This window comes from Nicotiana sylvestris, chromosome 12 (assembly GCF_000393655.2).
Source record: "Nicotiana sylvestris chromosome 12, ASM39365v2, whole genome shotgun sequence".
Taxonomy (NCBI): Eukaryota; Viridiplantae; Streptophyta; class Magnoliopsida; order Solanales; family Solanaceae; genus Nicotiana; species Nicotiana sylvestris.
Genome location: NC_091068.1, coordinates 32,712,354 through 32,773,301, shown reverse-complemented (window position 1 = coordinate 32,773,301; position 60,948 = coordinate 32,712,354). Strand labels below are relative to the sequence as shown.

Genomic DNA, 60,948 nt, shown 5'->3' with positions numbered 1-60,948 from the left:
TCGTAATTGAATGGATTGTCAGATTTTATAACTTTTGTCAGGTTCCGAGGCGCGGTCCCGGTTTGACATTTTTGGTCGATATTGGAATTTTGATTAAAAATTCGACCTTTATCGATTGGATTTGTTTCCTTTGACATTATTTAATGTATTTGAGTTTCTTTTGACAAGTTTTGAGCCGTTCAGAGGTCGGTACGCGCGGGATGACGTTTTTGGAGCATCGTTTGGCTTGCTGGGTATTGGATTTGGCTTATTCGAGGTAAGTAACACTTCTATACTTGGTGTTGAGGGTATGAAACCCCGAATTACGTATTATGTGTTTGGTGTTGAGGTGACACACATGCTATAGGATGGGCATGTAGGCGTGCACCGTGTGAATTGTGTCTCCGCTATTTTTATGGTATTGTGTAGTTACCTGATCTTACTTGTAACCATGAAATTTCTACGTACTTGAGCTATTGAGCTGTGATCCATATTAGAAACCATGTCTAGGCTACATGCTTATCCTGTTGGGACCCACTGAGGTCATTTCCGTTGTTAAGTTATCTGCTTCCATTACTTTATATACTCAGTCATGCGCATTCATATGCATATCATATCTCAGTCTCTGTTACTATTTATTGCCACATCATATCATCATTTTAGGCTAGTTTCATGGTATTGTGAGCCCGAGAGACTGGAGAGATTAATGACTGAGTGAGGCCGATGGCCTGATTATGAGTGACATTTATGAGATCGGGCTACACGTCACAACGGTTATACTGATTTATGATAGCACTTGGGCTGAAGGAGCCCGTTCGGAGTCTGCACACACCCCTAGTGAGCGCCGTTGATTATATTGAGGGATGGATCTTCCCTGGACATGGATCTAGTCCGAAGTATTTATATACCTGGGGATGGATATTCCCCACGGGCTGTATTTGGTCCTACTCAATACTGAGTGACTGATGGTCAATTGTCGTATATATTTCGGGATGGATTTTTCCTGGGCCGGATTGGCCATATACAGTACTGAGTGATTGAGCATGATGAGTGAAAAGTGTGAGATAGTGAGATTGAGTACTCTGAGAGTGTGAGTACATGAGTTTATCTCTAAGATACATTGCATTGACATGCACACATGACATACATGCATAGAGATGTATTTTTCTCATGCTATATGGTATCACGTCATTCATGACTTCTCACATATATTCACATATATGCATAAAGAGGTATTTTACACTTGCTATCTAGAAAGAAAATGAAACATCTTATTTATTGTTGAAGAGAGTGTGAGTACATGAGTTCATCTCTGAGATACATTGCATTGACATGCACACATGACATACATGCATATAGATGCATTTTCCTCATGCTATATTGTATCACGTCATTCATGACTTCTTACATATATTGACATATATGCATAGAGAGGTATTTTATACTTGCTATCTGGAAAGAAAATGAAACATCTTACTTATTGTTGAAAGGATTTTTGGAAAAAATTACAGTTTTTAAACTTATTCGTATTTTTGACGATTTCGGTAAAGGATTTGGGTTTTCTATGATATACTTGAAAAGCGGAACTATTTTTCGGGAAACTATGAAAAAGCTGAGCATTTTATCTCTGAGCTACTTCTTTTATTACTCGTTTTACGTTGTTATGAACTGTTGTTGGCTATTGGTGTTGGGCCCGACCTTTGTTCCAGCTCGTCACTACTTTCAACCTAAGGTTAGGTTTGTTACTTATTGAGAACATGAGGGCGGTTGTACTCATACTACACTTCTGCACCTTGCGTGCAGATGTTGGCTGCTGATGTTGTTGTGATCGGCGGGAGCTGGAATTGAAGACGTACTTGCGTTCCGGTTGTAGCTGCCTCTTGTTCATGGTAGCCTTAGAATATAAAAATCTGTTTATGTGCTTTTCGAACAGATGATGTATTTTTTTCATACCAGCTTTGTAAATTCTAATCTTAGAAGTTCATGATTTGTACTACCAGTAATTGGGAAATGTATAAGACTCAGATATTTTCTCTTACTTAATTGCCTTATTAAATTTCATTGGAATTGGATAGTTATTAATTGGATTACCTAGCGGGTTAGGTTAGGTACTATCACGACTAGTTAGATTTTGTGTTGTGACAAATTATTTGTAAAACACATCATATTTACGCAATACAAAGCAATATACTGTCATTTTCTAGCTTTCATTATCTTGCTATTCTTTTTATAAGTCAGTTGAAACATCTTTTGGTTCAAGGGTGACTGACCTCGAGGGACAAGGCTATTCAATATGATGTGGTCAAAATCGGGTTTGCCCTTTGTGTGACTAATCGAGATTGGAATATGATAGGTCAATGTTCGACCTCGTGTTATATCGAACCATGGTGCAAAGTTAGATCGCCAAGTTCGTGACCCAGAGACCGGTCAAGATCGAGACTGAACAAGATAGAGATCGAGCAAGATCGAAAGAAACTTACCGAGCAAATAACGGAAAGCCGAAATATCTGCAATCGGGCGAGGATCACAGCGGAAATCCCGACACGTATCAAGAAGAGGCCGATTAATTAGCTAATCATGAGATTTCTTACCTCATATAGAACCGCATCAAGAGTAGGACTCCCTACTATATAAAGGGAGTCTGATTATTTGTAAAATACATCATATTTACGCAATACAAAGCAATATACTGTGATTTTCTAGCTTTATTGTCTTGTTATTCTGTTCATAAGTCACTTGAAACATCTTTTGGTTCAAGGGTGACTGAACTCGAGGGCCAACACTATTCAATTTGTGTGATTTGCATTTATTCTTTTATCGTCAATTTCAATATTATTTTTTTTAATTTGTACCAAGTTATATCACGTATCCTTAAAAACCGCGTATAAATTCAATTGTTATCCGATTTTAGGGTAAACAAACATGCTTTTTATTTGAAAAAAAGTTGAAGATCCATGAGTAGAAGAAAAAGTTTACACAAAACTGTCCTATACTAGTTTTAGGAACTTTCGAAAACCGATAATATTTCATGAACAAAAATTATTTTCAATATTTTTTTTTTGTAGAAAAAGTAGCCAAAATTTATGACCAAACGGGAGCTTAGAATAGTACTGATGTTTGTCCTAAATTTATGCTATTTTCGAGAAATTAAAATAGAAATAATATGTAGAATCCCACTGGCTAATAGCTATGTCAGATTATCAGAGGACTATTAATGCTCCGCCTTACAAAATAGGGATGATTTTGAATAAATATCAAACTTAAAGGGACTATTTTGAACCATTTCTCCAGTTTTTATCCTAAACTCAAAAGTCCAAACTCCAAACTCCAAACCTACCCAGGTCATCACTCTTCTTCATTTCTTCCTCTGAAAAAATAACAATGAATGTAATGGGAATAGGAGCAGCTAATTGGTTAAAGGGAAGTGGCACATTATTACTTTCTTGCCGCACCAATTCAATTACTGCTATTGCTTCACGCTCAAGGCCAGCTTATTGTTCCTCCTCATTATTGCATAGCAATAATAATAATAATACCATTTTCAGCACCAATTGTCATAGAATTGGTCACTGGAACAATCATAACACAAAATTATACTTCAATTTCTATTGTACGGCGCCGTCAAATGTGAGTGTAACAGAACATGATTCTTCATTAGAGGAAGATGAGGAGACAAAGCTGAGGAAGATTAAGGATGCGGCTAATACATTGGACATTAGGGTTGGGCGAATACTTAAGGCCTGGAGACACGAGGAGGCTGATTCTCTTTATGTTGAAGAGGTTGATGTTGGGGAGGCTGAGCCCAGAATTATATGTAGTGGGCTTGTTAAATATGTGCCTCTTGACCATCTTCAGGTACCTGTCCTTATAATGCATCTATTTCTTTACAGCTTGTTTGGATGGTTGTTACGTATTTTTTCATAGTGTATCATATTGTATTGGATTATATTGTACTATATTGTTTGATGAGTATAATGTTTGCCGCAAACATGATGTCACGTACCGGCAATACGAAGAATAAACTTGCAGTATTACAAAGGAAAATTATGGTACAAGGTAGAACTATTATATAAAAAGGTAGAGTAAAGGATTATTTAATAATAATAAAGGCAAGATAAGAGAAAAAAATAAGGTAACGACTCGACCACACCAAATAGGTCGTTACATAAAGTGGCACTTTTCATCTACGTAACGACGAATTTAACGATACGATACAATAAAATTTATGTAACAATCAAAACAAACATTGTATATAATGTAACAGTACGATACAATACAATAGGTAACAACCATCCAAACAAGTTGTTAGTATTTTTAAGTTTTGTGCATTGATAGTATAAAGAATTTTCAACACTATTAGCTAAAATTGGCCAATAATAATAGGTAATTGTTCTATCAAGCATGATATGATAACTTGATAAATAGAGTGAGAACTTGCTATAAACAATTAAATTACACTAATAGTGTAAAAAAGAATTTAAAGTGTCGGGGTTGTTTTTGGTTGCTGGTTAGTTATGCAAGGTTCAGTTATGCAGGAATTAATAAGGCAGGGATTAGTTGTTCCATCTTCTACCATGCATAAAATAACACATAGTTTGACTGATAACTTATACATGTTTTATTTATGTGGGATTGTAAAATGATAATCTAACGGCTCGGTGTGCTAAATTTTATACGAAGCAACTAAAAAGCTACCAGATATGGTAATAACTATGCTAGTTTTAATACATGAATAACTCCCTTTCTAAGCCAGCAACCAAACGATCCCTTAATGTATATAATTTTTATCCTATTCTCTAACCCCGTTTAGATAGTTGTATAAGGCAAAGTAATTTCCCCTTGAATTCTACATAATTAATACTATGTGAAAATCTGCATTACTAATGTAATAAAACATTGTTTGGTTTCTTGTGTAAAACTATGTGTGCTAATCTACTATCTTCTTTTCGGTATTAAACCTGTCAGAACTAGTACTGGTGTAACTTATGTTTTATTTTATATGAGATGGAATGTCGAATAAGAATATGTTTATCAACAATACCTAAATAAGCAATGGTGGAGCCAGGAACTTATATAAGGGGATTAAATAAAATACTAGAATGTCAAAATTGTGATCGAACTTGTGATCTGAAATAACTTTTTAACTTGCTTACCACAACACTAGAATTTTCTCTTATATTAAGGGGATTGAGCATTTTATTTGTTGTCTGGTACAAGGTGGACCCTTGCTCAATGGGTAATATGCCTGATAGCACCATATTTGGCCCGTTATTTTTACCCTATTTGCACAGCATAATTTTCGATAAAAGGGGATTCTCTTAACCCCCTTGACCCCTTCCCTCTTTACTAGCTCCGCTGCTGTGGATAAGAGTATTTTTAAAGAGAAATGGACTTAAAGTAGGCAATCCCTGCATTACAATCCATTTATTGTAATTCATCGTATTACAATCACTATATTACTATTCGTCATATCCCAATCTCTGCATTATTACATGCCACATAACAGTCCCTGTATCATCTGCCTGCATAACAAGTCTGTGAACCAAATCGGCCCCGGTGTTTTATCTGGCAACCGGAACTGAAATCTTCCTTTTGTTACTCCCCTCAACCACTCAGCCATTGCCTAGGGACGATGTTACTCTTCAGTTATTCCTTATTCTGCATCTCTTACTCCAGCAAATATTCCTTTGTACCAAAGCTTTTAGATGAGCCCTTAAAAGGAATCTTCATTCTTGCAAACTTAAGCAAAACATTATTTCATGATTCTGAATATCTGATGCTCTCTTATTCACATGACAGCAAGTTACCTTGACATGGAAAATGGTCCACTTATCCTCCTTGAGATGACTAGCTCATAATAAGCCATCCACTCTGAATCTTGTCTAAAGATGAAAGCACTTGCTTCTATAGTTGCTATTTTTACCACATGGCTGGTTCCAAAGATACCGTGACTATCCGTTTTCCAATCCGTTGCCTACTCAGTGACAGCTAACCAGCTAACTGTGCAACCTGGCTGCTATAGTCCGGCTTACAGAAGTTCCCAAGAGAAGTTTCTTGTCAGCTAACCCTTCTCAAATGTGGTCATTCAATATTCCTCTAAGAAGTATTGCTCATGATTTTGTCCGTCTTTGGCATACTTCAACAGTTAATAACTTAAACTGCATAACTGCTCCATGCAAAGTTTAACCTTTGCATTATCTAAGACTGCAAAAGTGTCCTTGATAGAGTTATTCTGACCTTTCATGGTGCCCTTTCTCAAATCACTTCCTTTCAGATAGTCTCGTTTCAGGTTGCGTCTGTCTATTAACTTTTATGCTTAGCTGTATGAGGAAAAACAATAATTTCCTTGTACAATGATAAGGAAAAACAATTTCCACTTATATTTATGGCAAAGTAGGAGCATACGATGTTTATGCTCCAGCTTGAGGGGTAGTGTTAAATATGGAAGAACCTATACTATGTAAATATGGAAAGCTTCTCACATCCTCGTAATTAGGTAATTAGGAGACTTTCTAGCAATGTAATTAATGGCCTTTAATCTTTTTTCTTTATTTGTAATTCTCGTAAAGGTTATTTGAACCCCAATGGCTTGAGGTTATAATCAAGCAACCTATTCTCCATTCTTTTCTTCTTCTCCTGTTTTCACAGAGGCATCTCAAAAGGGTTGGACTTTGGATCTTTGTAGATCCTAGTGGATAGGTTTAAATGAAATCACTTGCTTCAAGTATAATAGGAGCACTTTTCTGGTCAAACTGGAATAGAACTTTATATATCAGTTTTTTTCTTGGGACCACTCATTTATGATTGTTTGGTTCAGCCTTTTCTCTTTCCGTAATTAATAATATGCTAGTTTTTGGCATATCTTAAGAATAACAAAACTTGCGTATGGTGTGTACATTACAGTGACTCTGTTTCTAACACTCCTAAGCTTTTAAAGTCCATCAATAGTGGCCTTTTTAAGATTCTTACGCTTCATAATTTGAAGAAAGCATTTGATGCATGCTGCAACATGCAGGAAAGGAATGTGATTGTTCTTGCAAATTTAAAGCCGAGGAATATGCGCGGTGTCAAGTCAAATGGAATGCTGATGGCAGCATCTGATGCATCTCATGAGAACGTGGAACTTCTTGAGCCGCTTGAAGGCTCAGTACCTGGGGAAAGGATATGGTTTGGTTCTGCTGATGAAAAGGAGAATCTCCCTGAGGTGGCAACGCCCAACCAGGTAAAATCTCCATGGTAATGTTTGATTGCCTATAAGAGGTGGTGCACTAGCCTAAAAGCCAAGGGGCTTCTGTGTGTTATTTTATTAACTTGAAGCAACTAGTCTATGCTATGAGGTTAGTGGTTGCGGAGGGGAGGGAAGTGCTTTCAGTGTTTCCTCTATTATTGCTCATTTGACTTGAGGAAATAGGATGCAGTTCAGGTTAAGTTTTTGACTATGTATAGGTTATGTTGGAGTGTGTGACTATCTCATCTAAAAGCTTACTGTTAGAGAGAGCACACTTTTATATTTACTTTATTATGTCTTCACCACTCCCTCTCACTTGCGGGCTTGATTCTTTTTGATGAGCCAAGCACGTGAAAATTCTTGTTGATATTGAGTGGTGGTGAGACTCGAACTCAGGACCTCTGCCTGCTCTGATACCATGTTAAAATGGACTTTGGGCCTAACTTAACCCCAAAATCTAGCTCATGAGGTGAGGATTGTCTAAGACCATATAAAAGACCAAGACACCCATTACCCACCGATGTGGGACACAACTCAACCCCACAATCTAATTTATTCAGTGTTTCCTCTATTATTGCTCATTTGACTTGGGGAAATAGGATGCAGTTCAGGTTAAGTTTTTGACTATGTATAGGTTATGTTGGAGTGTGTGACTATCTCATCTAAAAGCTTACTGTTAGAGAGAGCACACTTTTATATTTACTTTATTATGTCTTCACCACTCCCTCTCACTTGCGGGCTTGATTCTATTTGATGAGCCAAGCACGTGAAAATTCTTGTTGATATTGAGTGGTGGTGAGACTCGAACTCAGGACCTCTGCCTGCTCTGATACCATGTTAAAATGGACTTTGGGCCTAACTTAACCCCAAAATCTAGCTCATGAGGTGAGGATTGTCCAAGACCATATAGAAGACCAAAACACCCATTACCCACCGATGTGGGACACAACTCAACCCCAAAATCTAACTTATTCAGTGTTTCCTCTATTATTGCTCATTTGACTTGGGGAAATAGGATGCAGTTCAGGTTAAGTTTTTGACTATGTATAGGTTATGTTGGAGTGTGTGACTATCTCATCTAAAAGCTTACTGTTAGAGAGAGCACACTTTTATATTTACTTTATTATGTCTTCACCACTCCCTCTCACTTGCGGGCTTGATTCTTTTTGATGAGCCAAGCACGTGAAAATTCTTGTTGATATTGAGTGGTGGTGAGACTCGAACTCAGGACCTCTGCCTGCTCTGATACCATGTTAAAATGGACTTTGGGCCTAACTTAACCCCAAAATCTAGCTCATGAGGTGAGGATTGTCCAAGACCATATAGAAGACCAAGACACCCATTACCCACCGATGTGGGACACAACTCAACCCCAAAATCTAACTTATTCAGTGTTTCCTCTATTATTGCTCATTTGACTTGGGGAAATAGGATGCAGTTCAGGTTAAGTTTTTGACTATGTATAGGTTATGTTGGAGTGTGTGACTATCTCATCTAAAAGCTTACTGTTAGAGAGAGCACACTTTTATATTTACTTTATTATGTCTTCACCACTCCCTCTCACTTGCGGGCTTGATTCTTTTTGATGAGCCAAGCACGTGAAAATTCTTGTTGATATTGAGTGGTGGTGAGACTCGAACTCAGGACCTCTGCCTGCTCTGATACCATGTTAAAATGGACTTTGGGCCTAACTTAACCCCAAAATCTAGCTCATGAGGTGAGGATTGTCTAAGACCATATAAAAGACCAAGACACCCATTACCCACCGATGTGGGACACAACTCAATACCTCTCCCCCCCCACCACCACGCACAACTCACACACACGCCTAGGCTTGCAAACTGGAGCGTGGACAATATAAATGGGAGCCCAACATTGCTAACATTAAATTGGGATGGGCGTGACTCTGATGCCATGTTGGAGTGTGTGACCATCTCATCTAAAGGCTTAAGCTGCTAGAGAGAGAACACTTTTATATTTATTTAATTATGTCTTCAACAGGATACATGCACTTGTGATTGCGTCTACATGCATGTCAAACTTGGAAGGAAATCTTTTGTTTGCAGAAGTTACACTTACCTCACTAGTTAGTGTTTCTGGACCATCGGGAAAGAACTATTATGCCAAATGGTTTTCTCCCCTTGTATAAACTAATGTTTTAAAATAAGCTTTTTGTTTCTCCTGCTTTTTTAACTAAAGATATCCAATATGTTCTTGGAACTTGGGAAGACAGAAAAGTAGTAGGTTAGTTACCCATTTCTCTCTGCTGCATACGTCCTATGCTTTATATAATCCTATCCTGTTCTTCCGTTTGTTACTAGAGGCCCCATTTCATGGGAGTTTACAGGAGATCCTAGAGGCTCGCTCGGAAAGGCTGCTATACCATGCCTTTTGACTTAACTCTACTCTAGTAGTCACTAGACTCACTATAGTCATTCATTCTTTTGATGACTCGCAGTCGAAAGAGTTGGTTGGCAGTTCAAACCTCAGAGGGAGTTGAAGAGAGGCATTTCAGTTCGTTCCCATAACTGTATGTGCAAAATTATGAAGTGTAGCCTATCATGCGTTTCTTGGAGCCTGTCTTACAGATGCTTATCCCGCAGTTTCTAAATTTTATACTACCTATTTACCTCTTGATTCTTTTGTGGTGAAAACCCTTTTGTGCGTTGAAGATCTGCAATTTCCTGAATTTGGAATTCGAGGGAATGTTGTTATTCTGTTGAGATGGATATCTGTTGATTTCTTGGAGAAGCATTTAGAATTTGCACCTTAAGTCTTCTTCTCGAGTTGCTAAGAAAAGGGTAGTGTCTTCCAGAAAGAGCAAAGTAGCTTGTCTATAGGTTTCTTAGTAGCACCTTTTATCAAAAGCTTTATAGTATATTGTACAGGAGTAAGCACTGGAAATTACGTACTCCTATAGTATATTTTGTTAAAGAGAGTGTTGTGCTCATCCCTATAGTTATTTTTTTTAGTTGGATGAGGAGGGCGGGGGTTAGTTTATTTTCCTTTTGGGCTGACGACGTTCTTCAACTGTATACAGGTAGCGAAGAAAAAGATTTGGGAGCTAGTACAACCACATCTAAAAACAGATGGCGCTTGTGTTGCTGCACTAGGAATGCATTCTATGCGAACTTCAACAGGTGTGGTGGTCAGCAGATCTCTAAAGGATGCAAGGATATCATAAATATATCCTAAAGTTCATGCAGTTTTCTTAACTTCCTGCCGATTATTTACCTATCTGCCATTCATTGTTATCGTCTGATCTAAAGGTTCATGGTCTTCTTTACTAAATAAACCTCTGTGGAAAAGTTTCCTTTGGATCTTATGGCATGGAGTTTTAAGAATCTTTTCATCCCTCCCAACAAGAACAGAGAAGTTGGAATCCTTTGTTAAACTCCCCGTTTGGAAGAGTGAATTTGCTAGAGAAGGTTGAGAAAATTTAGACCTTTTTCCTTTGGTTGAGAGAGAATGAGAAGTAAAATTTTTGGGTTATCCTTGTTTTGGAAAGAGAACTTTGTGGGCTCAACAGAGATATTTCTCTTCTTTTCCATTCAACCAGTTTGCATGCCAAGTGAAGAAAATTTTTAATCATATTTTCAAGGCTTGTCGAGAACTAGTATGGCAAATGAACGGTTGCACAATATTATACAAATAGTTATATATCTGTCATTAGCAGAAACAACTTATCCACTCCCATTTTTTGACCACTCAGTCTTTAATCAATAAGCATTCCCACCTCAACTTTTATTAATTTGGCATGAAACGCCGATGTGCATAAGTAGGTTCTTTTCCCAGATTAGCTTCTTCCCCTAATAGAAGCCACCACAAATAAACAGATCTATCTCGGGTAGCTCTTAATCACTAAATAAGAGCTGCGAGTGCGGGGGGAGGTAAATTTTCGTATGACATTATAGTAGATGTTTTAACCAATTAGACAACACAATGTCCGTCAAAACTCTCAGTCAGACGCTGAAGTTTCGCCAGCTACTATTCTATATCCCAAACACACCAAAAGATATAATATTATTAACTCAGAGGTTTCATCTATTGTACAATAGCAATGTGAAAATGAACAGTAAATATAGGATTTTAAATAGAAATATTTGCAGAATCACAAATTGGCAACAAGAAAAGGGAAGCTTGAGCAATCAATGAAAATTCATGACCCCATTCTGCAACATTATGTTATAGAGCCAGATCGAGCATGAATAATTAAGGCAAGCACATCAATTTAACTGCAGCAGATGAATCCATGGACAACTTGGATTGATGTTGAATGAACCAACTTGTCTCTCATGACCCTTTTTAGATGGAGATCATTTGAAGAAAGACTCTTTTCCCTGTCCTATTCGCCTCCCATCATCTGCAAAACAGTAAGTGTTATTTCGCAAAAACTGAAGGAAGAAAAACAGGATTTTTTTTTAAAAACGAACACCACAAACTGTTAAAAGAAAACACTTGTTTTAGTTTGCAAGAAAACCCCTTATACTCTAACGACATACAAATAACTACCTTGAAGTTACAGAATGTGGTGTGGCAATTTATTTTCCATCTAACTAGTGGCATGTGCATTTTACATATAGAAACTAACTCTACAAAGCTTGTTTGAATGAACAGCTGGAAGGGTAATAACTTAAGTAATGTGATCACTTACAACAAATAGGTCAAACTAAATTGAGTTGTTTCTGGTTCTTCTCTAACTACATGGATTAAAGATTTTGTGCGAGCCACAATGAACCTAATTCAGTAGCGAGAATGAAAACAACTCAGACGTCTAGCTAGTGGTTGGACTCAGGTCGTTATAAATGGTTTTAAAGTGAGAATGGATAACAGCACGAAGCAAGGCTCCTGGGGTCTAGGTGCTACAACCTGCGTGTGCCGTGTTAGAGTCATCTTACTGGGACTAAGTGCAATATCGTGAACACTGAGATGCACATTGTCCAGGCACCTAGAATCTCATTTCACCTAGAACTGATTAAAAAGGGGGCTTTTTACATTTTTGTTCCAACGAAAGAAATTAATTGCAGGCGCTAGCCAACATAATTATGTATATTTATATTATATGTATATTTGTGTATATTATATGTATATTTACAAAACATATACGTTTGCCAGCTATTACTTTGGAGGGCGGCCCAATAAGGTAATTATCCCTAAAAAGAATCTCACTTCACCTAGTAATCCCAGGTTGAACCAGCACGAGTGTGAGACCAACATCTAACTGTTATGGGGGAGTAACTGCTAGATTGTTAGCAATGGGAGCCATCTCGGGAGCTACATCTAGAATCTCATATCACCTACATGTAGATTGAACCTAACAAATACCGAGGCTTTCATGAAGAAAATGTGATCCCATTTCCCCAGTGAATAAGTATGATTCCAAGTGCTTTTACACGGTTTTAGGTTCATTAATAATAAGTTTGCCTTTTTGGAAATGAGGAGACAATCAGTTTAGGGAGTGAAGAGGGAACCAACAACTTGATTGTCGACTAGTTGACCCTGGACTTATATCTAAGCCACCTTAACTGTTGATAAAAACATATTTCCCTACCATTCTACCAGCATGATAATGAAAATGACCTAACCACTTCAAATTAAGAAATTCCTCTCTTTATTCTCCCGAACATAACATGGCAAGTTACGGGATAACAATTGAGAAAGTTGATACACACACATATACATTACATCAAGTTGATATCAATTTGCGAAAGCATTAATACAAGCACACTTAAGCCTCCCAAAATTCTAGCTAGTCATCTATGCAAACCCGAATTTCCTGTTTATACCAAAGATACAAGGTAGACAAAGGAAAAAAAGTTGCTGATCATATTGAAAGGGCTTCCCGATTCGTCATAGGATCAGTGGTTCTGGTGGAAGATAGATTTTGATGTTCATACTGGCAATTAAAGCATGCTTCTTGTTATTGGACAAAAAAACTGTTTCATTTTCCTCTGTAACTTTTGGGAGATTACCCGTATATGTTCTAATTTGCAAGCACCCCTAGAGGATGGGTTCTCACAGTTAAAAGAACACAAGAGGATAGGTGTAATTAACCCTTTCCTTTTTGTAAGTAAACTCTTAAATTGCAAAAAGTTGATAATATTATGTTACCTTAAAGATATCTCCAAACATGCCTTGAAGAGGATTTTTACGCTGTACGCCATAGAACTTCTTTGCAATTTCATCTAGCAACTAAACCACAGAACAGCAAAAAATGTGAATTAGGAGGAAAACCAGCACTTTCACCTGATGGTGAACAGTGTTATTAATAAGCACAAGAAAAACTACAAAGACAATCATTTATCATAAAGAATGAATGAAAGCACATGACTTTCATATACACAGCACTTACCTCATTTAATAGAGGATCTCGATCTATACTAGACTTGTAGCTCTGTCTCAACATGTTAAAGAGAGGTAAAGCATCTCTCTGCAACCTGAAATACAAATTAAGTTGTAACATAGTCAATTAATTGGACTTAAATGAAGTAAAAAAAAAACATGTGGATGAGCACAAGGCCTCGAGGCTGGTGCAGAATATACCAACTTTGCAAGACCTGACAGTGGGGAGGGAGGGAGGGGGGGGGGGGAGGAGGGATATTTGTTGAATTCTTGAAAATGGACAGCTTAATAATGTAATAGTCAAGTAAAATGAGAAAGAGGCTTCAGCAACAGCATATGAAATATGAAAATAAAATTTTACTTTTAACACATCAAAAGAAATGTATTCAGAAAACATATTAAGACTTACGTCAGCAAAAGGTAGTTAACAAACTGCATTAATTCTGACTGAGGAAATCCAAGATGCTTCGCCTCCATTTCCTTTTCCACCTCTTCCATGAGCTTGTTCGCATCTCTAAGGTTTCCTAGAGACAAGTACCTGCCAAAAGAAAATGAAAAAATGCAACTATAAAATCAACCTACAGTTAGAAACTAAATGGCATTAAGAAGATTCTTAATTGAAACATCAGACAAATAGAAAATTTAAACAGCTAAAAAAACATATTCTAGTTTATGGCTCTCATCATGGCCTTTTATGGTCATATAAAAATTGAGAGGTATATGCATAAGAAGAATGTTTCAAGATGAAAATATAGATAAATTTGTGTCCAAGTGCATTTCTTAAGAAGCCTTGTCACCACGTTCCACATAGCTTGCATTCTGGTAGCCCATTTCTGTTCCATATAATTGGACTTAAATGAACAAACTGAAAGTCAGTAACTCTGGTTCCAAATATGAACAAAGATTGAATTTCAAACCTCTTATCAGAAACTTAAGCATTGTCTGAGAGATATGTAAGTATGTTTCCAGAAATATTACACTGAAAGGGGCAATAATATGCAGAGCTACAGGTGTGCAAATGCTCTTCTAACTGCGAGTATTTACTGACCTGGTAGTGACTGTTAAAGTTTAAAATAGTCTCTCTCTTTTTTTAAATAGTTTACTGAAATATAATGCTCCTAATATGGACCAGCACAAATGGGATAAACTGGGTAGAACAGTAATTGAATGCAAGGCACTTAATCATATTATAACTCTGCTTACATCAAAATTGCCCGGGCAATAGCCAAATCATCCTCTCCTGGATAGCACTGCATGTTAAATTGTATGAATTATATTAAATTTCAATCTATCATAGAGCATCATTAAGTGTAGCCACAAACAACTTCATGAAATTGTTGCTGCGCAAAAGCAATAAACCCTAAAACGGAAAAAAGAAAAACCCTCTTTCCTCAGGAAGCTCTAAATAAACAGGAAAGAGATATGGAGAAAATGGCGATCCAGCTTTTGGACCTTGTAATATCTGCTGCTCATAACATCGTGTTAGCAAAAACATTGTGGAACAAGTGCTTACCTTGCCCATGAAATTTATGATAGTTGAAGCAAATTTCTTCAGATTCCTTCCTCTAACAAAATGAAAAGATACTTTAACCATGTCCTGCAAATCAAGAAGAATATAAGGAGGTCTACTGCAATTCCAATGATTTGCTAAACCAAGATGAAATTAGTTCCGCTAATTGTCATCTATTAGAAGCCCCTATCTTTTTCTAATGCCAAATAGCAAAGTACTGCGAGGAAACAATAAGACCACTACTGGTCAAGATACTGCAGTCATGACATGCAAATATATTAGAGCTACTAAAAGCATGTCAATGCATCAAGCTTTTTGGAGAACATACCACTTCGGTAGATTGAGAATATATATAATCTGCCAGCATCTCATGCAACTCTGGAGATCCATACTTATGGGCACCAAATTCTGCTGACCACCTATAAAAGAATAGCATTTTGTCATCGGAAAAGATACTAATATAAATGAGGTTATAGAACATCTAAAGAGGAGGACAACATGTCCTCGCTTAATAAAACAACCAAGATAATCTTCTCCGAGAAGTCTTAATCGTGTATGAGCTCTTAAAAGGAGACTGGCATAGCTGTTACTAACCCTTGACAGAAATTGCCACTGGAAAAGATTGCAAGACGAGGTAATCTTTACTGTTTCACATGCAGTAACAAAGAGGCGAAGAGAGTATTTGAAAATGTCTTGCTGGAAGATTGCACTGTGGGGTGGATCCTCCAGAGATGTCTGCAGAATGGACAGTCCAAGTGTTGAAAGGGACTCTGAAATTGAAGGTTTGAATTCTAGGGAACAAATTGCTACTTTTTTTTTTTCTTCCAAAAAAAAAAAAAAACGAAGACCGAATAAGTTTTGAAGAAAGGTATGGAAGGGTGAGGCCTTTCTTTGATGGATCAATGATCTTCCAAATAGGATGCCCAGGACTAAGTTTTGAAGAGAAGTATGGACGGGTCTAAATGAAGATTACCCAACACTCAACAGATTGTTTAAAACGTCCAGTGCTCCTTCTGAAGATCTAAGTAACATTTTGCTAAGTTTTTTATTTTTTCTTCTATCAAATGTCCAATAAGTATGGTACAAATTAACTAAAACCCAAGTCGTTAAAAGAAAATTCGATAGCAAATCAATGCGAGTATAATAGACATAGTCAAATGTTCAACAGCAACAGAATTCAAGCAGCTAAAATGAAATGTTTTTAAAGAATTATACAAATAAAAGAAACATGGAGGAATTTGTGGAAGGACCAGAGAGAGAGTATCTAACTTGATAGAGGCTTTTAAAAAGGAAGAACAGCATTCTACTCGGGTTTTGGCAGCTGCAATGGCTTCAGAAAGTTTTTGCATATCATCATCATCATCATCAGCGAGGTCCAAATTTTGTGGCACTGAAGGTCGAGGAAACTTCTCGTAGATTTTCCTGACACAGTCTAAGGAGAATTGCATTATAATCAAGTCAAAACTAAAACTACACATTAAGCATCAATAACAGAAAAAGACGAGCAGTATAGCTGAAGTTACACTTTATGATATAGCAATAAAGTCGCATAAGGATCTAATTTATGCTGGTTAAGTTTCAGGACATTTTGGTATCTTTTTCCTAGTCTAGTCCCCCCACCCACCCCAAGTAAACAGCTATAATATGTTGCCAAAGGAGGACTAGTTAACGATTATTTAATTTTCACACTCCCTATGTGTCAAGGTGATTATTTTACTTTGACTTTATAGAGTTATCAAGAGAAGAAATGAAAATACATAATGGATGAGCACATGGATCCACATGCTATGTTTGGATCTTTTAGAAACGGATAGGGAAAGCTCGTATACTTTCAAAAAAAAAACAAAAAAATAGGGAAACCACGTATAAAGAACAATAGATATAGGTCCCTTAACTTTTAATGAAATATTATACATTTGAAGTTGTTTATTACTTCCTCCGTTCCAGTTTATGTGAACCTATTTCCTCTTTGGTCCGTTCCAAAAGGAATTTTCTAAATTTGGAAACAATTTAGCTTAAACTTCTAATTCTACCCTTAATGAAAAACTTTTATAACCACACAAATACTCTGGACCCCTTTTTGACTTGTTTAGGACCACAAATTCAAAAAGCCTTCATTTTTTCTTAAACTTCGTGCCCAGTCAAACAGGTTCACATAAATTGGAATGGAGGGAGTATCTTTTTATAAATCAAAATGCATTCATTAATTGTACAAAGCCAGTCTAGAAATTACTTTCATAATAATCAAAGGTTAAGCCTTTTTTGACTATCCTGTCCTCCCTTCTCACAATACAATAGGTGTATCGTCTACTTTGATCAGTGTGTCTACAATTGGGTATCCTCTCTTAATGCAAAAGGACTTTCTTTTTATAATTTTGGCGCCAAGAGAAAACATGAATATTCATTCTGAAAAGGGGGACATACCACTTAATTAGCTTTTTTTCTTGATATCCCTTTCTGCATATTAGATTTTGGAACTAAAAAAGTTGTAATATTTTAATTTTGTATTGTATCATTAATTTCCATAAGTTGGAAAGACGAATGATTTGCGTACATATTCTTTCTAGTTCTTTTGCTGGGCATTCTATGTCAATTTTGTGCTAATACATGCTGCCAAACAGAATAACTGCTAGGTTATTAAGCATTCTATGTAAAATCTTCTAAATTTTACTAATAAATGCTTGAACATGTTAAGATGTTTCTTTGACAAGTATAGCAATCTCTGAGTAAAATAAAAGAAAAAGGGAAATCAATCCCGTAGACAAGAGGCGTAGAATACGGAACTATGATCTAGAGTACAGTTGATTCCTGTAGACAAGGGTATATAACAAGGCTCTAGAGAGTAGAACTATAGTTCCCATCTATAAAATCGACCAGATCATATTAACTTGTTGGGATGTCATGTACACCAAACATTTAAATTCCATAATTTGATTGAATGGTCCTCCCCTTCCTCCAAGCATCTTAAGTTTCTTTCCCTACATACAACACACTCCTTGAGGTACTTAGTTCCATGTTTTCCCCTCTGATTTCCATATCCTCTAAACTTCCAAGCCCCAAGAACAATTCGACATTGTTTGACATCATTCACTTCTTCCAAAAAAACTGATAATAGGATTCCAAAGATTGGCAGCAATCTTACTGTCGTCTTTAGGTGGTGGACGTCCTCTCCTGTTTCATTCTCCTCAAGTTCTCATCAAGAAGTATTACATTGCATATGCAGCTGTTCACATGACCGAATTATCTTTCTTAGGTGCTCACTCTGCCTATCACCTATGGAAAGTTCTCCATATTACTTCTCGCCAAAAGATTATAGAAGTTAATAGAAAATTTGCCGACTGCTTTGCAGACATAAATCTTTCTATATCATTATTATTCGTAATATATAAAAGGGTAAGTAAATCATCCAGCTCCTCCTCCCCAACAATTTTATGGCTCTTCTAAATTGAATGTTGCAAAAGATTTCCCCCATTTCCCATTTGGCAATCTCCCTTATAATAGCTTCCTGATTTAAGGAGCTGTAGAAATATGTTGGAAATTTCCTGAAATTTTTGGGATGTCATGTATACCAAACATTAAAGGGTTGATGAAACAAGGGTCGCACAATTCGCAGCTTGACAAATTACAAAGTGCATGGAATAGGAAAATTAACCGGAAGGTAAAACACATAAGAGCAGACTTACCAAGAGTTTCTTCGTTATAAGAAACTTCTCCTTTTACAAGAGTTTCAACAAACAACAATGCAAGCTCTGACCCACAAGTAACCTGCAAAATGTCAAGATCTTCTGTCATCAATAAATAAGTAAAAGATGTTTTTCTTTAGTCTTCCAATAAGAATAACCTCAAGATTGTTTTGAATTTCAAGTTTCAAGTATATTTTAATGACATTACTAACTACACCAAGTCTACATCTTTCATGTGCTTACTTAAGTTTGATCATGAAGTCATCCATATTACATAGTACACCTTTGTTGCAAGTGGTAAGTTTATCTACTGAATTGTCCACAACAATATCTATAAGCGATCTTCCTACTGGGAATACGCCAGGGAAATGGGGAAAAAACCCCCCCCCCCCCCCAATATTTTAAAGACACTTTTTTTAATTTTAGAACGACAACAACATACTCAGTGCATTAGGGTAGTGTAAACGCAGACCTTACCACTACCTTATGGAGATAGAGAAGCAATTTCTGATAGATTCTCAACTATTTTTTTTTTCATTTTAGAACATCCCAAAATATTGACACCATTTCATTATGTACAACTTTCACAACTTCCAAGATTCAAGTTTATTAAATTAATCAATCTTTAAACTTTGATACAATGTCTTTTGTATCAAACTAACTTTTCAACCATCACTACAATACTCCCTTCTACTATCACTATTTTTTTTTTGTTTCACAATAGCGTCCGGGCCAACCTGTGTGCACCTCGACTAATCCACTACCTACTACCTCCCACTAGCATAGGTACCAAGTAACTTTGTACACCGGCCAAGACTAGGTAGAACCTTCTACTAGCAGTAATATAACATATTAGCCAAATTAGCATCTTAAACTGTGGGGCTCAGTCAAATACAATCAAATAGAAGGTTATGCAATTTCCATAGGAGTGAATAGATTATAACCTGTCCATTCTCCAATTGTAAGCAAGCACCACACTGAAGAATATCCAAAGCTTCAGAATACCTCTCAGCAGACACATATCTGAAAGCAAAGCATATTAACTGAATTAAAGATTAACCCTTTTAGAGTTGAGCCCAAATTATCAATAAAGGATGGCAATAGATTGTACCTAGCGCTAATAGACTTGAACATCTGTTGAGCTCCATAGTAATTTCCCTGCTTTACTACCTTTTCTAACTTCTCAATATTCTGCAAAATTATAAATCGTGTAAATCTGATATCCCTATGCAAGAAAATTTTGCCATAGATTTATAGTAAAGGGTTAATTCAGATTTAGAAGAAAACAAATTAATGAATCTGGAAATCAATAGAGGAAATTGAAGAAGTAGAGTTAAAATGGTACCTCCTGAGCTGGAGGCAGTGTCGCACGTTTGGCTCTCTCTCGAGACATCTTCTTTTTCTTTTTCTGTCAAAGACTCGAGGACAAGTACAAAGAATCGGACTTCTTAAGGATGTCTGAAATATTAGAATTGCAGTTTATTTCTAGCTATTATTTTTAATGGTCGTTAGGAAATAATTTTTTAATTTATTCAAGTAAAAGATTTTTTATGAAAGGGTAATTTTTCTCATTTTAGTTGATTTATACCATATTTGTTTTGATTGTTATTTTAATTTATTGTATCGTATAGTTAAATTTATTGTTACGTAACGATAAAAATTGTCACTTTATGAAACGACCAATTTGGTGTGATTGTGTCGTTCCCTTCTTCTTTTTTTCAACGCATCTTGCCCTTTCATATTATTAAATAATCTTATTTTATCATTTAACCTATTTTTATGTAAGAATTCTACCTCATACCTTTTTTTCTTTATATTGTAAGTTTACTCTTCATATTGTTGGTGTCTGACATTATGAAACGACGGAAAACAATACAATCTATTCAAATATTGTATGAATCAAATCGATACAGTACAATACAATACAGTAGTATATATACGACACATTACGAAACGATAGATAACAATCATCAAAGAAGTTGTTAGTGTATGTGTTATTACTTTAATTATCAATTTACATTTTATTTCAAATAAAATAATATAAATTTTTGCACTAACTTATGTGGGTGTCCATTACAGAAACCAAACAATGCATGACATGTTTGGGAGGAAAAGGTGTCCGTTATTATAAGATTAACTAGATAGTCCGTGCCCGTGCTTTGCCTAACATTATTGTACAAAAGTGGTCGGAAATTCAGAAATATAATACGCTTCATGCTATATACACTCGGTTGTGAAGAAAGTTTGTACAATCACATTCTTGTCCATGAGAATTCAATTACATTCTTGAGCTTGCTTTCACGAGAATTCAAATTATTCTAATGTGTTGTCCAACTAATACAAAAGTTGATGCTATATTGAGATAAACTCTGAATTTTTACAGCTGACAACACATACTTTCATTTCGATACGCATTGAAAGAAAAAAATATCGAGCATTAGAATGAGAACATTGTATGCCAAGTCAAGCTAATTAGGACGATCAATGCAAAGCAAAAGAGGGAAAGAGCTAGCCTTCTATTATTGCAATTAAAAAAGTCAACAAAATAAGAAAAAAGAACTATAAGGTCATTTTTTGGAACAATGTTGAAAACTTTCAATAGTTGAAACACCCATATTGCTGCAACTAAGATACATTCAAGCCAAAAGAACAAAGCTAAGTGCCATGAGAAGTTTATACAGGACATGTGAAGAGCTAATATCACACATAACTTCATGATTACAAAAAAGAGTTCAACGCCAGAAAAGCTTGTCATTAAAGAACATGCAAACTGAAAAGTGGAAAATAGATTAACATTATCAATAATATGAATTCACAGCTAGCTTTAAACTACACATTTTGATGATGAAATATTTGCACAACAATTCTCACATAACCGGATTGGAAGGAAAATCTTGGTCGAGCAGCAAGCAACAACCTTCTGGTGATCAGTGGAAAACACCATTTTTACCTTGATACTACACTTGAAAAGGTATTTGCAATATTTAGCTGGGAAGGAAAGGGAGAACTTAGCGAATATGATAACAACTTTTGCTGTAGAAAATAATATAATAATGTAATCTGTGATTTAACCTGGAATATAAAGTGGAAGGAGTAGAATCTTTTCTTCATCCATAGTAATGAGATAGTTAAAGCTTGATCGGCAGAACTGTGAAAATTACATTACTAGAAATCCGGAAAAAAGCGATGCTAATTAGCGACCAACTTTGGTCTCAAAGGTAAAGGGACCAAATATTCCGGGTTTTAAATATAGAGACCAACTTTGGTCGCTTTAATATTTTAATAATATAAATTTAGCGACCAAAGTTGGTTTCTATATTTAAATTATATTTTTTTATTTATTATTAATCAAAATATAGCGACCAACTTTGGTCTGTAAACCAAATATTATATTTTAAAATCTGAAAAATAGCGACCAAAGTTGGTCACTTTTTTTTTTAATTTTTTTTAAACATAAGCGACCAAAACTGGTCGCTAATTGCAAGAATTTAATTCTTTTTTAAACATAAGCGACCAAAATTGGTCGCTATTTTCCAAAAATTATTTTTTAATAGAATAGCGACCAAAGTTGGTCGCTTTTTAAGAAATCTGGGTTAATTAGCGACCAACCTTGGTCGCTATTGCCCAGAAAATATTTTTTTTAATAAGAAAAGCGACCAAAGTTGGTCGCTTTTTTGGTTATAATTTTGGCAGAAACTGCCTGTTTTGGCAGCTACACCACCTGCCAGCATACCAAATTCCCTATTACAAGCAACAACAACAACAACACAACAACAACAACATTAACAACAACATTAAAACCAACAAAGTATAAAGTTCAGTAGAACTAACACATTAAGCTAACAAAACTAAGTTAACGCTTATTACAAGCCAATTCGAAAACTGGTTCTATTGCCTAGTTCAAAGTATATAAAGTACTAAAGGAGTGTTCTTTCAGCATCCCCGTCTGAAAGTTGGATTGCCTTGCCCGACTCATTAGGTGGCTGACTGCGTATGAATTCCTCCACGTCAGCTGTGAAGCGAACCTATAAGAAAAATTACATTGAATTAGTATTTCAAAATTTATATAAAAGTAAATCAAAATACATAATGAAAAGTAAAAAACTTACATATATAGTCGAGGCTCGGCCCTCGACCCACCTTTCTGGATCATTCTCTTTCTTCTTCTTTACAATACGAGTCTCATTGAATAGCTCATCTTGCTTCATTGGCATCATAAAGCCATCTGATGGTGAATTTGGTGATTATCTTCGTAGTACTATTATTCGGGATGAACTTGGATACAGAGAATAACTTAGATACAATACCTGACAGGGTGTGTCTTTGATCAATTGTTGTTCTCATTAGCGACAATGATGATGAGAAGGCAATGGCATGTATTTCAAACAGTGATGGTGTAGGTAGGAATTTAACATTTCCTAAGCAGATAAAATAAGAGGTTATAGAGGAATTCTCTACTTCATTTTCCAAGAGGAAAAGAAGTTTAATTGAGAGTGACAAGGTTGATGGTAATGAAAAGTTGTCCGTTGCTCATGGCAGTTCACATAAAACGGGGATCATAAGACTCTATGATGACAAAGACGAAAGGAAGTTTTATTCTCAACTTTCTTCCAAGTCTGATCTGTACAAGCTTAATGGAATTGGTGATATTTCTTCGGATTCAGATAATGATTTGACTGACAAAATGATAAGAAGTGATAGGAGTGGTAAATATGAATCTCCTTTTGAAGAAATATGTCTAGAATATGGAATTATTCATCAAACAACAACCCCTTACATGCCCCAATCCAATAGGATTGCGGAAAGAAAGAATCGTTCATTAAAGGAGATGATGAACGCGTTGTTGATAAGTTCTGGTTTGCCACCGAACTTTTGGGAGGAAGTCGTTCTTACGGCTAACCGGATACTAAATCGAGTACCCCATAGCAAAACACAACCCATTCCATATGAAAAATGAAAAGGAAGGAAGCCCAACTTGAATTATTTGAAAGTGTGGGGATGTTTGGCAAAAGTGCAAATTCCTAAACCCAAAAGGGTAAAAATAGGACCGAAAATAGTTGATTGTGTTTTCATAGGACATGCGACCAATAGTAAAGCATATCGATTTCTAGTTCATAAAGCAGAAAATCCCGACATTCACAATAATACGATTATAAAATCAGATAATGCTGAGTTCTTTGAAAATATATATCTGTATAAAAAGGAATGTGAGTCGTTTGGTGAAGGATCTTGTCACGATCCTAACCCCGAACCCGGTCGTGATGGCGCATCTCGTGAAGACAAGGCCAGCCAATTTAACACAATTTACCCTTTTAAGCAGTTAAATAACATACAAATACTTTAAACATGATTTAATAGCAATATTTAGCGGAAATAGAGATAACAAAACGGAAACCCAACCCGACACAGCCCTAACCGGGGTGTCACAAGTCATGAGCAACTAAGGATCCTGATACAAGTCTACTAAATACGATATCTGGTACAACTGTTTGAAGAACATAGAAATAATGAGATAAGGGAAACAATGGGGTTGCGAATGCCAACAACTACCTCGTAGTCTCTGAAACACCGCCTAGACTGGAAGGATCAACACTCAGGAGCGGGACCTGCTACGCCTGAATCTGCACACACGGTGTAGGGAATAATGTGAGTACTCCGACCTAGTGAGTAATAAATATAAATAATGACTGAAAGTAAGAAAACACGTAAAACACAAGGCATTCTATACCGAAGCAGTAAAATCACTTAAAATCAGTAAATCGGTGAAGAATCAAGTAAAATCCCTTTTTCATCACGTAAAACAAGTAATTAATAGGTAAATAACAAGTAAATGTTCGCCCCTCGGGCATAGTATCAACAAAACCGCCCCTCGGGCAACATCTCAGAACAGTGCTAGCCCCTCGGGCTCAATCTCACATCACAATGGGTACCCGCGCTCACTGGGGGTGTACAGACTCCGGGAAGGGCCCCTTACGGCCCAAGAGCAATATCAAGTCATCTCGTGGCATCAAATCTAGGCCCTCGGCCTCATATCAATCAAGCCACCTCGTGGCGTATAAATCTCAGGCCCTCGACCTCATAGACAATATCAACAAGCCACCTCGTGGCGTACATATCTCAGGCCCTCGGCCTCAAATCCGTATTAGTATCTCACTATTGCGGCGTGCAACCCGACCCAAAAGTATCCTCACAATACAGGCCCTCGGCCTTACTCAGTCAAAAATCACATAAGCCACTCAGGCAATAGTAAAACATGATGCTCAACCCAAAATATTTTTGAAATATCATTTCAAGTGTTAAAGCAAAATAAACTTGGCTGAGTTTTGAAAACAGTGGAAATAACATGACTGAGTTCAAGTATAAAGTCAAAACAGTGAGGAAATATCAACGAAAATTCCTGAAGGGTTCAAATAGCTGGTACTAGGCCCAAATATCGCATTCAACCCAAATAACGATGATAGCAAATAGTTTTTAGTCAAATACGCGATAAAATCATTAATCGGGACAGACCAAGTCACAATCCCCAATAGTACACGACCCCACGACCGTCATCCAGCGTGTGTCTCACCTTAATATAGCACAACGATGTGCAATCCGGGGTTTCAAACCCTCAGAGCATCATTTACAATCATTACTCACCTAGAACTGGCTAAATCTCTAGCTCGCGACGCCTTTGCCTCTCGAATCGGCCTCCACGCGCGTCGAATCTATCCAAAATCAGAACGAATACGTCACAATATGCTAAGGGAACAAAGCCCAAGCGAAAACAATCGAAAAATACCAAAAATCCCGAAATTAGCAAAACCTGGGCCTCGTGCCCACTTCTCGAAACTCAGAAATTTTCACATCATTAGATTCCTTATCACCCCACGAGTTCATGCATATCAAAAGTTCTCAAATCCGACCTCAAATGGTCCTTCAAATCCCAATTCAAAAGTCCAAAATCCCAAGCCCTAGTTCTTCCATTTTTAGCTTAAGTTCCATGATTTTCTAGGTAGATTTCACAATAGAATCGAGTTTTGAGTCCAAAATTCTTACCTCCAATCGTTTCCCCTTGAATCCCTTTGCTTCAAAAATCTCTCAAAATGAGCAGCTATGGGTGAAAATAGACCCATATTCGTGAACAAGACGACTTTAAAAACATTCTGCCCAGGCCTCATTTCCTTCATCGCGATCGCGGCACTTCCCTCGCGATTACGAAGAACAATTCTTCAACTCCTCAAAACAACTCTATGTGATCGAACAGCTGAACCTGCAATTTTTTCTGCAATTTTCCAACTTCAAATGATCCGAATGACTACCCGAAACTCACCCGAGGCCCCCGGGACCTCAACCAAAAGCACAAACATGACCCAATACCTTATTCAAACTTGTTCCAACCATCAAATCACCTCAAACAACATCGAATCTACCAAATCACATCGGATTCAAGCCTTCAAGCCTAAGTTTCTAAAATCTTCCGAAATACGCTTTCGATCAAAAACCTAACCAAACCACGTCTGAATGACTTGAAATTTTGCACATACATCCCAAATGACACAACAAAGCTACTGCAGCTCTCGAAATTCCATTCCGACCCTTATATCAAAATCTCACCTATCAACCAGAAATCGTCAAAATATCAACTTCGTCAATTCAAACCTAATTCTACTCCGAACCTCCAAAACCAATTCTGATCACGCTCCTAAGCCATAAATCACCTCCCGAAGCTAACCGAACCAACAGAACTCACATCAGAGCTCTCTAACACATAAGTCAACATCCAGTTGACTTTTCCAACTTAAACCTTCTTAAAATAGACTAAGTATCTCATTTGTTACCAAATCCTCTCCGAACTCAAACTGATCAACCCGATCACATAAAACACGGATAACGAAGCATAAAAAAACAAAAATGGGGAAAATGGAGCGGTAACTCATGAGACGACTGACCGGGTTGTCACATCCTCCCCAACTTAAACAAACGTTCGTCCTCGAACGAGTCAAGAAACATACCTGAAGCCTCGAATAGGTGAGGATATCTGCTCCGCATCTCCCGCTTGGTCTCCTAGGTAGCCTCCTCCACGGGCCGAACTCTACACTGCACTTTCACTGAAGCTATATTCTTTGACCTCAACTTCCGAACCTGACGACCCAAAATAGCTACTGGCTCCATATCAAAGGTCAAATCATCATCCAACTGAACGGTGCTGAAGTCCAAGACATGAAATGGATCCCCAATATACTTTCGGAGCATAAAAACATGAAATATCGGATGCACACTCGACAAACTAGATGGCAAAACAAGTTCATAAGCCACCTCCCCAATCCTCCGAAGCACCTCAAAAGGCCCAATGAATCGAGGACTCAATTTCCCTTTCTTCCCAAATCTCATAACACCCTTCATGGGTGAAATCTTCAACAGAACCTTCTCACCCACCATGTAGGACACATCTCGAACCTTCCTATCAGCATAACTCTTTTGCCTCAATTGCGTCGTACGAAGCCTCTCCTGAATCACCTTCACCTTCTCCAAAACATCCTGTACCAAATCAGTCCCCAATAGCCTAGCCTCGCCGGGCTCGAACCAACCGATTAGAGATCTACACTGCCTCCTATACAAAGCCTCATATGGAGCCATCTGAATACTCGACTGGTAGCTGTTGTTGTAGGTAAACTTTGCAAGCGGTAGAAACACATCCCATGATCCTCCGAAATCGATAACACAAGCACGCAACATGTCCTCCAATATTTTAATAGTACGCTCGGACTGCCCGTCTATCTAAGGATGAAAAGTTGTGCTCAACTCCACCTGAGTACCCAACTCTCTCTGTACGACTCTCCAAAACTGTGAAGTAAACTGAGTACCTCTATCTGAAATGATGGAAACCAGAACATCATGCAAAACAAACAATCTCCTGGATATAAATCCCTGCCAACCGCTCTGAAGAATAGGTAGTACACACTGGAATGAAGTGAGAAGACTTGGTGTTAAATTGGCTGGTCTTGTCTTCATGAAAGGAGCCATCACGACCGGGTTTGGGGTTAGGGTCGTGACAGATCTAAACGACCTCGGGAAGAAACAAAAAAAAAGTATATTTAATCAGGAGGATCTAAGACGTAGTAAACGTCAAAGAGCATCTACTTCGTTTGGACCAGATTTTGTGACTTTCTTATTGGAAAATGAGCCTCAAACATTTAAAGAAGCTACGTCTTCTTCGGAATCATTGTTCTGGAAAGAAACAGTCAATAGTAAAATAGAATCCATATTGAATAACCATACATGGGAATTAGTTGATCTTCCTCCTGAAAATAAACCTTTGGGTTCTAAATGGATTGAAGAAAATGAAAAATGATGGCACTATTGATAAAGTTAAGGCAAAACTTGTTGTCAAATGGTATAGACAACGAGAAGGTCTTAACTACTTTGATACATATTCTCCAATGACGATAATTGTGTCCATACGAATGCTAGTAGCTTTAGCTACAGTTTATGGTCTTGAAATTCATCAAATGGACATAAAGACAGCCTTCTTAAATGGAGATTTGGAGGAAGAAATCTACATGGAACAACATGAAGGATTTGTGGTTCCAGGTAAAGAAAAGAAGGTATGTAGACTTGTTAAGTCCCTCTACAGGCTAAAACAAGCACCCAAACAATGACATGCGAAATTTGACCAAACAATGTTGTCAAATGGTTTTACGATAAATGAATGTGATAAATGTGTGTACATTAAAAATGTTCCAAATCACATAGTCATTGTTTGCCTATATATGGATGATATGCTAATAATGAGTAATGACATTTCCAACATAAACGTGACTAAGCGTATGCTAACTAGCAAGTTTGATATGAAGGACTTGAGAGTTGCGGATTTAATTCTAGGGATTAAGATCCAAAAGACTCCTCAAGGTCTGGCATTGTCACAATCTCATTATATTAAGAAAGTACTTGAAAAATTCAAGCACTTAGGGTTTAAAGTTGCAAAGACTCAAATTGACGTGAATCTTACATTAGCAAAGAACAAAGGCCAAATCATATCACAATTGGATTATGCTCGTGTGTTGGGATGCTTAATGTACATCATTAATTGTACACGACCAGATATAGCTTGTGCTATAAGTAAACTGAGTCGATACACGACCGGGTCAATCTCATTCGATGGCAATGAAACGAGTTTTGGGATATTTAGAACATACCCAAAACTTTGATTTGCACTACAGTAAATATCCTGCGGTGATTGAAGGATATTATGATGCAAATTGGATCACCGGTTCAACTGATTTGAAGTCCACAAGTGGATATGTATTCACTATTGGTGGAGGAACAGAATCTTGGAAGTCGTCCAAACAAACTTGTATTGTCCGCTCTACAATGGAGGCTGAGTTCATAGCCTTAGATAAAGCCGGCGAAGAAGCTGAATGGCTCCGGAATTTCTTGGAAGATATTCCATTTTGGCCCAAACCGTTGGCACCAATATGCATACATTGCAATAGCCAAGCGGCAATTGGAAGGGTTGGGAGCGTTATGTATAACGATAAATCACGTCATATACGATGAAGACATAAAACCGTTAGGCAACTACTCTCTAGAGGAATTGTCACGATTGACTATGTAAAGTCAAGTGATAATGTGTCGGATCCACTTATAAAAGGCCTGACTAGAGAGGTAGTTGAGAAATCATCGAGAGGAATAGGACTATGGCCGAGAACAAGTCATTGTAGCGGTAACTCTACCTAGAAGACTGGAGATCCCAAGATCTAGGTTCAAGGAGATCAAACAAAGTTATTAATGACGGTTCAACATTGTCAAGAAAAATTTTGGTCCATTCTCGTGATGAGACAATGTTCAGTACCAAGGATAAAACATTAAGGCTTTTTAATGATTTCTAAATTTGATACGGGGTATATCAAATAGTGTATCTACGGGATGACACGTTTAGGAATCACCTATGTAAGTGTGAAGTGTTAGCCGCTTCAAGGAGAATTTTGCAAGACCAATTCTCTACGCACTTATGAAACCAAGCGGTGTTCATGGCTGAAACGAACACAACAATGAGAATCAAAGACGGTTAAGGGTTGAATGTGTGACTTATGGTTGTCTAGGTATACACCAAAGATCGACGGTTCAAAGATATCAAATCTACCGATTGACCGAGTATATTCGACATAAGTTCACTACGGAAAGTTCAAAGGGAAACCTACCTATCCAGATGCGATTAATCCTTGCTTGTGAATCACACAAGGTTTTCATGCATACTTCCATGATATAGCCATTCCCCATTCATGTGGGGGATTGTTGAGTATCTTTTTAAGATGAAAAAGTCTTAAAAAGATGGTGAATGAGAAATGGAGGGAAAATAAAAATTTTGAGTAAAATTTTAAGCTTCTCTCTCTTGACAATGAGACATTGTCCCATATTGAAAGAGGAAAAGATTTTTGGTGGGTACATATATAATTGCTCTTCTTATAGCTCTTAAAGAGTTAAGAAGAAGGCAAGCCTCGCGCCATCGTCATCGTTGCTCGCTCGGCTCGGCTTCGGCTACGACTTCGGCTTCAGATTTGGATTTGGATTTGGTCAAATGATCGATTGATTGATTAATTTTTTGGACCAAATTTATTTGTTAATAGTGAATATTAACATAATATTATCCGTGTTTGTAATGGATGTTTTCCAATCCGTGGATAGAATCCAAGTATTCCAGCAGCCTAGTGCTTCTCCCACCATGGCCAAGTGCTTGCTCTATACAGCAAGTACTCCAAGTGATTGCTCCAATAGCAGCCTAGTGCATGCTCCACCATGGGCAAATGAATGACATTTCATCAGCTGGTTGCACTATAAATATGAGCAGCAGTTTGTTGAAACTATAGAACACGGACAGAAACAGAATTGAGAGCAATCTGCCTGTTGTTGATCTCCTCTTCAGTTAAAACTCAACGTTGGCTATAAATTGCAGTCCTTCCTCTCAGAATTTTCATTCGACTTCTGAGTTCTCCTCCTTTGTTCTGCATTGTTTTTTAACTACAAACAAAGCAACCGTAAGTGTGATTTGCTACCGAACTTTGTGTTCGCTGAAACACTGAGGTTTGAAGTACCGCTACACCAGTTTGTAATTCGTTTTATCCTGAGAGGAAATAATCCATAACCTTGAGTACTAGGAGGAGATTAAAATTCCTTAAAGAAACACTGTGAATTTAGTGAGCTCGAATTAATTACTGTTTCGTTTATATTTATATTTATATGCTAACTTTCTTTTCTGCAGAATTATTATTTACAAATACAGCAAGTAAGAAGATAGCAACCAACAACATATACTACAATGATGCCTAAATTTGCCGAATACCCATAAAATCAAACAAAAGAACAAGCAATAAAATGGTATATGCAACTTAACCCATCAATAAAAATCAGTGAAAGAAACCAAAAAAATAAAAAATAAAAACAAAAAAGTTTCATTCTTCTAGAATCATATACCACCAAGCTAACACATGCATCGTAGACTTACTAAAAATCAGAGGAAGTCATACCTAAAAAATTTAATTTTAAAGCAGGATAAACACATGCACCACAAAAGTATCCCAATTATATATAATACAAATTCACACAAATACAATGAGGAACTGAGGAGTATATGTTGCGCATGTTTTTTTAAGGAAAAAAGAAGATGCAAGAAAACAAACAGACAACCATTAGCAAAATATGTTTTTAGTATCTGGAAGTCTACAAGGCATACATTTAAAAATTAAAATGGAATAATGGGGAAGAGATAAGAGTAGACTCAGACAAATTCCATAAGCACCCTTCGTCCTCCTTCAAAGTTTTACTTATTATATAGTTATTAAATATTTCAAATTCACCTATTCCGGGACATATGTATATTTCAATTTTAATATTTTATACAAAAGGATAATTACCTGTTAGGTAGATTTTTAATGTTTACTTCTTTCTAATAAGAATTTACATGGAATTTTAAAATCAATCAAGTCTCCTATCTATTATTGAAGTTGCAAAGCTCATATCAATTCCACATAGATAAGAGTACTTTGATCCCCTCTTATCACTATAGCGTTATTATGTATTCATTTTTTATTTAGGTTTGTATTGCTTTTGTGAAAATTCTAGAAGTTATTGTGTCTTCGCATCTTGCAAAAATTCCATGACGAATGTTATATATGAAGTCTATACTTGATTATCTTTTCTTGGATTTTGATTTCTTTATTGAGCGCAATTTATATGCTTTTCTATAAAGTATGATTTTCAAGACTTATTATCACTTTAGGGAAATAGACTTATCATCACTTTAATTGGAGAATTAATTTGTCTTTTTTTAAAACAAAATAAATAATTTCAATGCTAAACAAATACAATTTTTTAGAAATAATAGGTAACCAAAAGACTTTGTACAACACTAAGGAACTCCATATCGTGTTGTTTTTCAGCACCAACACGGCACTGTCAGTTGGAGTAATAACTCCTAAATTATACTGATGAAAGGAAAGTTTCATAAACATTTACTTGGCTCGTCGATTTTGCAATTTGATGAATATATGACTTATATTTGATTAAAAAGTTATGGTTGTAATTAAGGCATAAATATTGTGAAAATCAAGGTCTACATACTTATCTATCTGTATTTCTATATCTATACTATATTAAAAGCACGAAGGCCCTTAGCGAAATGTCGTTCGCCTTTTTTATCCTCTAAAGATAGAGTTCATACTAGACAAAATAGTCATTTAATTATTTTCCTAAAAATTTAAACTTTGAAATCAACTAAAAATATAGTATTTATTAAATACTTCCTTATTTTAACTATGTACAAGATCCTAAATATTAGGACTCTTCTTAAATCCTTCAAAGTTTCCAAGTTTTTCTTCTTAACCATGTTAAGAACCGCACGTTAGGCAATATTTTTCCAAGTCTTTGGCCATTTTATTTTGATAAAAAATAATTTAATCATATTTAGTATCAAACTAACATAGTTAAATATAATAAATTCTATCTTTAGCCAAATCCCCGTCAGGCATATTTATTTATGTCTTTACCCTTTTTGTTTTATTATAAATAATATAAATTATGCTTGAATTTAAATAGTTAAATATAATAAAATTTTATCTTTGGGCAAATCCAAATTATACGTAAGTTTTATACTTTTTAGTCTATTTCTGTTACTTATCGTCTAATTTGATATTCAAAAGCGAAAAAATAGGCAAAATAAGTTTTTTAATAAATTGTTATTTTTAATTTTGGTTTCTTCTCTCTCCGTTTATTGAAATGTTACATTAACATTTTGACAGATTTAATTAGAACCGTCCCAAAATATCATAACTATTTGGTGTAGTTGGAGCAATTGTACATCTCATTAGGGCATTAAAATCTTTATCTATATATCAGCATAAAAGTCCTTAGCGAAATATCATTCGTCAATTTTGCCTTTTAAAAATAGATTTTATACTAGATAAAATAGTCATTTAATTATTTTTCTAATTTTAGGATTTTAAAATCAACTAAAATTTTATTGTTAAAATTTTCCTTATGTAAAGCCCATTAATATTAAAGCTGTATTAAACTATTCCTATAAGATTCTTTATTATGCAAAACGTGAGTTAGCAAAATTATGTAGGAGTCAAGCACGCAACGAATTCTGAAAACATAAAGATTCAAAACATATGTTTTTCTTACTATTTGTAAATCGAATTCTTATTGGAAAAATTATAATTATTCTCAAATATTTAAAAATTAGAATGAGCAAATATTCAAATTTTGAATTAAGAAAAAATAAGTTATTTCTTTTAGTGTTGAGAACAAATAATTAAGTTTTTGAATTAATTAATTAGTAAACGAATCCGATTCAATTATTTTACAAATTTATCATATATTTTTTTTGTTAAATTGTCAAAACACTTAAATTACATAAATTTTATTTTTGTAAGAAGAATATTAACAGTGAAAGAAATCATAAAATATAGAAAAATAATTATAGTAAAAAAAAAGATTCAAATCGGTGAAAAAATAAATTTTAAGCAATAAGGTAAAATTGTAGAAGGCAACTAGATTATAAATGAGTTATCATTTGTTTCTTTCTTGCATTCAGTCTAACAAATGAAAACGTCTTGCTACAATTTTTATACTAAATTTTTTCTTGTAAAATATTAGTTCAATATTACTCATTCTTTATGCTTTACATTGTCACTATCAAATTCTTAAGAGGTATAATGCCAATTTTTTCTTTCGCAAAGTTTTAAGAGACCAAGAGATTTAATTTTTAATTTATGTTATTTGATAAATATTTAAAGAATTGTAAATATCAACAATTTTCATAAGTTTGGACATAAGTCCAAACAAAATAACAATAAGGCATCTAAATAAAATTAATTAATTTATTAAGCTAACTAAATAGGAATAATATTTATTATTTTAAAAAAAATCTTAAATTATATTTTATAACTCAAACAAATTATCCAATAACATGTATGTAATTTTTAAAATTTGTGTATTTATTAATATAGGTACACGCGTACCCTAAGACTAGTCATTTATAAAAGCAAGTCTATCGCAGTTTCATTCAAGTGGGTACGTATCATTTATTTTTATTTTTTTAATGTGGTTTGCTATTCAAATAATCGGATTATTGAAAATATTCTTAGCACTTTGATCACAAACAAATAAATAACTAAGGGGCTACTAGAGAATATACACAAAATACACACAGGAACAACTCAAAGACAGACCCCAATATTGGGGTCGAAGATATATATGTGTTGGTTTGATTTTAATATCTATACATACTGTGCTTTCGTTATTATATTATCAGCATATTAATCTATGTTTTATATATGCATGTTTGACTATACATAACTTATCAAAGTTATGAAAACTTCACCTAAAATATTATGAAAACTATTTTTTTTCTTCTTTTTCTCATATCTCAGTTCAATCCTTAAAGAACATGAAATCTCATTATTTGCTAGCATAACATAGTATGTCAGAACTAAGGAATCCTAAATGTGTAGGACAAATAATATGGGAAACAGTAACAGGTAAGCAACAAAAGAATCTTGTCTGTAGCATAGTACATACAGTACAGTGGACCGCAAAGAAAGATCAAACTGAAACCTTCAACCAACCCCAGGCCATTCAAGAAACCAGAGTTACTTTGAAAAATTCTCCTCCTAGTATCACTGCATTAAAATATCACTTTACGCTCCAAAGCAGTCACAGAATATGCACATAACATAATTTTTCCTCAGGACGATGAAAAAGCAGTAACTATTAGCTAAAGTTGAAGGCAGCAACTCCTTGATACTTCTTGCTAATGGGTTCAGTAACAAGGAATATTTGTGAAAAGTTAAGGAATTCAACAAGAAGTAAGAATATCCAAAACAATGAATAGAACTTCTTATAAGAGAAGATATACAACAACTAAAGCTGTCAAAATAAGACCTCCAACTGCAAAAAAGAGCAGTTAAGTATTATGATCTGATAAAGAACTAAAAATTGTTAGCTGCAGAACTATTTGGAAACCTGAAAGATAAGAGATTAATCGTAAATCTTTGAACCAAACTGTGGGAAGAATGACAAGAACTCTAATGATTGAAACAAGTGCATGGAATCCAATCGAGAACAAAACAAAGTTAATGTGTGCTCCTGGGTGTAGCGTGAGATTATCTCCTTCAAGTATAATAAATTCTACATAAGAGGACTGCCAAGTCAAGGAAGACTTATAAGGAACTGAGCAATGTCAAACAAAACCAAACAACCTGCAAATCTGGCTGAGGATTGCATCTATTACATATAGCTCCATGTACAAAATAATCTGCTCAAAACCAAGAAAACCATAGGGGTAACATTCAGTCATTTTGAAACCACCACTTGATTATTGGCTATATTCATTTTGTACTCCGACATACTTGATCCTTTACACTTCATTGACTTGTTTATTTTGCTTTCCCCCCTTTCCTCTTATCTCAAGTCACCGAAATGACCAAAACCCTTCATGCACTCAGATGGATACTTATAGTTCTGACATCTGAGGACTTGTCAAATGATTTTGTTAAACAGAAAATAAAGGGGACATTAGTTCATCTATAATTGCTGAGAGTAGCAAACTTTTTGTTGGGCTTGTATGTCACTTAGTCACGATAAATGAATAAGGCGCTGCCAGGGCCTTTGACATAGTAAACAAATATCCCCTGGCCACTAGGCAATAAGCTGTATTTATATCAGATGAAAGAAAAGAGACCTTATGGTCTTTGAAGCAACAACCAAATATTTCCTTGATCCACTAGCCTATAATCAAGTACAATAACAACAACAAATCCAGTATATTCTCAAAAATGGGGTTTGGGGAGGGTAGTGTGTAAGCAGACCTTACTCCTACCTTATAGAGATAGAGAGACTATTTCCGATAGACCTAACCTGTAATTAAGTAATACGCTGAATTTATAAACTTACAGATAATAAAATACGTCCTTAGTTTTCAAAAGCAGCTTCTCCCATGTTGGGGAACAACGTGATTCCCTCTTTGCTTTCAAAGCAATATCACATAAGACCAGCAGTATAAAAACAGACTAATGCAGAAAGAACAAGCACTACCATGCTTGCCCAACCTGCTTCTTTCACTGTATATGGTGTAAACAGAAATCCAACTACAACCATGACATTTGTCCCTGTTTCATAGCAATAGAAGCCCTTGAAATTCCATAAAAGCCAAATCATTCGATTAATCAAGGAATCACTGGAATGCAACCGTGGCCAGAAAATTAAAGAAGATAAGCACATTATTGATAACACGTGTTGCAAAAGATGTAAAGGCCGTCCCCACTACTAAGTATAAAGTGTCCATTTCAGTGATTTTGTTCATTTTTCCTTTCTCTTCATGCTTGAACCTTGTTCTATTTTAAAGAAGAAACTTTACAAAGCCAAAGTTGTAAAAGAGTTGATTCAATTAAGAGGGTGTTTGGCTAAAGCTTATAAGCTGGTCAAATTAGCTTATAAGCACTTTTCGGCTTATCTACGCGTTTGGTAAAGTTAAAAGTGCTTATAAATCAAAAATAAGCCAAAAGCCATAAGCTGGTCACCCCAACTTATGAATTTTTAGCTTATAAGCACTTTAAGTTTGACCAAGATTTTTACTATTTTATCCTTAAAATATTTCTTTTTAGAACAAAACTCCTACATCGATACTCACTGCCTCAAGTATTCAACCTAAACATCCCCTCCCCCACTCCCCCCCACTCCCTCTTAAGTCTGCAATTCTCATTGACTATTTAAGATAAACAAATTCTCAATTCCTTTGCATACTTATATCTATGTGATTTTGTATTAATCTTTGAACTGTATGTAATAAATAAGGACATATCAAATTTTTGGTGTATTGTTTTCTAAGTGTCGTGGTGATGAAGACAATGTTTGTTTCTCTTCAAATAATTTGTCCTATTTAGGTTTATTTTTTATTGAGAAACTTTTATCAATTTATTAACTATTACTATAACTTATGATTATATGCTTATCATATAATAAATTATATTTATCATAAAAATTATCTTATCTAAGCACAGTTGTATTTAAAATACAATGACAAATAGAATATTTTATATTTGAATCGATCTGTAATCTAAAATTTTGAAGAAATTACGCCCTTATAAGTGTAAGCAGTTCTAAGGTTATTTAAGTCATTTTAACAAAAAAAGAGCTTATCAGCACTTTTTTATCAAATACCGCAGCAACTTATTATCAATTTCAGCACTGGTACCCAAACACGTAACTGCTTATTTATTAAATCAATTTCAGCACTTAAAAGTGCTTTTCAGCTCCTAATGCTTATCGGCTATTTCAAATCAGCTAATCCAAACGGGCTCTAAGTTTCAGCCAATAAGAGGAAAGAAGCAGGAAGTAACTGCAGTTTTAATCATCTACCAGTTTCATCTATAATTACCCTCAACAAAATCCCAAAAACACCGCATAAAGTAGGAATTATCTGATGATAATTGATGATTAGTGATAGGTAACAAGCTGGCAACAAATGGTGAGAATGGCTTACTTATCATTAATAAGAAGTAATAACAATTATTTTTTCAAACCAAATAAAAATGGTATTTATTGTCAGATTAAACGTAGCTACAGATTTAACAATGCAAGCATAATGCTGCTAGGACCGCAGACTGCTAAGACAGGTCCAAACTAGAGTACATTGAAGACATTCATGACTGTTATACATGATTTTTGTGGAAATATAATATAGGACCAGAAGCCTAGAAACATTCAAAAGGAAAGCAAAAACAAATTGTTGAATTGAATGACACTAGGTTTGCAATTCTTGGCAGCTTCGGCAAGAGACTCCCACTCTTTGTTTTCTCTGATTAGCTATAGGGGCATTGAATTTTAGGGGTCTAAACCAAGAGCTTTATTGGCCTAGAGGTGGAGTCGCCCTTGGTAAGACAGGATGGCCAAACTGAATATCTATTGGACTATGGACATAGCTCGTATATTGCATGCCTGTCCAATGAGGATGATAGGCAGCAGCATTCATGGTCAACATGTAATTCTCAGCAACAACATGGTCTTGAGCAACTATCCATCGCTTGTTTACAGCAGCACCATCAAAAGGCATGCTTGGTTTCTTCCTTTTCTTCATCTTTACTGCCTCCCCAACAGCTATTGGACACTCTTCTACAGTCTTTAAAGCCCTAGAAGTCTCTCCTTTTTGAGAAGGTACAGATAATACCTCTACCTTCACAGCTGCAGACTCTGATGGGAATGGTACTTTAGGGAGGGAATTGTGTTCTGACACCATATCTTGAACTCGAGGAGCACTAACCCCATGCACTGAACTACTGCTATTAGACTTGTTGATTCTGTTTATTGTGTCTCTTAGAGTCATGTTAGGCAAGAGGGTGTCAGCGAGTATATTTCTAGCCCCACATACGCAAATAGAGTTAGAGATAATATGTTCCCTTATACATTTGTCGCAGAAACTACTAAAACAACATTTGCTTGCTATAACTGCATCTTTTATTAATCCTTTACACAATGGGCAATGTAGCTCCGGTGGTATATTACTAAAGGAACGCTTAGAAGAAGACGAAGAGGAAGAAAACCCTTGAACCTCCTTTGAAGAAGCAACGTCATTGGACTTTGTTGGAGGCTTCACTTTCTTGATGTCATAATTGGGGTCACCATTCGTAGGGCAGTGCTGAATGAAATGGCCAGGCTCGTTGCATCGATGACACACATAACCCCGTGGTGGCTTTTTCCATTCCATCCCACCTCGACCAAAGCCATAGCCGATAGAGGAATGGAGGTGCCGCCCTAAGTCTGGAGTATCAATTAAATTCTTGATCTTAGTCTCCTCATCATTTATACTATTAGTGGGGGCATTTAACACTGGATTGCCTGAATGATTTGGGATCAATTTTGGAATTGCATAGATATCATCCCCAAAATCATCGTAATCAATATCCTGATAATTCTTAGCAGCAATTGACTCTCCTTTTACTACTGTATTATCCTCCTCACACACTTGGGCTTGGTCTAGTTTTGGCTCTGTAAGACATGGGATTACTATGGGCAAGCGAGGTAAACCAGGAACACGACGAATCAAAACACTTGTATTTTTAGGAATCAAAGTGTCTTGATCTACATGATCTTCGTTAGTTTGAGCGTTGGTGATAAGAAGGTCAAAATCTTTACCCCTACCGAAACGCTTGGATTCAAATATTTTTAATTTCAAATTCCCAACAGAAATAAATTGATCAAGAATCGGAATTGAATCATAATCTTTAGCACTTTTATACTTGAAATATACAGCCATGATTGAATTCTTTTTCCTAGGAAAAAAGAAATCAAGAACAATAATAACAATGAGGCCCTGTCAAGAATACAATAAGCCAATTCCTTCGTACAAAAGAAATCAAGAACAATAAAAATATTCAAATACAAACAGAATCGATACAGAGTTGTACCAAAATAACACCAAACAGAGTCGTATCAGCTAATTCTCTTGAGGAACTCACGATTCTTCCACAAGCTTCAGTCGGCACTAAGGTTTCAATCCGTACCCAGCACGAACAACAACCAATGCAAATTTATCGACAGAAAACGCCGAGAGTTTAGATGAATGGAATTGAATCAAAGCACTGATTGTTCAAAAGTACGAACAGCAGAGAACACGAGAGCCGCTTGAAATTGCGACGGAAGCAAATATTTTTGTGGTGTTTGAGAGAATTGTTATGAATCAAAGCACTGATTCTTCAAAAGTACGCACAGCAGAGAACAGGAGAGCGGCTTGAAATTGCGACGGAAGCAAATATTTTTGTGGCGTTTGAGAGAATTGTTGCCTCAAATCTGAATGAGGTTCTCTTATATAGATTTTCCCTACTCTCATTCTTTCCGAAACCCACTTGGATTATAAATTATAATTACATAAATCACCGACTCAGGTTACCTTTTTTTTTTGGGTGTGGGACAAAACTTTAAACCTGCTAGCTAATTTAATATTTAATTACATAATCTATGGCATTATCAAGATAATGCACAAAAATATTTATTTTTCATAAAATTCACACTTGTACTTTTTAAATTTTTTCTTATGTGGAAATTCTATTTTAATATGACATTAAGGACACAAAAAGAACAACAAAGGTTATGGTAAAATTATAAGTACTTTTTCATTATTAATCAGCGATCTCAAATATAAAACTTCGGAACACATATCTAATTACCGTTTTTTTGCATGTATAAAAAAAGACTGTAATGATGCAATATAAAAGAAATTGAAAAGGCTCCTCTTCTTTGTCCTCTTTGGCTTATTGACAAATCACAATCATGAGAGAATTACACATCACTGGCCATACACATAAATTGCAGCCAAGTTACCGGCCATAACTTTGTAAATTTATAGTCCGAAGATAATAGGCCAAGGTTCGAAAAGTCACAATTAAATACTGTTATTATTTCTTCTTCGTACCACTAGCTTTTTTCGCGCTCTTAACTTGGTTTGATTCTCAAGCGTTTGATAAAAAATGCAAATCAACCATAATGCAATTCGAAAATTCTAATTTTTCTCTCCCCAACTCCAAATAGCATAAATCAAAAATAAATTTGAATTTTTTTGGTTGCAAGTTAGTAATTTGCACAGAGAAATCAACAACGAAATCGATTTTATACATAGATTATTCTGAAAAAAATAAGAAACATAAAAATTTCAATTTCTGGAAAAAGCTCTTTTGTTTGTCTATTTTCTAAGAGTAGTTTTCTTCTCGTGGATTTCTTCCTGTTCTATTCTGAAGACCAGCAGAGGCTAACAGTTAAAACGGCTTAACGAGCAGGCGACAAATTGCAAGTTTGGTTTCTGTATGCGGTCAAAATCAGTTACGCCCGATTTCGTAGGCTCGAGGAGGCGCTTCGAGAATAAGTTCAAAACGGACCGGGCTCGGACTCGATGGCTGAGTACAGGACTTGAAGATCGAAGTGCTCGATGAACACCGAAGCCGAGTATGACCAACCTCGAGATAATACCGTTATGGTTTAATAACAAAAAGAGCGAGATTCCCGCAGCGGTCCTAAGATCACGACGTACATTCCAGAACGGATTTGTACTAGGTGGCTAGACAACTGTCCAATAAGATTCCCTACTATAAGTAGAAGTGTACCTTATTTAGGATTCCCCCTCTATTATATAAAGGGAAGCCCAATCATTTGTAACACACGATTTCATTGACAGAGGAATATACATTTTTCACTTCCTTGCTTACTATTCATCAGAGTTGCCTTATAATTTTATGGTTCTTGCTAACCTACCTCGAAGCCACCATAACTCGAGGTCAAGACTTGGTTTGCACAGTGGTTTGACTTGCTTTATTTCTTCAATTTAGATATTTAATTTCTTGTTTATCAATTGGTATTGGACTAAATCACGTATTTTTAAAACCACAATACAAGTTTAATTGTTACTCAGATTTTAGGGTAAACAGTTTCATTTTTCTTTTTCATGTTATAGTTCTACTTTAGCTTAGGTCTATGCATAATATGATAAATACCGAATTATCATAGCGAAATTGAAAATTTTGGTATTTGGTATTCGATAATTTGGATTTTAGTAATCTTTACTTGTATGACTTAGATGTCTCGTATTTCTCGAAAAAGTGATTCGATTGATGGGATTTGGTATGAGATCGATGATCTCGATGAGATTGATATTCCAATCTTTCTTCTTAGAACGTATTGATTTGACCCCATAAGCGGGACCAAGCATGTTGCCGCCAGAAGCAGAACCCCGTATTTCTTCTAGAGAATCTCCTAATTGTTCCAGAGCAACTAGAAAGAGATTCTTTAACCAGAAAGAATTCGGTTCAGATGTAGGATACCTATCCAGAAGTTTTCGCAACTTCGATATTTTGGATTTTTGGTATGGTATTTGGTTTAAGATTTTTTAAAAAATTTGATATTAGATATGGTATTCGGTATTTAAAAATAAAATACTGAAATACCAATACTAAGTTACACAATGCATATATTATCGATTATAACATAAATATTAATTTTTTATGTTTTTATGGTTATTTTTATAGTTTTCTTTGACCTTTACCATCTTTTTTTTCCTACTATACTTGCCTTTTCCCCCTTTGTTTGGTTGTATACTTACGTTCCAATCTTTCTCCCGTCTAGGTTTAGCCTTTTTGGTTTCCATCTCTCTTTGTTTCACTATTATAATATTTTATTTTTGTATTTGTGAGTGCCTTACTTAAGGATATTACAGTCTATGGCTTTATGCACTAGTTAATATTCAAGCTAAATAAACCGAAGTTACCAGACCGAATAAACCGAAACTGAAAGAAGAAAAGTCGAACCATACCGAATTGAATTTGGTATGGTATTGATATAATACTTTAAAAAATCGAATATCGAAAATACCGAACCAAAATATCTAAATATCATACCATATCGACCGACGAACACCCCTACTTTAGCTAATATACCATTAAGAACATTTTAGGAGATTTTGCAACTCATTGGGAATAAAGACCGCCAGCTGAGGGAACTAGTTTGTGATATAATATGTATATGCTCGTCTCGTTGGATTCTTGCAAGAGTCAACTCAACAAATTCGCATTTCGAAATTGCTAGGTTAAAGATTTCCAGTTATCTTTCAGAAGTGGTTGGGTAGGAACTGGCGAAGAGGAATGAATGAAAAGAATCAAGTAAATATATGTGAATCTATCATATCGTGAAACAAATCAGTGTTTCCTATAATATACTTACAAACAGATGTTATCATTATTCTTAATCACCCACCCTCTCTGAATAAAAGGGGAAACATTCTGAATTTGCTCGGACCAGGCATCCAACTAAATGGCAAGGATTGTGTTCTAGAGCACGATGAGCCAGTTGCCCAGTTGCAGGTAGAATATAGCTGATAGGTGATAACCACAAGCTAATAAAAGGCAAAACTGGCTGAGTTAATCTTGAATCTCCAAAGTTAATTCATTGATGACGCGACTTCAATGGCACTGCCTAATGGCCATGCGGCTTCAACTAGGGAATTCTTGTATTTCACCTTTTTCACCAACGTCATCTCTTGACGAGCATCAAGTCCTGTACAATACAGAAAACAATGATTAACTGAAACATACTAAAAATGATAAGTGTGTGATTTGTATATTTCCTGAAGGATTGACTCTCGTCTTACCAAATCCATCTACAAGTAGTGTGTACTGGTAGACAAGATCCATGCACAAGAACGGCCAGTTATCAGGGTCCACACGAGGAAATGTAGCTTTGGCATCATCGATTCTAGTATCACAAGCACGTCTAGCTGCACTCTCAAAATCAATTGGGCGAACTTTTGCAACAGCTGCATTTGGATCAACAAAACCAACCTATGCCCACAGTAAATTAAGATAGTCAGATAGCCATAGAAGTAGGGAATTTATCCTTCTTGGGACAGCAAAAAAACGATACAATTCTAAACCCATCAAATCTTGGTAAGCATCTAACTTAATAGTGACTTTTACCTCAGCAGCTCGGTCAAAGAAAAATGAGGCAACAAACATATTCTTCTGACCATCTCCGCCTCCACCGTTCCACACACCACCAAAGGTGCATTTCATGTGGGTGCATGCTGATTCATTAACTTTCAGAGCCTTCAGGGCTACCATCCTACAATTTGTCAGGCTTGATCCTTGAGACATAGCTGATGCTGTGTAAGTCTTTCCTCCATACTTGTAGGACCCTTGTAGAGAACAAATTGTCAAAATACATTTGCTTATATAGGAAATTATAGTTAAAAAGAATAATTCTAATACCAGTGGCGTTACAGGCCTTTGTAAATTAGGTTTCTTATGCTACTACTTTCTGCAACATTTTCAAATGATGATAAAATACATAATTGAATCCTTTCTAATAATTTCATTAATTCTAATTCAGTTCTATTCCAGTAGAAAAAGTCTCTTTCTTTCTCCAGTTGTACGTATTTCATGCATTTTCAGATAATGGAGTTGGGTAAAATATAACGTGATCTGCGTGTGATGCCATGAGTTCAGGAAAATTATTATTATTATTTTTGGAGTTCAGGCAGATTATCTTTTTATAAGTTCAGGCAAATTTTTGAATTGGATAGATAAAAGATTGCCACAAGTTGGAAATAGATGAGTGACTTGCTTTGAGTAACGAAACATTTAAGGCCAACCTTGACTTTTGGGGCAAAGGAAAGGGGCATTTCTCGTACTTATTCATTGGGGGGGGGGGGGTTGGAGGGGGTAAGTGATACTTAAAAGAACAATGCAACAGAAGAAGCAACCATGGGACGGAATATAGCAGCATTGAGAGAAGTAGCGAATACCATGATGCCCTGTCAAGATGCAAGGGCTGCCTGATTCCTTGGTCACCTTCAGAATCTCAGCTCGAGCTGCTAGCAAGCCGTAGTGCAAATAACTGCAAACAAGAAAGGGTGAGTAAACACAAGGAAAGCCACATGTCCAGATGACAAGTGAGATGTCACTAAGTCAGACAAGAAATTCAAGGTAAATTGAAAAGGCGGCAACTGGCTATGCTGATATTTTCTGAGATCATTTCTTTATATAGGACGAGACGGACCTGTGAACATAGAGGTAATATTTTGCCCCCTTGAGATACATTTCTTGCACATAAGTATCCTCTCCACCTGATAGCTTTGGAGCCTTTTGAGCATCTGCCTCTGAGATGGCATATGCCATTTGTACTGAGCCACCTCCAAGATCAACCACCCCAACAGTATCAGAATATTTCTTACCCAAATTGCCTAGCAAATAATTAATGGTGACCTGCACAGACATTAGCAATACGAATTCAGCTAGCTGTATCAATTGGTTGTCTCATCTATCCCACCCTCAGTTTATGAACACAAGGTTAGACAAGTTCTACAGGCCATGTGATCAGTTCTATCTACATTTGCAATTATCTTAATAGCAAAACAATTTTACTAGAAAATCAAGCTTCCTTGTTTTGTACCGTGGACTAGCTTAATGTTGTTTTTGATAGTTATCAAGTAAAGGGAAAAAAGGGCAAGGCTCAACTTTTCCTAATGAATTCCCCAAATTTTCCACCATTACTGAATAGGGATAACTTAGAGTTCACTATTTGACGGAGGGAGAATTAGGAAGCTATGAATTGAATTTGGTAACAAGCTACATTTACCTAAGCACAACACATGTAGGATAAGTGACATACCACTTGAGATGTAGCTAGTGAAATAAAAGAAAGAAAAACACTGTCTCAAAAGATAAGGCGATGACTTAAATTCTGAATAATGCAAGCCATATACCTTTTTGATTCTGATTCATACGAAGTATTTGTAGGTAACGGCACCTATTTGAAGAGTACGGAGAATCAAGCTGAGAAAAAACAAAGAGAACGATACTTCTTAATTCATCCTAAATTCATTTTTCTTTATAACCGAGAAATCCCCGAGGGCTATTGGCACACGGTTCGAAACTTGGTGGATAATGGGCCCGCTCTTCTACCCTTCTCCACTCAAATACCAAGTTTTTGTCTACGGTAGGGTTTGAATCATGACGTGCGCCTAACTCATACATCATGTCTTGTACTCTTACCACTAGACCAAAACCCTAGGGCAATTCATCCCAAACTCATCAAGACGAGTAGCCAAGCTAATAGGAATTAGGAAACGCTAAATGACCTCCGATCAAGTATAAGGTTATGTATGTTTTCTTTCTCTATTCCAAATCTACTACCACAAGTAAGATCGAATTTCTACCCACGTGGCTCACTTCTATCATGTTGAATTATGTAAGTTGCCTCGTCGAAAAGCTTAACTTGTAAAGAGGAGACACTTTTATTTGCTTATTATAGGTCCAAAACACGTTCTCTCACGAAGGATGTTTTGTGTCGTCACATACGTGGAAATATTTAGCTGATATATTATAGTCAACTTAAAGTCCATAATTCTACCCACTCTAATAGCATATTGGATCATTCTGTATGAGTAATACAATATCGGATTGCGGCATAAGGCGAATGTTCTCATTTAAAAATTTAAATTGTTAGAAAGATAACACTTTTACTTACTTATTTTAGGTATACAACAAGTTCATCTACTGATCGTACGCAAAGGTTTCTTTTTTTTTTTCCTCAGCAAAGTCACCTAAAAGCAAGCCTAAGTCCAGCAGACAGATGTCTACTTAGAGATATGCCTTTATCTCCGGCCCTCGAAACAGATTTGCTAACATGCCTCAGTCCAAAACTCAAGTGCCTACTCAAACTTGGGCCTTCACTCAAGCCCTCAAAACCAAATAGGTTTGCCTTGACACTCTGTCAAGCACTTTTGAGCTACAATTGTAAGATTTTGATCAAGATTGCAACACTTCCTTTCTGCACAACTCTTTATTGGAAATAAAATGATCACTACTAAAAGAAGTATAATCCAAATAATCTAAAACAACGTTCAATACAGAGGACAAAATAGGAAAATCTTTCCTTTTGTTATGACCGAGAAATCCGTCTAGAAACAACCCTTAGGACCGATTGCAGCCTTTGAAACTTGGGAGTAATGGGGCCGTCCCTCTACCTTTCTCCACTTAAATACCAGGCTTAGTTTGCATGGCGCAGGGCTTGAGTCTGTCCAACTTGCTTATTCTACCTTTTGTTTCAAATACTGTAGGACAGGACTAAGGATAGACTTAAAAGTTGTTCCCCTCATCCCTACCTTTAGGATAGAATAAGTTATCCACCAAACTTTAAAACTCAATGCCTTATCCCTACCCCTATGGAAGGGATAGGTTATTATGACTTTAGCCCATCACAAAGCTCTCCTTTCCTACTTACGTAGGATAAATAATCTCATCTTTCAGATGTAATCAGTTATTTTCCTGCAATCCTGTCTAGTGTCACTAAACATGGCTTAAAGGCTTGAAGGAGACTGAAATACTTATGTGGAAATTATAGGGTAAGAAAGTGAATACAACAAGAAAGCATTTGGAAAGGAGAGAGAGTCTTGTTCTATGGTTCAACAACTCCAACTTGAGTTGCTATTCATGAAGCTTCTTGAAAGGCAGCTTCTTCAAGATTTTAATTGGTAATACTGAAAGATAGGCATAAGGGCCCCACCTCATTATTATCTTGCATTTTCTGCTTCTGGTCGTTCACTCCTTGAACCTGAGCTAGAATTCACTCCTTTCATTCTATTTACCCTAGATCTGAGCATAAAGAGCCAACAATCTTGAATCAACATCACATGAGAGGTAAACTAGTACAAAATGGATCCTTGACAAGATATCATAACCACTGCCCTATTTTTTTCTTTTTTCGCTAGTCTCTAAGAAGCTCAAATTAATTAAGCAAGCACCTCTAACATAGAACGGAGTGGTAGTTCTAAGTAAGAAAAACAGAACAAGTTGAAGTTGACATTACATACCCATTGGTAAGCACCTTCTTGATTCCCATCAAGAACAGTAACCCAACTCGCCTTTGACTTGAGGCTGCTTTTGCTCTTCAGAAAATCCCTCACCTTCAAATGAGATTTTAGTGATTCGAAGTATTCAGAAATCCAAAATCGAAAAAGAACACTTAAGTTCTAATACAACGCATGCCCAAGTGGGTTAAAAAGCCTGTTATGAACGATGGTCTAAGAAAGAAATCAATTTTACCGCTTGAAGAATCTTGTCAGATGCATTACCTCCCAACTGCCTCAAACCTGCAGTTGCCTAGATAGACTCCACATCAGTATTCAGCATATAGGGCAGCCTAAAGAATCCAAATCTCAATTTACGAAATAATTCTAATAACATTATCCACTCACCCCAACTCTGACTGGTGCATTACTGCGCAAATCCACCGGAACTACATCCTCAGCTTTCTCCAGAAGTGATTGAAGAGATTTTGCAGCAGCTGCAGGGTCACTAGCATATGCACTCAAACCTGGTTTTTTCTGCAGTGCCAAAGCCAACTAGAGATGAACATTTGGTGCCAAGAGAAAGCCTTTACACTGTATATAGGCACTCATCCAAACTTACAGGGTACATCTAGTATGGAGAAAAAAATTTCTACGAGAAATGTTTTACCTTAGGAAATCATCATTAACAATGTCGGTTGTGTATAAAAGTAGGTTGAGGTTGCATATGGTAATTTAAAATGAGTAATAAGAGTACAATATAACGTCCTTGATGATAGTTTTGAGTATTGAAGGTTAAACAACAATGTTTAAATGTTAATTGAAGTAACCAATATGAAGTTTAAGTTCCGATATTCGTCAAATAAATTAACTTCAGCTGATAAGTGGCGGAGTCAAGTGACAGAAATTATTTTCCCACTTTTCTATATTTTCCTGGAAAATGATTTCATCAACAAATATATTTCCTGCAAAACATTCTTGTCACACCAAATATGTCCAATAAGTAGAACATAAAGGCCGTTCCACCTGCAATTATGGAGTCTATTCTTGTAATCCCTCTGTTCAATTTATGTAGCACGCTTTCATTTTTGGTATGTCCCAAAAAGAAAGACACCTTTCTATATTCATATACAATTTAACGTTAAACTTCTCGTTTTACCCTTAATGAGATGATTTATAGCCACACCAATTCTATAACTTGTTTTAGAATACAAATTTCAAAAGTCTTATGTTCTTTCTTAGTTCCTCATCAAGACCCACCTTCATCACTTAATGCAAATGAACGTAATCCTGCTCCAAGTGGGTTTCGAGAATAATCTTATTCCAAGTGGGAGTGAGATGAATGAGTTTGGTCCGAGTGAGGGCAAATATTGACCCAAACCGGAACAATTTGAGATTTGATGAGTCTCAAATAAGACATAGTAACTGTCAAAGAATCCTTCGTCAACATTTTGACATTGAAGGGGAGAACTTTTTACGGTGCTCCTGCAAGAGGAAAATGAGCCATGTATGTGCAAGAGGCTCTTCCTACCCTTCAAAGGATAAATGAATAAATGCAATGGAAGAAGAAAAACTCTATGTCAAATCAAACGAGGCCACATAATATTGGACAAAGGGGATAGCATTTTGAAGAATAAATAAACTGACAATGTAGTGAATTTTCACATCATCAGTCTAATTCAACTTGTTATATCAGGTTACTAATTAATGCTCATTAAATATAGCGTGTATGCATTATTTACACAGTGAGTGCATAAAACTTAAACTTCCAAAAATTTACCTGAACGAAGAGCTCGAGATCATTGCCAATGGGAACAAGATCCAAATGATGATCAAAGCAAAAAACATGAACCCTACTCCCCGAACTACCCGCATCAAATATAACCGCATAATTCCTCGATCCAAATTTCGGCGAAAACTTCCGATTAACTGACCCTCCCATCGACTCAGAATATTCACTCGTCGGCATTATAAAAAGCACAAAACAAATAAGCAATACCGGAACCGAAATTACTAAAATGACCCCACGGTATCTATGGATCTTATCGGAGAGTGACGAATCTCCGCCGTGTTGTTGTTGCCTGTTCCGTTTTATCATTTTCTCATGCTCCATTTGAAGTTGTGGACCCGGGTCCTGTTGTTGTATTTGCTCTAATAAAAGTTCGGTTGCTGAAGGTGATCGGTATCGGATCTGACCGTTACCCGGTGGTAGTTTTTTGGGCTGGGTTTCTGTTATTGACGACTCCAGTTCTGAAAAATTGTAGTACAGCAGCAGGAACGGCTTGTAATTTGGGGGAAGGTGAAATGCAAAATGTTAAGGAGATTTTTGCTACTAGTTCTTCGCTTTTTTGACAGGGATGATCCGAGAGTGAAGGATAAGCAAAGGGGAGTAGTCAAGACTCAAGTGCAGTGGAGAAGTAGTGAAGTGGTGAACTGTTGGACCGGGTAAGGGGAGTGTCGTCGCGCACGGTTATTGGTTCGGTTTGGATGCTTTTTACCCAAACGAGGAAGCATCTTATTTGAATCAAACCAATTAATTCTATCAATTCTATTTTTGTCGGTTTTTTTTACTATTTTTTAATTTTTTTAATATGAGACATACACGCATGTTCCTATAACTAAATTTTCAACGTAATACTATCAAACCAATTGCTCTTTGAAAAATCTATCATTTACCAAGATATATTAATGATAATTGAATCAAATAGTGATGAATAATTTAAGTACTCAATTAAAAATTAATTATTTTTAACATAAAATAAATTTTTGTATTTAGCAAAAGAAAAGTATCAATCAAACTAGAATGTAAAGGCAAAAAATTAGATTATTATAATAGCAAAAAACTAGCTTAATAATACAAACGACTAATATGTACCATAAAATTTTAGAAACTATATATAAAAATATACATGATGTGTGGCTATAATTCCATTGCTTCGTACATTATTTACCTTGCATTTTATATGCTTTAATGATAAATTACACGTTATTTGCGCGTAATGGAGTCTATTTTATGTGTAAGTGAATTGGAGATGAAAGTAGCAAAATGGATACTTAAACGTTGAAAGTGCGCTCGAGAACAGTGAAAAAGAGAAAGCTGGCGAAGCTAGGCCTATAGCAGGCTTTATACATGGCGACACCAGGCCTTTAGCTCGCGGAACAACTGGCGAGGCGAGGCAGAGGCGAGCTCAAGCAGGCTATATACCTGGCGACGCCAAGCATGGAGCGAGGTCCACCAAGCGTTAGGCCTCGCGAAGCCAGGTCTGGGCGTGCACAATCTGAGTTTTGAAGACTTATTTCGTCTCCTGGTTTGACTAGGACTTGGCCTACACATTTAGGTATTTTCCTACACATATAAATAAACCTAAAAAGACCACTTTTGAGGACTTTGGCAACTGGAGGCAAGAATAGCTCGTGGAATACCCGTTGGGAGTTAGGATCATCGATTTCTACATCCTTTCATCTTTACTTTGTATTTTAATTATGCAAAATACTTTGGATATTGTTACTATGAGTATGAGTAGCTAAACTCCTAATCTAGAGTTTTGATGAAACCTATTGGAGGATGATTTTCCTGTTACGTTAATATAGATTTTCCGAAGTATTCTATCTATTTATTCAACTATATTATTATTGTGGTTGATTGAAGGGCTCTCAAATTAGCTGTGCCTATTTAGTATGTATTACTTGAGAGAGAATGCATATTTAGGTAGTTGTTGAACAATATCACTCCTAACGTATATGAAAGATCAATACGAAGGGTTTAAAGGTGGGATTAGGATAACGAAACCTTGGTGCGATCCGAGTGAGCTGTACTTAATACCAGCTATCGTAATTCGGGAGAATATGTCTAATAAATTATGGTAATTACTCGGGAGAGAGTTACAATAGACAGAGTACTAATGATCGATAGAGAAGACTTAGGCAAATTTATAGAAAACATAGCGAAAAAGATTCCGACAATAGGAAAAATCACAACCTTAGATCATTCCAATTCTTGTCTACAACTCATTAGTAAAACATCCAAAATTGTTATTTAATATTTTTGAAGATTGATTGCGTGAAATTGTGCAAGTCCAGTAGTTGTATTCGATAGGTTCATTCCCTGTGGGATTCGACTCCAGACTTATTAGCCGAAATATATTTGCAAAGACCGCTAAGTCCTTTTTATAAGGCATAGTTGGGTGTGATCAAATTTTAGCATCGTTACCGAGGAATTAACGGTGTTATTAATTGCAGCTTAAAGAAGTGCTAGAATTCTTAGTGTAGTCAATTTTCTTCAATTTAAACTAAATACATTAAAATTCTAATGTTTGTAGTCTTGTGTGTTATAGGTGCATGCCTAGAAACTCCTCAATAACTGGTGAATTGTTCGAAGCATTATCAGATCCTGAGAAAGTTTTCAAGGTACTGAATCGTGCAAACAAGAGGGGCAAACAACAACAGAACTCAACAGAACAAATCAAACCAGACATGGAAGACGAAGTAGAAAATACAAACAACAAAAACAATGTGAATGACCCGAACAATCAGGGTGTGGTGCCTCTTGTGCCAGAAGCAGCATTGTATGATTGGGCACAACCCATCACCGACAACCTGGCAACCACAATTGCAATCCCTCAGATATAAGTAGAATCATTCCAAATCACAAACAACATGTTACATTTGTTGCAGAACAAGGGACTGTTCTCAGGGTCATACATTGAAGATCATCAGCAGTATCTGAAGAATTTCTTGTCGATTTGTGTCACGCAAAGGCAAACTAATGTGACACCGGAAGCAATAAAGTAGTTATTTACATTCCCGGTGACAGGAGAAGCTCAGACTTGGCTTAATTCACTCCCCATAAATTCCATCACTACTTGGGAGGAATTAGTTAAGTAATTTTTGAACAAGTTCTACCCACCCAATAAAACTGTTAGATTATGTGAGTCCACAAAACTATATAGTACTTGGTCCTATATGAGATAATGCTTAGAATGCTGTAAAGACTGAAAGTAAATAAGGCAAGGGATTTTTACGTGGAAAAATCCCACACAAGGGGATAAAAAACCACAACCTACTCTTGTAGGCTTTTAACTTCACTAACTTGTAATCTCCCTATTATAAACCACTTTGCAAAAACCCTATTGCAAAGATTTCAACTAACTGGTGATGCACCCACCACAAGCCACTCTATAACTATCCTAGTTACAAAGGCTTTAAACTTATGACTATCCCTCGTCACAACATAAACTCAGAAGTTTACGAATTTTGGTTTTTCCCTAAGACAACGCTTCTAAGAAAACAAACTAGGAATTACAATGACGAACAAATAACAAGATTACAACTCAACTACGGATGTATATAAACTCATTAAGAAACTGATCCTTAGTGGAGTTATCTTATTGCTCTTGACACACCAGTGACTTCAATGCCAGATGAATACTGTTGTTGCTTGAGAGAATATCACTGAATGCACAAAGAATGGTGTGTCTTGCACTAGGTTGTTTTATCACAAAAGATATCACAATAGATGGAGATGTCAACTCTTGGTGTACGCTTCTTCCCAATGAGAAGTGACTGTTGTACTGTCTGCACAACCACTTCTGGGCAGTTGCGTTCCAGCTGGATAGTCGACTTTGTACTTCTATTAGGACACACCAACGGACCAGGTCCTAGTTGTGTTCCTCTTCTATGACAGTTGTTGGATGGTCACTTTCTTCTGCTACGTTCTAGCTGTTCATTTGACTTGTACTTCTGTCAGAGAACCCTAAGAGACTAGGTCCCTATTGTGTTTCTCTTTATAATGTTTGTGTACAGTCACTATCTTGTGCTTGTGTCGGAGAACCTTGAGGAACCAACTCACCAGGTCCATGTTGTGTTCCTCCCTATGGTCGTTCATCCATTTGCTGATTTCAGACTTCGACCAGGTCACATGAAATGTATACCCTGTGGGCCAAGTTCTTTATCTGGTTCTTCACAACAAGTTTGTTAGATCATTAAAACATAAGAAACATAAGGCCAAGACATTGAAAACACATCAATTTCCCCCTTTTTGATGATGACAAACTTAGGCATGGATAGTATTAGTTTAGAGTAGAAATAATCAAATAAGATACCAGAACTACACATAGTTCCCCCTTAATCTCAGATCACTTTTTCGTTTTGATTTTCCATTAATTTCAAATTTTCCAGGAACGGGTTCCCCTTTAATCTCAGAGCTCCTCCACTCACCTGAAATCTCATCTCCTAACAATATTCCTCCCCCTTTTGGCATCATTAAAAAGAGCACAAGCAAGTAATTAGCATAAAGAAGTCTAACACAGCTAGCCCATGCCACATATATGCACACAATCATGACAGAAAATAAAAGCCAGAGGAACACAACATTGTACACGCAAAAAGGGGAGCTGTTTTGTTAATGTTTACATTGGATTGAGCAAGTCAGGAGCAGTAATGGATAATATCAACATGCCATCACATAAAAAGCAAACAAAAATAAAACAGCAACCACAAAAGTTTGGAGCAAAAATAACTGGACACTAAGAGGATCCTAGGGGACACTAGAAGAAGGAGGCTTGAATGAAGAAACATCAATGGTTTTGAGAACCAGGTCCAGTCGAGCATTTGCAGACAGTTGTTCTTCAAGTAATTGTGCTCGAAGTTTATTATTTTCCTTTGTTAGTCGTGCAACTTCCTCATTGATAGACTCAGGTCCTTTAGCTGCTTGATTGAGCTGAGTTTCTAGTATGGCATTTCGAGCCCTCAACCTTCTGATCTCTTCAGAAGCTACATTTTGAGCGTTGATCAGCTGAGAAATGGTCGAGATGCTTCCACCTACTCTTTCTACACATTCACATTCTTATAAAGTGGTCTTAGAGAAGGTCTGCTTGCGGGTGCCTACTCTGGGATTCCCCAAGGGGACCTTGTAGAATCTAGACACTTGAGTGAGGAGAAAGCCATATGGTAGCCCATGATTCCCACCTTTGAAGTTTTCTACCTTTTGCATATGATCTATCATGATCGCTGGCAAATTGATTGGAACAAACTCATCAAGCACTTCCATTAACACCATATCCGATTTTGTAGCAATAGATCGCCTCTCAGAACAAGGTAAGAACACTTTATTGACCAGTTCAAAGAGAAGTTGATACTCAGGAAGCAATACCTTCTTATGCACCTGTTCCCCATGCTGAATAACTTGCTCTTTCATGATAGCTCTCCTAAAGTTCACACCACAAACACCCTTAACTGAGGACATACCTTCACATGAAATTTTAAGAACATTTCCCAGTATTGAAGCGTTGAGTACAATGTCTCCTCCATTTACGAGCGCACAAATGTGATCCCCCTCAATAGTGAAAAGAGATGCATAAAAAGTTTGTAGTGCATCTTCGTACACCAGAGGCATGCTCCCTTCAAACAAGTGTTACCATTGTTGAAATTCCACAATCTCCAGAATTTGTCTCATGCATGCCATCTCCGAAATTGCTGGATCAAATGTACGACCTCACAACACTTTTTGAGTTCTTAATCTCTGCTGCCAAAGACTACTATCACAGGGCATGGGCCTCAGTGAACCAGTTTCTTTAACAATTTCCCGTTTTCGTTTGCTAGACCCTTCAGCAGACTTTCATTTCCAGCTTGCTATCCCCACAGTATTGTCCTTAGACACGGCTAGCTTTGTTTAACTCCATTTAGACTTGTTGATGTCCTTCACGGGTGACCCTTTCTGTTCCTCAATGGTTTCATCGGAGTCCTTTTCCATAGACATTTGAGCTTTCATAGATTGTTGTACTAAGGAACCAGGTTCCCTTTGAGCTGTTTTGTCAATCTGGTTTACTGATACTCTTATTAGTGACAAAATCTCTTAGATTCATTTTTTCTTTTTCCTTGTCTTGACACTCCTCTTACTTTTCTGCAATGTGGATTCAAAACTCTCTTGCTGTTGTGACCTGATAGTGGGAGATTTGGAGGAAGACTCTACGAGCTTGGAGTGATCAGGAGGTGCATGCGTGAATTTGCATGGAAGAGAATTAGGTTCATTAGAAGGTTTTTCTGAGAATATCTCATGAGCTAGAGACTCGAGAAGTGATGTAGTTCTTACATCTCCTAGGAATGGAATTTCTTCCCCCTAGTACTCAGATGAGAGATATCCCCCTTCATTCATCAGACTCTCAACAGCTATATCCATGATGTTATGCGCTGCTTCTTTTTCTGGTGACTCTTTGAGAGTCACAAAGTCCAACATGGAGGAGTTCAGATACTGATCAGGATCATTCTCAGGGGCTTCTAACACTTGAGGAGTAAAACCTCTTGAGTGTTCTTTGATAAGATCATAGGAGTGACTAGACATAGGGTTTTCAAAATGATGGTAAACATGATTTATCAGAAAAAGGAAAACTGTAGGAACTGAGGAGGAGCCAGGAGTGGGTAAGGTAGTAGAAGGCGCGAAATAGTGACGCCCTGGGGATGATTTCAAGGATAATAAGGAAGTGGGGCGGTGTTAATGGTGGGAGAAGGAGACGATTGTTCGATCGCCATTAGAGGAGTTCTTGGTAGATGAGTATAGTGAGAGAGAGAGATGAAGAAAAGATCCCAGCTATACAAAGGAGATGAAGGTTCACGACTTGCCGTGAGAGAGAGAAAGTTTTATTGGAAGAAGGGCTAATGATGAGAAAGAGAGAGAAACAGGTTGTGAATAGTTCTGAAAATGGCGGTAGATTTGTGGGAAAGAGTTACCGTGCAGAGGGGATGAAGGGATTTGAAAGACAAGACATGTCATGCAGACTTTGAAAAGTCGGACGATGTGGTAGTTGAGTTAATTTTGTTAAACACATTTTTTTATTTTGAGAAGGCATGCAGAATAAGCACATTACTACTAACTTGAGGTACAAGAACCTGATGCCAGGACAATATTTTGAAAAAGGTTTTAGCAGCTCCTCTCTCGCAGTTCATAACTGTAACTTTAGCTTCTATGATCGTCATGTATGTTTACCTACAACGATATTGATGTGAGTTAGGCTTGGTCAAAAAACACTTTAGCTAACTTTACCTGACGGTGTCTTGCATATCCAGCTGATGGAGGATCAGGTTCTTCATTAGACTCTTTATGACCCCCTCTTCACCTTGTTTGATCCAGAATGTTCTCTACTCAAGGCTTTGATACAGATATCTGGAATTTGGTCTTCTGTTCTGCAAGACTTTCCATAGATCAACCCTTTCTTTATTTTGACCGTCAAAAGATAATCTCACCCCTCAATGTGCTTGGTCCTCTTGTTTTGAGATTCTTCTTGAGTTGTTGACGAGGTTATTGAGTTCTGCTTTCTTGTTTCCCAAAGGATGAGGCATGAATCATGACAAGTGAATTGTTCCAGAAGTGCTTTTCCTTTCCACAGAAAAACCTGCATAGTTAACATCATCATACCTAACAAGATTAAAAATACTGTCACCTGAGGGGTAACATAGGACTAGGTCCTGAGTTCCCTTAAGGTATCTCAAACTTCTGTGGGCAGCCTTCAAGTAGGATTCCTATGGACTTACACTTTGGATTCTATTCAAGAGTGAAGATACAAAAGTGACTAAAGAAAAAGATTTTTTTTCGCGCATATGAGAGCCTTTGTGTTTCCAATTTGAGACTAAAATTTGATTGGTATGGGAGATTTGGAGGTTAATTTGATTTTCCCACACTCCATGTTCTGTTGCTTGTGGAATGCCATAAGCTGCATCTCTACTCTTCCTTCAGATTCAATGGTAGTATGTGAAGTACTCGGTTCCTTGTGAGACGTGGAGATGATATTGCATTGTCTTTCGTCAGTCTCTTTCATCTTACTCATTTTATCAGCCTCCCTATTTGAAGCCTTAGTCATTTCCCAGGGACCAGAGCTAGTTCATCATACTAATCATCACCGTTTCTTCCTTGGCTAGAGGAGGTGTCTTGTTGAATACCCCATGAGCATGTCCTTCTATTTAGTGTGCCCTTTGTTGGAGACTTTGAGGCCTTGCTTTGTGGAGAGCACCCCAGAAGGATTCCTTTGTTTGTCCTTTGCATTGAACTTCTCAAGTTGATCCTTCTTGTTGTCGAGAGCATGTCATTTCAGTCAAGATGGCTCTCAGATGGGTTGTCTTTTAGTCAAGAGGGCATTTTCTTCCATTTGGCAGCTCATGGTGGGTTTTGATTCAGGAGGGACCAGATCAGACACCTGTTCACCAAGTAGAAGCAATATTTACTGCCTTTTCCCAGAATTTCTTGGCGATTCCATAGTCGATGAGCATCGTCCATGCCGTATTTTCTAGTTCCGTTCTTTCTTTCAGTAATACCATTTTGCTGTGAAATCCTTGGTGTTGAGAATTCTGCGTCATCCCTTCTCCCCTTTTTTTTGTTTGAATCCCTTTGGAAAAAACCATTAACACCTCAAGAGTCTTCTCCTTTGTTTTGTGAACCTGTGTCTAGGTGACTTTTGAGTTTGGCAGACCACGGACCAGGTCCTGCTGAGTTAATTTATTCGGAGGTAAGAAGTGTGCATATACCAATCCTTCATGCGACTTCACCCATCTCATACCACCAGGTTATGGAGATTCATAATTAATCGGAGTGGATGTTCTTGTTTTCTTGTCCACTGAGACCACTTGGCCAGTTATCAGATTGGTGACTGTACTTTTCAGGCCATTCACATAGTACACGTTCCCATCTGAGTGCCAAAAGAACCTTTCCAACTTTTCATTCACTGAGAATGTACCCTCTTCTTCCTTTTTAAGGATACATTCCCTTCCTACATGGCTTTCAGTGAGAAGAGATTCATGATGTTTTTTAGTTGCGTGCTTTTAAGCATCCACAGACCATAGTCCATCGCAGTCCGCTTCCTCTTACTATTCTCTGCACATACAAATCAAGGGTTAGATTTAGGAACCCAAACTAGTTTGGATCCCTTGTTATGATAGAATGGATGAATGAGGGCTTTCCTAGTCCATGCAGGCAACATCCGCTTCTTGCGAGTGGTACCTGGTCCTTTGTTAGTAGTCACTTTATCAGTAAACACTTATTTTTCTGAGCATACTGAACCCTGGCCTGGCAATTTTCTTTAAAATACCCATTGTTCCCACAGTGGGTACATAGCCAGTTATCAGGTACAGTGACATACTTGCTGCGGGGATTGTAAGGAGTTTTCTCCCTTTGGAACCCGATGCCCTGCTTACTCCCAATATTGTTAAGATATATGGCAGTGACAACATCTGAGGACCAGGTCCACTTTAGAGATTTCTCAAGATCAATTCTTACTTTCTCCAATTCAGTTTGAAGTTGTTGATTCTTCTCGAGTTTACTTCAGAGACTGGTTTTCACAATAGTTAACTCCTTTTCAAGCATGATGTAAATCTCACTGGCTACTTCCTTTCCTTTCCCAAGACTTACATTCTTATTTTCTCTATTGAGTCCCTCAATGGTTTACTCTAGATCAGTGCTTATTACTAACAGGTTATCCCTTTCTTCTTCCGTAGATAATTTTTTCTTCTAAGGTGTGTTTCTCATTGTTAAGGCCTTTTATTGTTTCTTTTAGATCAACAACTACTACCATCAGATCATCTCTCTCATTTTACACACTAGTTATTCTTTCATTCAAAGCTTCATTTTCTTTTTCAAGATTAGCTATGGTCTCATTTAAGTCGACTACACAGACCACTAGATCATCTCTAGATTGTTCGGCCTCTCCTAGTTCTATGGTCAGGATCTCCTTATCATTTATAAGGATATAATAGGCATCAATTAGGACATTATATAAAGACCTTAGCTTCTTAGAAGAGTAGGATTTCAAATTTCTCTGAACATCCCTGAAGTTTACCTCATCGTCTTCATCTTCTTCATCATCATCATCTGACTGAGCCATCAGTGCTAACAGTGAATCGTACTTCATTGCTTCAGTTTCCACTACCATCATGGAACTATTTTTTATATCTGATTCCCTTTCAGATTCACTCGAGTAGTCTCCCCAAGCAGCAATAGCCTGCTTAACAATGTTGTTAGCAGCACTTTTCGATTGAATCGTTTATCTAGAACTAGGTTCCTTTTTTCTGCTTTGTTAGGATTTTGCTTGTATTGCTCCTGTTTCGCGAGTGGACAGTCTTTGATTAAATGTCCTGACTTTCCACATCTGTGATAGAGATCGTTGTTCCTTATTTTACTTGAAGTGCCCCACTTTGGTATACCACCATTTCTTCAAACCATCTTTTGAAATCTCTTAGTAAGATAGGCCATGTCACTATCTTCATCACTTGAGTCGCTACTTTCAGCCTTAAGTACCAGGTTCTTTTCCTTCTTGGGCTTTCTTCTTTCACTGTCTTTCTTTCTTTAACTCATCCATGGTCAGAGTTTGTAGATCTTTAGCTTTAGTGATGGGATTTACCTTACTTTCCCAAGACCCAGGTAGAACACTAAGGATTTTCCTTACAAGCTTGTTTCTGAGAATGACATCTCCAAGTGAGTGAAGCTCATTTATAATGGAGGTGAATCTGGTGTGCATACCTTGTATGGACTCATCATCCTTCATCCTAAAGAGCTCATATTCAGTGGTGAGCATGTCGATCTTGGATTGTTTGACCTGAGTAGTTCCTTCATGTGCAGTTTGAAAAGCTTCCCATATTTCTTCAGCAGTATCACAAGCTGAGACTCTGTTGTACTCATCAGGTCCTATGCCACACATCAAGATTTTCTTGGCACGATAGTTCTTTTCTACAACTTTTCTGTCAATGTCGTTGTACTATTTTCTCCCTTTCGGCACCATTGGTCCTGTTTCTTCAAGCTTCTTCATGGGAACATGTGGACCATCACAAATGATGTCCCTTAGTTCTGAATCTCCTGCCATCATAAAATCATGCATGCGGGTCTTCCACCAGCCATAGTATTGACCATTGAATCTGGGAGGTCTATAGGTTGATTGTCCTTCTTCAAAGTTTGGTAGATCAGCCATTGAGGATTCTTCCTAGGTGTTAACCTGATAGGAGAAACCTTGATATGATACAAATTGTTAGTTTATATGAGTCCATCAAACTATAGAGTTCCTGGTCCTATATGAGATGATGCTTAGAATGCTGTAAAGACTGAAAGTAAAGAAGGCAAGAGATTTTTACGTGGAAAAATCCCACACAAGGGGATCAAAAAAGCACGACCTACTCTTGTAGGCTTTTAACTTCACTATCTTGCAATCTCCCTATTACAAGCCACTTTGCAAAAACCCTATTGCAAAGACTTCAACTAACTTGTGGTGCACCCACCACAAGCCACTCTATAACTTTCCTAGTTACAAAGGCTTTAAACTTATGACTATCCCTAGTAACAACATAAACTCAGAAGTTTACGAATTTTGGT

The 60,948-nt window shown here is 36.7% G+C and overlaps 4 protein-coding genes across 4 annotated transcripts; 1 reads left to right on the top strand and 3 right to left on the bottom strand.

Moving 5' to 3' along the window:
* Window positions 1–3,288: 3,288 nt before the first annotated feature.
* Window positions 3,289–10,882, top strand: LOC104210729 (uncharacterized). The gene is made up of 3 exons (XM_009759691.2): window positions 3,289–3,834; window positions 6,995–7,201; window positions 10,248–10,882. The coding sequence occupies exons 1-3, from the start codon at window positions 3,361–3,363 to the stop codon at window positions 10,389–10,391; spliced, it is 825 nt and encodes a 274-aa protein (XP_009757993.1). The 5' UTR covers window positions 3,289–3,360; the 3' UTR covers window positions 10,392–10,882.
* A 331-nt stretch (window positions 10,883–11,213) lies between these two features.
* Window positions 11,214–20,196, bottom strand: LOC104210730 (protein GET4-like). Its single transcript, XM_009759692.2, has 12 exons — window positions 20,088–20,196; window positions 19,854–19,933; window positions 19,687–19,765; window positions 18,743–18,824; window positions 16,329–16,491; window positions 15,388–15,478; window positions 15,063–15,146; window positions 14,753–14,799; window positions 13,959–14,087; window positions 13,560–13,644; window positions 13,319–13,399; window positions 11,214–11,570 (listed from the first exon to the last, which is right to left on the bottom strand). The coding sequence occupies exons 1-12, from the start codon at window positions 20,133–20,135 to the stop codon at window positions 11,553–11,555; spliced, it is 987 nt and encodes a 328-aa protein (XP_009757994.1). The 5' UTR covers window positions 20,136–20,196; the 3' UTR covers window positions 11,214–11,552.
* A 17,686-nt stretch (window positions 20,197–37,882) lies between these two features.
* LOC138884272 (E3 ubiquitin ligase PARAQUAT TOLERANCE 3-like) lies at window positions 37,883–40,076 on the bottom strand. The gene has a single exon (XM_070165358.1). It carries the CDS (start codon window positions 39,531–39,533, stop codon window positions 38,127–38,129), a length of 1,407 nt encoding a protein of 468 aa, XP_070021459.1. The 5' UTR covers window positions 39,534–40,076; the 3' UTR covers window positions 37,883–38,126.
* A 2,828-nt stretch (window positions 40,077–42,904) lies between these two features.
* LOC104210731 (apyrase 1-like) lies at window positions 42,905–49,997 on the bottom strand. The gene is made up of 9 exons (XM_009759693.2): window positions 49,387–49,997; window positions 48,015–48,143; window positions 47,863–47,919; window positions 47,631–47,723; window positions 44,816–45,021; window positions 44,562–44,653; window positions 43,735–43,952; window positions 43,410–43,599; window positions 42,905–43,315 (listed from the first exon to the last, which is right to left on the bottom strand). The coding sequence occupies exons 1-9, from the start codon at window positions 49,717–49,719 to the stop codon at window positions 43,200–43,202; spliced, it is 1,434 nt and encodes a 477-aa protein (XP_009757995.1). The 5' UTR covers window positions 49,720–49,997; the 3' UTR covers window positions 42,905–43,199.
* Between the last annotated feature and the right edge of the window lie 10,951 nt (window positions 49,998–60,948).

What these genes read in the sequence shown, in the direction of transcription:
- LOC104210729 (XM_009759691.2), top strand. Translation starts at nt 3,361, where the DNA reads ATGAATGTAATGGGAATAGGAGCAGCTAATTGGTTAAAGGGAAGTGGC. An exon ending in TGCCTCTTGACCATCTTCAG is followed by an intron (nt 3,835 to 6,994) that starts GTACCTGTCCTT and finishes TGCAACATGCAG; the next exon opens with GAAAGGAATGTGATTGTTCT. An exon ending in AGGTGGCAACGCCCAACCAG is followed by an intron (nt 7,202 to 10,247) that starts GTAAAATCTCCA and finishes AACTGTATACAG; the next exon opens with GTAGCGAAGAAAAAGATTTG.
- LOC104210730 (XM_009759692.2), bottom strand. Translation starts at nt 20,135, where the DNA reads ATGTCTCGAGAGAGAGCCAAACGTGCGACACTGCCTCCAGCTCAGGAG. An exon ending in ATTGCCCGGGCAATTTTGAT is followed by an intron (nt 14,088 to 14,752) that starts GTAAGCAGAGTT and finishes TTCTTTTGGCAG; the next exon opens with GTACTTGTCTCTAGGAAACC. An exon ending in GAGATCCTCTATTAAATGAG is followed by an intron (nt 13,400 to 13,559) that starts GTAAGTGCTGTG and finishes TCTGTGGTTTAG; the next exon opens with TTGCTAGATGAAATTGCAAA.
- LOC138884272 (XM_070165358.1), bottom strand. Translation starts at nt 39,533, where the DNA reads ATGGCTGTATATTTCAAGTATAAAAGTGCTAAAGATTATGATTCAATT.
- LOC104210731 (XM_009759693.2), bottom strand. Translation starts at nt 49,719, where the DNA reads ATGGAGCATGAGAAAATGATAAAACGGAACAGGCAACAACAACACGGC. An exon ending in ATCTCGAGCTCTTCGTTCAG is followed by an intron (nt 48,144 to 49,386) that starts GTAAATTTTTGG and finishes TTGGCACTGCAG; the next exon opens with AAAAAACCAGGTTTGAGTGC. An exon ending in CTGACAAGATTCTTCAAGCG is followed by an intron (nt 47,724 to 47,862) that starts GTAAAATTGATT and finishes TCTCATTTGAAG; the next exon opens with GTGAGGGATTTTCTGAAGAG.